Source organism: Nycticebus coucang, chromosome 21 (assembly GCF_027406575.1).
Source record: "Nycticebus coucang isolate mNycCou1 chromosome 21, mNycCou1.pri, whole genome shotgun sequence".
Taxonomy (NCBI): domain Eukaryota; kingdom Metazoa; phylum Chordata; class Mammalia; order Primates; family Lorisidae; genus Nycticebus; species Nycticebus coucang.
This window is the reverse complement of record NC_069800.1, coordinates 41,162,110-41,223,057: the sequence shown is the minus strand read 5'-3', so window position 1 is coordinate 41,223,057 and position 60,948 is coordinate 41,162,110. Positions and strand designations below refer to the sequence as shown.

The 60,948-nt window shown below is 45.0% G+C and overlaps 2 protein-coding genes across 2 annotated transcripts; one reads left to right on the top strand and one right to left on the bottom strand.

Annotated features, from left to right (window-relative positions):
• The first annotated feature begins 6,204 nt into the window (after positions 1–6,204).
• AHCY (adenosylhomocysteinase) lies at positions 6,205–32,217 on the top strand. The gene is made up of 10 exons (XM_053574392.1): positions 6,205–6,331; positions 13,488–13,678; positions 15,122–15,197; positions 16,845–16,994; positions 17,830–17,942; positions 18,519–18,726; positions 18,816–18,903; positions 19,003–19,120; positions 21,430–21,624; positions 31,072–32,217. Exons 1-10 carry the CDS (start codon positions 6,304–6,306, stop codon positions 31,201–31,203), a joined length of 1,299 nt encoding a protein of 432 aa, XP_053430367.1. The 5' UTR covers positions 6,205–6,303; the 3' UTR covers positions 31,204–32,217.
• Positions 32,218–46,792: 14,575 nt separating this feature from the next.
• ASIP (agouti signaling protein) lies at positions 46,793–52,991 on the bottom strand. Its single transcript, XM_053574393.1, has 3 exons — positions 52,672–52,991; positions 50,844–50,905; positions 46,793–47,079 (listed from the first exon to the last, which is right to left on the bottom strand). The coding sequence occupies exons 1-3, from the start codon at positions 52,829–52,831 to the stop codon at positions 46,903–46,905; spliced, it is 399 nt and encodes a 132-aa protein (XP_053430368.1). The 5' UTR covers positions 52,832–52,991; the 3' UTR covers positions 46,793–46,902.
• Positions 52,992–60,948: the final 7,957 nt, after the last annotated feature.

Below are 60,948 nucleotides of genomic sequence, written 5' to 3'. Positions count from 1 at the left end.
CTCTTGCTCAGGCTGGTCACAGAACTCCTTTGCTGAAGTGATCCTCCCCTCTTGGTCTCCCAGAGTGCTAAGATTATAGGCAGGAGCCACATTTTTGAAGGATAAATAATTTGGCAAATTAGATCAAAATTTTGACAAACATTGACATTCTTTAATCAAGCAATTCTATTTCTAGGAATTTACCTGAAGCACTTATCATAAGGAAGCACATTAGTATGCTATCTATAATACAGGAAATGAAACAATAGGGGAGTGGCTGTACAAGTTGTGATACATCCTTTCACTGGAACATTCTATACTGAAAGAAAGTGCATAATAAGGTGCTTGGACCTTCTCCTGTCAACAGTAGTCTCCAAAGATTTGTTCATACCAACTTAATATACATATTTTAGCAACCTCAAACCCCTGGGCTTACGTGATTCTGTTGCCTCAGTCTCCCACCTGGCTATTTTTGGAGACAAGGTCTTGCTCTGGCTCAGGCTGGTCTTGAACCTGTGAGCTCAGGCAATCCACCCACCTTGGCCTCCCAGAGTGCTGGGACTACAGGTGTGAGCCACCGTGCCCAGCCTTCTACTTGCGCCTCTTCTGCTTACCATAGTACTAGTGGTCTAGCTAATGCAGTAAAGCAAGAAAAAGATGTCAGGATTGGAAATAAGAAACAAAGTTGTCATTATTCACAGATGATATGATTGTGTACATAGTTAATACAAAAGAATTTATAGACAAATAAGGGTTCAGTAAAGCTGCTAGATAGATCGATCTACTAAAATCAATTCATTTCTATATATTTGCCACAAATATCTAAAAAAATGAAAACTTAAAAAGACAAATTCACAATAACATAAAAATCACCTAGGAATAAATCTAACAAAATATATTCAGGAATTTTATTTATTTATTTTTGTAGAGACAGTTTCACTTTATTGCCCTCAGTAGAGTGCCCTGGCGTCACACAGCTCACAGCAACCTCCAACTCCTGGGCTTAGGTGATTCTCCTGCCCCAGCCACCCCAGCAGCTGGGACTACAGGCGCCCGCCACAACGCCCAGCTTTTTTTTTTGTTGTTGCAGTTTGGCCGGGACCGGGCTCGAACCCGCCACCCTTGGTATATGGGGGCGCCCTGCTCACTGAGCCACAGGCGCCGCCCTATATTCAGGAATTTTTGAAAAAAAAAAAATTTTTTTTTTTAGACTGGGTCCTACTTTGTCAACAGTCTGGAGTGCAGTGGTACAATCATAGCTCACTATAAAGTCAAACTCCTATCAGGACCTTTATAGAGAACAATATAAACCTTTACTGAAAGTCATTAAAGAAGATCTACATAAATGGAAAGAAACTAAATATACATCATGTGTATACCATGTTGATGGATTAGAATACTCAATGACACAAAAATTTCAATTCTCTCCCCAGATAATTTCCTGATTAATATAATTTCAGTAAAAATTCTGAAAACCTTTTTTTCCTCTACAACTTGGCAAGGTGATTTCCAAAATTCTACGAACATGTAAACATCTAAGATAGGCAAAATATTCTTGAAGAACAATGTGGGGGACTTCCCTACCAAATATGTATCAAGATTTATTATAAAGTTCTAGTAATTTCAATAGTGAAGGTTAGCAAACAAATTTGAGTATTTAGAGATACTTAATCAATGACAGAGATAGTACTTCAGATGGTACCTCAAAGAAGGGTGTATTTATTAAACTCTTTATTAAAAAATGAAATGGAATTTCTACCTTACACCACATATACATATGTTTGAATTATAAAAGTTTGAGAAGACATTAGAGAAGAAATTCTTTGTGATCTTGGGATTCCTACAAAAGTGAAAAAACTTCCATAACTCTAAAAGAAAAAGGGTGAGAAAACAACCACAAGTTGGGGGAAGATATTTGCAATGCACATAATTAGCAAAAGACTAGTACACAGAATATGTAAAGAATTCCTGTTAATTGAAAAGAAAAAAACAAAGATGGGGCATGGCAGTTCACGCCTGTTATCTTAGCCTGTTATCTTAGAATGTTGGGAGGCTGAGGTGGGTGGATTGCTTCAGCTCAGGAGTTCAAGATCAGCCTGAATAAGAGTGAGAGCTCATCTCTACTAAAAATAGAAAAACTAGCCAGGCATGGTGGTGGGTGCCTGTAGTCCTAGCAACTCAAGAGGCTGAGGCAAGAGGATTGGTTGAACCCAAAAGTTTGAAGTTGCGGTAAGCTATGACACCATGGCACTCTACCCCAAGAGAGAAAGTGGGATTCTATCTCAAAAAAACAAAAAAATGAAAAATAAGAAAAAATAAAAATAAACCACCTATTTTTAAATGGGCAAAGGCATGAATAGAACTTTTGCAAAGGGTGATCTGAGAGAGAAAATTCTCAAAGAGAGAAGATAGGTTATAACACATGAATAAATGCTCAATTTCATTAGCAGTCAAAGAAATGCAAATTAAAACCACAATGGAATATCATTTCACACCCACCAAATTGGCAAAAAATTTAAACTTTATAATAGAAAGTGCTGGTAAGGGTATAGAACAACAAGAATTTTTATCCATTGTTGGTGGTAGTATAGACTGATGTAACCAGTTTGGAAAACAATTTCATACTACCTACTTCTGTTGGACATAAGCATACCTATGATCAAGCAATTCAACTCCTAGATTATATATACACAAGAATGTTAGAGCATTATTGTTTATAGTAACAAAATACTGGAACAACCCAATGTCCACCAATAACAGAATGTATACATTATGATATAGTCCTTCAGTGTATTATTACAGAAATGAAAACAAATGAACCACAGCTACAGCATATACATGAATGACTCTCAAAGACAATGTTGAGAGAGAAATGCAAGTTGCAGGCAAAAATATACAGTATAATTTCATTTATACAAAGGCAAAAAATAGTCAAAACAAAACAACGTATTGTTTAGGGATAGTCTTAAAGGAATGATTAAGATAAAATCACCCTTGTGGTAACTCCAGGGGTTACCTGGAGTTGAGGCATGTGATTGAGGAGGGAAAAGGTGACTTCAGGGGTGAGGCAGTGTTTTACTCCACGGTACATGGGTCAAATGGATATAAGCAGCTATAAGTGTGAGTGAGATGGTTCATGAAGAGAGAGTGGATTAAAAGGAACATAGACACTGACGGTGTTGGAGGAGAAGGAGGAAGTTGTTAAGGTCAGAGAAGGAGCAGTGGGAGGAGAGGCAGCAAAGCAAGAGCCAAGAGCAGCAGGAAGGTGAGTTAGGATGCAGGCTGAACCCCATCGGCTGCATTCTGCCAGGTTTCCTGACAACCTTGGCTGGAGCAGTTTCAGCTGAGGACTGAAGAGGAAATGAGGAAGTACAGATGGAGTAGGGCAGCGGTTCTCAACCTGTGGGTCGCGACCCCTTTATAACAATGAAAATACATGGTGGCATTAGGAAGGCTGAGAACCTCTGGAATAGGGGGAACAACCCTGACAAAGTTTGAGAAGGGAAGGAAGATGGGAGGGTGGGAGATAGAGATGGGATGACTTGGGGTGCAGATGGAGGAGTGGAGAAATTCCTTGAGAGACATTAAAAGGTCTTTAGATAGCCAGGTAAAACCAGAAAGACAAGTGGTGACAGGGATGTGAATCAACCAGGCCTCTCAGGCACTGTTGAGAGGGTAAACGGTAAAACCACCTTGGAAAGCAATTGGCAATATCTAGTAAAGTTAAAGATAAGCATTCAGCCTGGAACTTCCATTCCTAAGTACATTTATGTCCCAGAGAAATCCAGTTATGGGCAATAGGAGACAAGTATAAAAATGTTCATTGCTACATACATGCAGTAGCCATAGTCTGTTTACAACCTGCACATTAGCAAAACAGAACAGATAAATAAATTATGGTATGTATACAGTAAAATACAGTTGGCCCTCTGCATCACAGTTTCTGCATATGTGGATTCAGCCAAACTCAGAATGAAAATACTCAATAGGGGCCCGGCCACAAACATCTAGAGTAGCAGGTTCAAACTCAGCCGGGCCTGCTAAGCAACAATGACAACTGCAACAAAAAAACAGCCAGGCATTGTGGCAGGCGCCTGTAGTTCCAGCTACTTGGGAGGCTGAGGCAAGAGAATCGCTTAAGCCCAAGAGTTTGAGGTTGCGGTGAGCTGTGATGCCATGGCACTCTACCTAGGGCGACAGCTTGAGACTCTGTCTCAAAAAGAAATAAAAAATAAAAATAAAAATAGGGCGGCACCTGTGGCTCAAGGAGTAGGGTGCCGGTCCCATATGCCGGAGGTGGTGGGTTCAAACCCAGCCCCGGCCAAAAAAAAAAAAACACACACACACACAAAAAAAATAAATAAAATAAAATAAAAATAATTTAAAAAATTAAAATACTCAAGAGAGGCTGGGTATAGCACTCTCACCTGTAATCCTAGCTCTCTGGGAGGCTGAGGCAGATGGATAGCTTGAGCTCAGGAGTTTGAGAACAGCTTGAGCAAGAGTAAGACCCTGTCGGTACTAAAAATAGGTCAAAACAAAAAAACTAAATGGGCCTTGTGGCAGGAGCCTGTAGTCCCACCTACTTTTGAACCCAGCAGTTTGAGGTTGCTGTGAGCTACGATCCCACGGCAGAGAGTAAGACTCTGACTCAAAAAAAAAAAAGTCAATAGAAATAATGCAATTAAAAATAATACAAATTTAAAAATACAGTACAACAGCTATTTACATAGCATTTATATTTATTTGGTGTTATAAGTAATCTAGAGATGATTTAAAGTACATGGGAAAATGTGGATGGGATATATGCAAATATTAATATTACCTCGTTTTATATGAGGGACTTGTGCATAGGTGGATTTTGATATCCATGGGGGTCTTAGAACCAATCCCCCCACACCTGGGGATGACTGAACTATACAGCAGCAAAAGTGAATACACTCAAACTATATGCATGACTCACAAATATAATGCTGACAGAAAATGCAAGTTGCAGAAGGGTAAGTACTCTTAATATTTATGTCAACTTAAAAGGAAGAGACTGAAAAACAAAATATGACTTAGAGAAGTTACTTGAGCCAAAGTGAGAACAGCTTCTTGGAAGATGCAGACTTGTTTTGGCCTTTGTTACAAGGAGTTTTGAAAGAAAAAAAGAGAGAGAAACAGAATGTGGGCTGATACAAAGTTGTTTGTCAGGAATTCTCATTGGTTTACAGAAATATAATAGATTAGTGATTGGCTATCCATTCTTAGATTATAGGGTTTGGTTATAGCGTTCAAGTGCAGTGTAGCATTATTAGGTTAATTTACAGCTACTAGTGACAAAAGCAAACAGTTTTAGGAAATGACTACACAGTAGCTCAAAGAGGGGAGTAGGAGGGCTGGCTGACTTTAATGTCTTTTTTTTATTAATGCCTTTTCTGATAAAAGAACTCACATTCCTTTTCTCACTTATATAATATAAAGGTTTTAAACACATAAAGAACTATTAAGAATTGGTTAATGACTTATACATACATAGTAAAAATATAAAGAAATGCATGTAAATTTGCCTAAACCCAGGTAGTGGTTACTTGGAGGAGGGGAAGGTGTAGCATTTGGTAGGTAGCAAACATACAGCATTTTCTTTTTTTTTTTTTTGAGACAAGAGTGTTACTATGTTGCCCTTGGCAGAGTGCCTTAGCGTCACAATTTACAGCAACCTCAAACTCTTGGGCCTAAGCAATTCTCTTGCCTCAGCCTCCCAGGTACTTGAGACTACAGGTGGCCGCCACAACGCCCGCCTAATTTTTTGTCGCAGTTGTCATTGTTGTTAGCAAGCCCGGGCCCAGTTCCAACCAGCCAGCCCCAGTGTATATGGCCGGCGCCCTAAACACTGAGCTACGGCGCCGAGCCATACAGCACCTTTCTTATAATCTGTGTGAAATTTGGTCCAATTTACCGGTGAGGTCCTAAGAAGTCAACTGGCTGGAATTTCATTCCTGCTTGGTTTTCACTTTGAATTCACTGGCCGAAAATATGAAAGAAAGGATATGCTCGCTCTCAGGCCTTCCCTGGCACTCCCTTCCCGACCACCGCGAGACATCTAGCGGAGCACTGGGTAAAACTCTCGCTTCTCCACCAGGGGTACGTAGGTTCTGGCCCCGCCCCCGTGCATTGGGCCCGCCCCCGGCTGCTCATGAATATGCAAGTGAGAGGGAGATATTTAAAGGACCCCGCGCGAAGCTCAGGTCCCTTCCTGGCGCCGCCTGCCAACTACAGTTCCCAGTGGTAGGCCCTCCGCCTTCGCCCGTGTCCATCACTGCGTGCGGAAGCACTGCCATCATGTCTGACAAATTGCCCTACAAAGTCGGTGAGTTCCAGGGCTTGTAGCTGACCGGTCCTCCTCCACGCCCGCCCGATATTTGTTAGGGGGCAGTGGCTGCAGGGCCCACGCGGGGCGCTGAGGACCCCCTTGACTCGCAGGCTTGGCGCGTTCTTGGCTGCGTGAAGCCACCTGGAGATTGGAGTTCACGCGCCGCTGCCAACCGCTAGTTGGAAGAGGCAGCGGACTGCAAGTCCCAGCATGCCCGGCGACTCCCGGTGCCGAGGCGCAGGCTGCGGAGCCGGCAGCCGGCATCCTGTCCCGCCGGGAACCAGCGGGGAGTGCGCACCTGGCCGCGGCCTGCCCTAGGGCCTCGGGTCTTGCCTTCTGGGCCTTCACCACAGCAGCTGGGTGTTTCCGGAAAAGGAGCCGCCCCTGTCTGGGCCTCCTACGAGGAAAGCGAGGGCTTGTGAGGAGAGTCCTGGAAAGCGAGCTGAGGCCGCGCACCAGGGGCTTTGGTCTAGTTACTGGACAAGGACAGCAGTGCTGAGAGTCTCCACAGAAATGTGGAGTGGGGACTCGGCGCCCGTAGCTCAGTGGTTACGGCGCCGGCTACATACACCGAGGCTGGCGGATTCGAACCCTGCTCGGGCCTACTAAACAGCGACAACTACAACAAAAAATAGCCGGGCGTTGTGGTGGGCGTCAGTAGTCCCAGCTACTTGGGAGGCTGAGGCAAGAGAATCACTTAAGCCCAAGAGTTTGAGGTTACATTTGTCGAGGGCGACCTAGTGACTCTGTCTCAAAACAAACAAAAAAAATGTGGACTGGGTAGAAAAGCTATGCTGTCCCACAGTTTGAACTCTGAAGTTACTGATAGTTAACGTTTACTGAGCGCTTACAGTGGGATGGGCACTGCATTCTAACTTTATTCTAGATTAATTCATTTTATTCTCTTGAGTCTCTGGGATGAGGGAGCTATTCTCATTTTATGTGATGAGAATTGGGGACGTAGAGGTAAATTGCCCACAGTGTTAGAGCTGGAAGATGGTGGAGCATCTAGACCTCTGGGTGCACCCTTTTCTCCATGTATGCAAGTGAATAAATTTGGAACAACCCTAATGAATTTTTAGCAAAACCAGTCTGGCTAGCACCTTTTAGAGTAAAGTTAAAGTAACTTCAAGACACCACACATGGGGAAAGACACCACACATGGGGAAAGGCACCAACATTTATATCGCACTTCCCAGATAATGTTCATGAACAGATACACTCCAAGTATAAGAGGCTGATGTTGGTCCATTATACCAAGGAAGAAACTGAAACCCTCAGAGAGAGTGACTTGCAAAGATTCTGTTGAAATAGCTCAGGAAGTTGCCACCTAAGTAGACTGTGGATGATGAAACTGAAGCTCAGAAGGGTTAAGTCAAGGTCACATCAGTAGCAGAGCTGGAATGTGGGTTCATCATACTGTGGTTAGTGGGTAGGTCAGAGTTGGGGGCATTGGGTTGTGCTGGATTCGGATGTGGGGAAGAATGGCTGGGTGAGAATGGAGGAAGGAAGCCTCCCTCAAAGGGCATGCCACACCTTGCCCATATGGCATCCTTAGTCGTCAGGGCACATAGCAAAGTTAGTGATGATTATGCTTACTTTACAGATGAAGAAACAGGGTTAGAGAAGGTCCTGCTCTTCCTCTTGGCTTGTCTTTGTGTTGCTGGACCAACGAGTCTACCTGTCACCAAGCCAATAAATGAATCAGATGAAAGATCAATAGTTTTTCTTTATTTACAGAAAAGTCAGCAATTCTGGAGAGCGTGAAAATATCTACTCAAAGAATGCTCTGCTCTCCTGTTTCCCTTTGTTATTTTTATGCTCTTACAGTAAAAGTATTAGTAATTTGTTGTTTTTTTTTTTGAGTCTCTGTGCCCTGGGTAGAGTGCTCTGGCGTCATAGCTCACAGCAACCTCAAACTCTTGAGGTTAAGCAATCCTCTTGCCTCAGCCTCCTGAGTATCTGGGACTACAGGTACCACCACAAAACCTGACTGGTTTTTTTTAGAGACAGGGTCTCCCTCTTGCTCAGGCTGGTCTCGAACTCCTGCCTTAGGCAGTCCACCTGCTATAGCCTCCCAAAGTGCTAGGATTACAGGTGTGAGCCACTGTACCTGGCCCATATTATTAGTCATTATAACATGCATTAAATAGATTCCCCTTCATAGGTTACAATGTTATACCATATCCCCCTATATTACAGTGGTTATATTTTCAATGTTCTTACTCAAGATTAAAATATTGACACACAGGTTCATCTGGCCTTGTTAGGGCCTGTCCAGCAGCACCCTGAATGAAATGGCTGTTTAGGATAACCATGGCCAGTATCACTGGGACAGGTATTCCTATGACTACTGCAAGTCCTCTGCTCCAGCTTCCTTAGTCACAAACAGTCCTGGAGTTTGGTGGAGTACCAGCCTCTTCTGCACCATTGGAGTTGAGGGTCCCAAGGAAAACCATGGGGCTGGCACAGCTGCCTTGAGGGCACTGAAGGAATTATTTTTAGGTAGAGGGTCATGGTAGTGGGGGCAGGGGGGAGCTTACAGGATTGGACAGGACATATCATCTCATATAGCCCAGTCCCTCCTAGGAGCCTTGAGAAGAGCCTCTGTTTTAGTCCTTTTAGCCCCACCTGGCCACCAGTCCATCTCTGCCATTGACTGGCTATGGAACCTGGGGCAAATAAATACCTCTGGGTCTTTTCCTCATTGGTAAATGCTGGGAATTACAGTAGGTTCATATTTGTATCATTTTTTTTTTTTGCCAGCCATGTCCCATGCCATCACTCATCTCATTCAGCTTAGACAACAGATAAAGTCAGTAAACAGTTGCTGACCCCTTCTCTGTGTCAGGCTCCCTAGCACAGGAGATACAAAGGTGACCCAAAGATGGGGTGGGACAGACATGAATACAGATAGTGTATTACAGATAGTGTATTGATGCTGTTTTATGTGAGCAGATCTGCCACTTCTCTTATCCCCAAGATCATCACCCTAGTTCTGGTCTCCTATAGGTCTGTCTCCCTGGGTCCCTTGCTCCACATATTCATGTAAAACCCAATCTGTCTTTTCAAAAGACAGATCTGATCTTTGAATGATACCCCCCTAAAATTCTGTAGGCTTCCCACTTGCTGGGAATAAAATCCTGACTCATCTTACTCCCTCTATTTGAATTATCCTGGCATACTCTCTGTTCCTTTACCAGGAATATACCAAGTTCTTTCCTGTTTCCAGTTTTTTTCTTTTTTTGAGCACCTACTGTGTGCTGTACTGTATTAGGTACTTGGGAAGAGCCTTCCAGCCTAAGATCTGCTTAGGTTAGAGCTCTGAGTTGGGAATGAATTTACCTTGCACAGAGATAGGTCTGTGTGCTGAGTAGCCAGTGAGGTGTGGTCCTGAAGGCCTGGTGAGGAGCAGGATTTTATTTATGCGTTACTGAGCCCCATGGTGGTTTATTTTTATTTACTTTATGTTATGTTTATTTACTTTAGTACTGATAGAAGAGGGAAGGTGGTAAAACTAATTTTTTTTGAGACAGAGTCTCGCTATGTCACCCTCGGTAGAGTGCTGTAGTGTCACAGCTCACAGCAACCTCAAACTCTTGGGCTTAAGCGATTCTCCTGCCTCAGCCTCCCAAGTAACTGGGAATACAGGCACTCGCCACAATGCCCGGCTAGTTTTTATGGGGTTGTTATTGTTGTTTAGCTAACCCAGGCTGGGTTTGAACCTGCCAGCCTCAGTGTACGTGGCTGGTGCCATAACCACTGGGCTATGGGAGCCAAGCCAAAAAATTATAATTTTTTAACTTTTTTTTGTAGAGATAGAATCTCACTTTACCGCCCTTGGTACAGTGCCATGACGTCTCACGGCTAACAGCAACCTCCATGCTTTTGGGTTTACGCGATTCTCTTGCCTCAGCCTCCCGAGCAGCTGGGACTACAGGCGCCCACCACAACGCCCGGCTATTTTTTGGTTGCAGTTTGGCCGAGCCTGGGTTTGAACCCGCTACCCTTGGAATATGGGGCCGGCGCCCTACTCAATGAGCCACAGGCGCCACCCAAATTATAATTTTTTAAAGCTTGTCCCTGTCTGGGTGCTGGGGGGAGAGTGTTACATGGCTTTGTCAGTGTCTGACTGAGAAGTGGCAGTTTATGTGAGGGTGGCGAGATGCAGTTGGATTGCATGTATGTTTGGGATGTGAAGAAAAACAGCTGGTAGAAGTGAAAGGGAGAAAAGAAGAATCAAGAAATCAGTACACAAGTTTTTTTGGCCAGAGTAGCTGGTTGAATGGTGATTTCTTTTCCTAAAATGGGAGGAGTAGGGGAGTAATGTGGGCACAGGGCCAGAAGTCATGGGAGCTCAAACTTGACACATAATAGATTAATAGATTCATTGGACATCCAAGTAGAGATACTGAGTACGTAATTGGATTGTATAAGTCTCAAATTAAGGGAGGAAATTTGGGCTGTAGATAAATATGTGGGTGTCTTTGCTGGAGAGAAGATATTTAAATAGCGGTAAGACTGGATGAGCTCATCTAGTAAGAAGAGGGAGATGATGGAGCCTTAAGGGCTCCTAGGCATTAGAGTCTGTTAGATGAAGAGCAACCAGGAAGATAGGTTGAAAAACGCAGGACAGAGCCACAGAAGCTAAGTAAAGAAAGGGTTTCAGGAAGAAAACTAATTAGTGGGTTAGTTTTTAACATACGTTATCAGAGGTGGGGATCAGGCTAGTCTTCTAACACCTTGAGAAGAGCAGTTTCAGTGGAATAGTGAAGTCTTTGATGTGAGAGGGTAGGGAGTTGGCCCTCACAGAGCAAGGGTAACTCATCTATTTTCACAGAAAAGAATACCTCATTTGTAGCTACAGATGAGGAAGACTAGTTCCACAGAGGAAAGATGGCATGGCTCTGAATTCTTCTCAATGAATTATGAAGCAAAGTTGTTAGTCCATAGGGAAAGGTGTTAGAAGTTTGGGGACAGTAGAAAAAGGAGAGTAAATTTACTAGGAAGACGTAACAGGATTACTGAGATGTGCCATGTGTTCTTGAGACTTATGGTCGTGATAAATGAGACCTCTTGGTGGGGTTGTGATTTTCCTGCAGGGTTCAATGGCTTAAGTGCAGTGGAGGGTTGGATTTAACTGGGGTGGAGTTTTCCCTTGACTTCTCAAAGGGAATGAGGGCAGAGGGGAGAGTGGAAATTGGTAGGATTAATGGATTAGAGGTTTTGACCTGACAGGCCACAGCCTTGTTGGAACTGGGGCTCTGGAGAGACAGAATTGGAAGGGTGGGACATGGCCAGAGTTGGTTCCTTGGAATCCAGATTTCTGGGGTAGAGCTATTATTATAGATGTTAGAAGGGTTACAGTGGAGGGTGGTAGTTACGGTTGATGGTAGGAGGGTTAGAGTGGAGGGTGGTGGTTATGAGGGAAAGGTTGTGTTGAGGTGCATTAGGAGTAGTCCCTTCCATGGGGAAGGTGTATTTCATTTCTGAAAATTGTCAGATGCACTGTAGGAAGCAGACTTAGTTTTATAATTATTACATTCTCTACAGAGTCCTTTCTTTCCCTCTATTCTCAACCTCCTTGGGTGATTGCAGGATCTAAGCTTCCCTAAAAATAAAAATCACCAGGAGTCCCAGGCCCCATCTCAGGCCTATTGAATCTAAATTTCCATGAGAGGCTGGGTACGGTGGCTCATGCCTGCAATCCTAGTACTCTCGGAGGGTGGATTGCTTCACTTCAGATATTCGAGACCTACCTGAGCAAGAGGGAGACCCCCATCTCTACTAAAAAGAGAAAAACTAGCTAGACATGGTGACAGGTGACTGTAGTTTCAGCTTCTCAAGACACTGAGGCAGGAGGATCATTTCAACCCAGGAGTTGAAGTTGCTGTGAGCTATGATGCTACTGTAGCCATGCCAACAGAGTGAGACTGTCTTCAAAAAAGAAAAAAGCCAAAGGATCTAGATTAGTTTAGTGTGAAAGTCAAATGACCCTGCTAGCTGAACCCCCCAAATTCAGCAGTTAACCCACCAGTTTCAGACAAGGTGGGCTAGGCAGGTCTCTTTATGCGGAAGAGGAAAGAATACCAACTTAATTGCAGTTGGGCAAGCAAGTGATTGCTTGCAAAAAGAAGGGAGAGCAGAACTGAGCATGTCTAATTTGTTCCTCTGAAATTTTTTTAATTAGCGCCCACTCCACCTCCCCTGGGGCAGTTACACTGCTGAGTTCCCTCTGTGTGGAAAGAAACATTAGGAGTGGGGAAGAAGCATTTTCACATCTTCAAGATCAAGGAATTGTGTCAAGTCCAAGAAGTTAGATCATACACACGTTTATGACTGTTGAGTCTCTCTTTTTATTTTTTTATTTTTTATTTTTCTTTTGCAGTTTTTGGCCGGGGCTGGGTTTGAACCCGCTACCTCTGGGATATGGGGCCAGCGCCCTAACCCTTTGAGCCACAGGCGCCACCCTCTCTTTTTATTTTTATTTTATTTTTTAAAGATTTTTATTTTTTATTTTTTGAGACAGAGCCTCTCAAGCTGTCGCCCTGGGTAGAGTGCTGTGGCATCACAGCTCACAGCAACCTCCAACTCCTGGGCTCAAGCGATTCACCTGCCTCTGCCTCCCAAGTAGCTGGGAGTACAGGTGCCAGCCACAACGCTTGGCTTTTTTTTTTTTTTTTTCTGGTTGCAGCCGTCATTGTTTGGCGGTCATTTGGCGGTCAAAGCTGGATTCGAACCTGCCAGCTCAGGTGTGTGTGGCGCCTTAGCCGCTTGAACCACAGGTGCTGAGCCAACTGTTGAATCTCTGAGTGATGACTTGGAAAGCTAAAATCTTTAGGTAATGCGGAGTGACATAAAAGTTGGTAGGGGTCAGCATAAAGGAAGGGCAGTGGGAGGTCTCGTCTGATAGTTATTTTTCAAAGACACGCCTCTCTGTGTTGTAGTTTTCATGTTCACGTGTGATTGTTTGGTTAAATGTGTTCTCCCACAAGGTAGTAAGCAGCAGTTAGGTCTGACTTCACTACCCTGGCCCCATAAATACTTGTTGAAGGAGGAAAAGCTCTGCCAGGGTCCACACGTGGTGACTGCTTCTTGGTTGGTGGGACGAAGCAGCTGACTCACGGAGCTTCCCCCTGGTTTTCCTTCCTAGCTGACATCAGCCTGGCGGACTGGGGACGCAAGGTCATGGACCTTGCGGAGAACGAGATGCCAGGCCTGATGCGCATGAGGGAGATGTACTCGGCCTCCAAGCCCCTGAAGGGCGCCCGCATCGCTGGCTGCCTGCACATGACTGTGGAGACCGCTGTCCTCATTGAGACCCTCATCGCCCTGGGTGCTGAGGTGAGGCCCACTGCTGTGTGACCCCAGCCAGTCCCCTGTCCTGTATTGGTTCCACCGGGGAAGAGGACAACTGGGGGCAGTTGTGGTCTTAGTCCAGGTGTGGAGCCTACCTCAGATCAAGCAGGGTTCCTCCTCACGGGGGTTTCCTTTCTGTCTCTCAGTGCCTCTGCCCTTTGTGGTATGTTCTTCCACAGATTTTCTCCTTGACTGGAAAGGTGTTTTCTGACCCCTCCCAGTACATGCTCCTGACTCTCAACTCCGACGTTGCAGTCAGTCATCCAAGGACTGGTTCTTATTGGCCGTCCTAGGGTCATGTGCCTGTTCTGGACCAATCATGGCTGCTAGAAGGATTGGCATGCTCTGATTGGTTTAGCCTCGTTCTTGCGTGCCAATGATTGACAGCTCTTCCAAGACTTCCTTGATCTTCGGGAGTCAAGGAGTGACATGGTTTCTTAAAGTGGGGGCAGGGTACGGGAGCCCAAACTATGGTATTGCCTGGCTCGGTCCTAAGAGTTCTTTATTTAACACATTCACTCTCTTGGTGGTCTGATTTTATGGCCTTAAATACTATATATAAGGTAATAACTTTCAAATGTATATACTAGCCTGGTCTTCTCCCTGGAAGTCCATACTTGCATATCTAACTACTGATGTGTCATCTCCACTTGGAGGTCTAATATACATCTCAAGCCGAACACGTCCAAACAAAGTTATGATTTTCTGCCCTCTCCTCTTCCCGATGCCTTCCCCATGTGAGTAAATGGAAACTTCCCACCTTCCAGGTTCTCTCCTTTTAAGAACCTGGAGGTGGCAGGGTGTGGTGGCTTACACCTGTAATACTAGCACTTTGGGAGGCTGAGGCAAGAGGATCCCTTGAGCTCAAGAGTTTGAAACCAGCCTGAGAAAGAGTGAGACCTCATCTTTACTAAAACAAGAAAAATTTAGCTGGGCATTGTGTCAGGCGCCTGTCCCAGCTACTTGAGAGGCTGAGGCAGGAGGATGGCTTGAGCCAAGAGTTTTGAGCTAGGCTGAGTCCACAGAACTCTATCCTGGAGCAACAGACCGAGACTCTGTTAAAAAAAAAAAACAAAAAAAAAAACTTCATGGCTATCCTTGAGCTCTTCTCACCCAGACAACTAATCCCTCAGCAAATCTGACAGCTCAACCTTCAGAATATACCTGGGATTTGACAGCTTCCTGTCACTTCCCCTGCTACCATTGTAGTTCTCCTCTGGACTCTTTTTCAACAAGTTCTTCATTTTACTCCTTGCTTTATCCTTTTCCTTCTGCACAGCATCACTCATCCAAAATCCCCAGCCTGTGGTCCTAGAGCTGGCTGGAACTAGATCTCTTTATCCCAAGGGATTTGTCCTATCCCTGCGCAGTGACCCTGGTGTTTCCAAGCTGTCAGTGACAATAGTCCTGTTTTGCTGACTTTTCTAGGTGCAGTGGTCTAGCTGCAACATCTTCTCCACCCAGGACCATGCAGCTGCTGCAATTGCCAAGGCAGGCATTCCCGGTAAGTTCTGCTTGTTGTTGGGCCATATGGGATGCGTGACAGATCTCTGCCTAGGCAACAGCGTGATGATATTCTGTCTAAAAAAAAACAAAAAAGAACATTCAGGCTGGGCGTGGTGGCTCAATCCTGTGATCTTAGCACTGTGGGAGGCCGAGGCAGGTGGACTTCTTGAGCTTATGGGTTTGAGACCAGCCTAAGCAAGAGCAAGACCCTGTCTCTGAAAAGAAAATAGCCGGGCATTATGGCGGGCACCTATAGTTGCAGCTACTTGGGAGGCTGAGGCAAGAGGATCACTTGAGCCCATGTGTTTGAGGTTGCTATGAGCTATGATGCCGTAGCACTCTACCCAGGGAAATAAAGTGAGACTGTCTCAAGAAAAAAAAAGACAAAGACATTCAAGATTCCTTCTAAGCATTCACAGGTGGAGGGGGAGAACTCCTCCACAGGCTGGATGGGCACAGCCCCCACTGCTCAGCCTTGGCCCTCTTCTGGAAAAGCTTTGTTTTCAAAACCATTATCTGCTCCAGTTGGGTAGAGGAACAGCCAGCCTTACTTGGCTGGTGTAGTTTGTTCACAGGAGGCTCCTGGGAGCCTCACACCTGTGTCCCAACCATACCATATGAAGGGAGGAGCATAGGCTGGCAAGCAGTAGCCCTTAGTTCTGGTGCCTGTTCTGGAATGCCATCCCAAGTGACCCATCCAAGTGCATCTTAGTCCCTTTCTGGGTGTCCTTAGCAGGCAATGATGGTATTGCCTACCTCACAGTGTTTCTATGTGACAAAATTATATGGGCATGAAGCAGTAGTGTCTGGAACAGAGAAAGTGCCCTATTCATGATAGCTGCTATTAGTAATTTTTTTTTTTTAAGAGCCCTCGGTAGAGTACTGTGGCATCACAGCTCACAGCAACCTTCAACTCTTGGGCTTAGGTGATTCTCTTGCCTCAGCCTCCCAAGTAGCTGGGACTACAGGCACCTGCCACAATGCCCGGCTTTTTTTTTTTTTTTGCAGTTTTTGGCCGGGGCTGAGTTTGAACCTGCCACCTTCGGTATATGGGGCCACACCTTACTCACTGAGCCACAGGCACCGCCCTATTAGTAATTTTTTGACTGTACTTTGAGAACACAGAGGCTGTTTGGCACTCAAGCGCTTTCAGTGCAAAATGAACTCTGGATCCTGCCTCATGGATTCCTCTGAGGAGGAGACATTGTAGGACACTCAGTGGCTGTAGGCATTGTGGGTGAGACCCCTGGTCACTGTAGGTTAATGCCCCAATCATTAGGGTCCCAGTAGAAGGGGATAGGAAAGGAAATAATTTCTTCTTGACACCTATATCTGGCGGGGGGGGGCATATGGGGCTGTTGTCTCACTTAATCCATACTGTTGTGAGCCTCATTTCTAGAAGAGAAAACAGGCTTAGGGAAGTGAAGTGATTTCCCAAAGGTCACATAACTGGAAGTGGCAGAGCCTGAAGTTGAACTCAGATCTCTCTCGTTCCAAGTTCTGTTTTTACCACTGCTGAATCCTCGGAGGGGCCGGAGGTGGCTGGGGCTGGGAATTGGGAGGGAGACAATATTGACTTTGCCAGGGTGTTCCCTGGAGGTACTCGTGGGGAAGGCCTGGCCCTGATATGCCACTGATCTTCCAGTGTATGCCTGGAAGGGTGAGACGGACGAGGAGTACCTGTGGTGCATCGAGCAGACGTTGTACTTCAAAGATGGGCCTCTTAACATGGTTTTGGATGATGGTGGTGACCTTACCAACCTTATCCACACCAAGTACCCACAGCTTTTGTCGGGTGAGCAGGGTGGAACAGATGGGCTGGGGGCTGGCTGAGGAATGGGGCTTGCTTGCCCATATGTAGGCAGCAGGCCTGGTAGGACTCCCAGTGTCTTGACAGCACAGCTGTAGAAGATGGGAGGGTAGCAGGCTCTGGCAGGCATGCTGGGGCCTGGGCTCCTGACTTCTGATGGTGTGAGGCTCAGGTGCCTGAGGGGGTCCAGGCTGAGATGACAGCTCACAGATAAGCACAGGGGCAGGGCTGGGAATAGATGGGAAGGAGCCAGCTTTGTTAAAAGCAAGGAGAGAAGGAGAGGAGGAGGGAGTGCAGCGAGTGCAGAAGCCTTGAGGCAGTAAAGTGTGAACTAATCAGGAAACAGAAGGGAAGCTTACATGGTAGCAATGAACAAAGGGAGCCTTCACTGGGAAGTATTATAGGATGTAGTTGGAGTTTTAGTGGAGGCCAAGTGAGGACCTGATAGGCCCAGAGAAAAGGGTTTGGCTTAAGTCTCAGAGCAAAGGGAAATAATTAGGGTTTTGAGAAGATTGAGAATATGCATGTTAAAAGTGGCTGCTGGCTGCTGTGTGGAGGGTGGGTTGTGGTGAGGAGACCAGGTGAGTGGGCAGGGATGGGGCAGTCACAGTGAAAATGGAGGAGTTGAGAGTTGGCAGAGTCCTGAAGCTTGGCCATGGTTTCCTGTAGCAGAGTAGTATAGGTGACACCTTCCTTATGCTGGCCTGGATGATTGGGTGGACTGTGGCATCAACTGTGGAGATGGGAACCCAGAAAGAGGAATGGCTTTACGGGCAAAGATGTGGCCTCTTAAGGCTCAGGCCTGCAATTTCTTGTTTAGGCATCCGAGGCATCTCTGAGGAGACCACAACTGGGGTCCACAACCTATACAAGATGATGGCCAATGGGATCCTGAAAGTGCCTGCCATCAATGTCAATGACTCTGTCACCAAGGTGAGCCTGTGAGGCAGTGACAGCTCTAGCCATGGGCTCCCAGTGCAGCTCAGGAGTAGGCCCCTGAAGGAAATAGGCCAGGAAAGCTGCTGGGATAGGACATGAAGCCCTCATTTGAAGGGGAAAGGGGATTTATAGATGGAGGAGAATGAGTGCATTAAAGAGGGAGGACTATATGGGGGGCTTCAGAGCTGCAGATTTAAGATCTTGATGGTTTGGGGTATGAAGAGCTTTAAAGTTAAGCAAATTCTTTGACCAGGCAATCTCTCCTAGTAATTCGTCCCCAGAAAGGCTTCTAATCTTTTTTTTTGGTGGTTTTTGGCTGGGGCTGGGTTTGAACCCGCCACCTCCGGCATATGGGACCGGCATCCTACTCCTTGAGCCACAGGCACTGCCCCAGAAAGGCTTCTAGATGGGCAGAGAAGGACCAGGGAAAAGGTCTTGGAGCCAGTCAGGGTGAGGACTATGTGGGGCCTTGGCTGGCATGAGTTAGAAGATGATCAGCCAAGCTGGATGCTGAGTGGGCCCTAGGGCTATGCCTGCCCCCATCATCCCATTGCCCCCTTCTCCTTTCAGAGCAAGTTTGACAACCTCTATGGCTGCCGGGAGTCCCTCATTGATGGCATCAAACGGGCCACAGATGTGATGATTGCAGGCAAAGTGGCAGTAGTAGCAGGCTATGGTGATGTAGGCAAAGGCTGTGCCCAGGCTCTGAGGGGTTTCGGGGCCCGCGTCATCATCACCGAGATTGATCCCATCATTGCACTACAGGCTGCCATGGAGGGTACGACAGGGTGAGGTTTGTTGTCAGCCACTGGGGCCAGAGGAGGGCAAGACCACCATAGATAATTCACAGCTACTGTCTTTGCATAGGCTACGAAGTGACCACCATGGATGAGGCCTGTCAAGAGGGCAACATCTTTGTCACCACCACAGGCTGTATTGACATAATTCTTGGTCGGTAGGTGCCAGATGGGGCCCAGAGGAGCAAGGGAGTAGGGTGGGCCTAGGACTGCTTTTTGTCCCTGACAGTCTCCCCTGGGCTTGGGGTCTCTCACAGGCACTTTGAGAAGATGAAGGATGATGCTGTTGTGTGTAACATTGGACACTTTGATGTGGAGATAGATGTCAAGTGGCTTAATGAGAATGCTGTGGAGAAAGTGAACATTAAGCCCCAGGTGAGAAGCTCCGGCCCTGCCAGCAGGGTGGCAAATGGAGGGCTGAGGAGGGACATGCTGGTGGGCCAGCCACCAAGGAGGGCAGCTAAGGAAGTTGCAGTCTACACAGTGGGATGGGGGTGGTGGTGGGGGGAAAGACTTGGTTTCATATCCAGGCTTGAGGGGTCAGACTTTATCCTGAGGGCAGCTAGAGTCCCTAATGGTGTCAGGCAGGTACATCTTTTGCTGTTTCAAAAAAGATCACTCTTACTACTGTGTGGAAGGGGGAAACTGTGGCAGGGAAGAAGTGCTGCGGATGGGCGGACTGGGTTTGGGCCCAGGTTGGGAAGAATCAAAAAGGATGCGCAGTCTGGCTTGAACAGCTGTGTGAAAAGTAGGCCTGTTTACTGAGTTGGGGAAGGAACAGGTTTGCAGGGGGGCATTGAAAGAAGAGTTCTGAGGGGTATGGGAAATTTTATTTGGATTATATTTATTGTGCATTTATTTTTTCCCTCTGATGATAATAGTAATGTGTCACTGGAAGATAGTTTGGCTTTAGGTATTTTAAGAGCTTTAAAATGAAGCAAACTCTGGCAGTCAAGAAGTGTTTGTTGAAAAAAGTAGATAAGTAAAAATAAAGTTAGGTTAGGTGCTGTGACTCAACACCTGTCATCCTAGCACTCTGGATGGCCAAGGTGGATCCCTTGGGCTCAGGAGTTTGAGACCATTCTGAGCAAAATGAGAGCCTGCTTTTACTAAAATAGAAAAATTAGCTGGGCATTGTGGTGGCTACCTGTAGTCCCCACTACTCATGAGGCTAAGGCAGGAGTTTGAACCGAGGAATTTGTGGTTGCTATGAACTAGGCTGACTCCTCGGCACTCTGTCCCCAGTGACAGAGCAAGACTCTGTCTCCATAAAAAAATTAAATTAAGCAAACTCTTGAGTGGGCAGTCTCAAGCCAATCTTAAACCACTCCCTGAATACCTCCCACAGCTGCTTCTGGTCATCTGTCTAGATGGCTCTTTTTGTGTGGAACAGAGCACATGCCCTCCTCTTTGTCCATCCTCTCAGTTCAGCTTAAGAGACCCTCTTCCTACACGACTCCTGAGCCCGAGGCAAGGCTCGTGGTCTTGGTAAAGCACCCATCACGTCGAGGTTGGAATCACTAGCTTTGGTCTTTGCCTCCACTGTTATACCAGGAGAGTGGAGTCCAGATTGATGTGTCCCTGCAAGGGCCTTGGGTGTGTCAGTGAATGTATTGAATAAATGAATGATGGATGGCATCAGAGGCCTCCTGGAGCAGCTTAGAAATCTGGGCTTTTGGGGAAGTGTTTGGGAAGCAGCATGAGGGTGGAGATGGCAGGTAACAGGATGGGTGTGGGGAAGCAAACTTGTGTGTGTTCAGGCAGCTGGGACAGAGAAAGGATTGGGATTTCCCTTCATGTTCACCACCCAAAGGTTCTCAACCCTGGGAGAGTCACCTGGGGCACACCACAGGCCACTCAGAGGCCCAGGGGTATCCCCATTTTTAAAAAACTTCTGAGGTGATTGCAATGTACAGCCAGCTAAAGCGGAGCACTATTACATTTAACTTTTACTAAGCTTTCCTTAGCTGTATTCAATTATTTGGTTGTTACTGAGAACATGGAGTCTGTCCTCAGGCTTTCCAGGCTCTAATTGTAGCTACTTCTTAGTGTGTGGCTCTGAACAAGCAACTTAATCCTATAAACTTCATTATCTTTATCTGTGAAATGGGGATGATAGCAGTAGTAAAGTCATAGAGTTGTTTTTTTTTTTTTTTTTTTTGTAGAGACAGAGTCTCACTTTATGGCCCTCAGTAGAGTGCCGTGGCCTCACACAGCTCACAGCAACCTCCAACTCCTGGGCTTAAGCAATTCTCTTGCCTCAGCCTCCCGAGTAGCTGGGACTACAGGCGCCCGCCACAACGCCGGGCTAGTCATAGAGTTGTTTTTAGGATGAAATGTGATAGTCATATGTAAAGGACATAGTCCAGGGCACATGGTAATAATGACATTACTGCTTCTTACTGAGTACCTAGCATGTGGATGTACTTTACATGTTTCAGCTCATTAAATTCTTCTTACAGCAGACCTGTAATATCTGCAGCTCAGAGACACTTAATAAATATAGGCTGTTAATAATTGCATATGCCAGGCCCTGTGTTGGAGGTTGTGCAGGGGCAGTTCAGGTGCTGTTGAACTGTTGTTCAATCAGGGAGGCCCGCTGGGCAAGAGGGTGGGGTGTGGCGGGGAGGGGGACTCCGCAGCAGTGCCCCACCAGCCCTCACTATTGCTCTGCCCACTTGCAGGTGGACCGATACTTGCTGAAGAATGGGCGCCACATCATCCTGCTGGCTGAGGGCCGGCTGGTCAACCTAGGTTGTGCCATGGGCCACCCCAGCTTCGTGATGAGTAATTCCTTCACCAACCAGGTTCTGGCACAGATTGAACTTTGGACTCACCCAGACAAGTACCCCGTTGGCGTTCACTTCCTGCCTAAAAAGGTGAGTTCTCACTTCTTCCTCCAGCCAAGGGTCATATGTCTAACCCTGGGCTCCCCATGCAGGGCTTGCCTATTTGCCTTCTTTGAGGTCCTCAGGAGATCCTCTTCAGTGCAGAAATCATTCTCCCCAAGTGACAGAAGAGGAAACTAAAGCTCAAAGTGGGGAAATATTCCTTGGCGCACACCAAGTGGCAGGATTGGGTGATGAGAAGAGTCTGGGTTTAGAGACCAGTCCTAGGTTTGCATCTCACCTCCCTACTTAGAGGCTGTGTATCTAGGGCAGGTTTTTTTTCTTTTGAGACAAAGTCTCACTCACTCTCCCTTTTTTAGCTCCCAGCAACCTCAAATTCCTGGGCTCAAGCGATCTTCTTGCCTCAGCCTCCCAAGTAGCTAGGACTACAGGTGCCCACCACAACACTTGGCTAATTTTTTTTTCTGTTTTTAGTAGAGACAGGGTCTGTCACACTTGGTCTCAAACTCCTGAACGCAGGCGATCCACCTACATCAGCCTCCCAGAGTGCTAGGATTATAGGTGTGAGCCACTGCCGCCTGGGGCAAGTTATTAGACTTCTCTGTGCCTCCATTTCCTCATCTATGAAATGAAGGTAATAGTACCTCCCCTAAGGATTCTGAGGATTTCCTCTGATTGGGGTCAGGAGACCACATGCCCACAGGCATTGGGCAGGTAAATGAATGAAGTAGGCTGGATGGGAATGAATAGCTGAAGAGCAAATGCCCCAGGTGAAGGGGTGGCTGCTGCTCACTTGTCACCACTTGGGCACCCAGATTCACTGAACTAGACCTCTCAACCTTTTAAGAAGGAAATAAAAAGGATAAAAAAAACCTTTCAAGAGATACCAGATACCAAGATATTTATGAAATAATCAATATTTTACAGAGGCAACTCATTATAGTTTTTAAAAATAAGTGGGTAGGTCAACTTGGATATGAGTGCAGGCTGAGTGCATGCTGCACGCCTGTGGCCTTGGGATAAGGTGATATTGATATCACTAAGCGTGGCTGTGGGTGTGTGGTCAGCATAAAGACGACGAGAGGTCCTCTGACATCAAAGAGTCGCTCTTGGTCTTCTAGCCTTTGGTTGCTGGAGAGGCCTTGACAGGGTCTTCAAACCACCGATCCATCCCTTGAAAGCCTCCTTCTATCATTTGCGGAGGAAGTAGGAAAAGGCCTGTGGCATCTGTTTCCAGGGCCAGCCAACTTCTTTGTCCTTGTCTCCCTGGGGCACTGTCTATCTGGACCAACTGTTTTACCCATAGAGACTTCAGGGGGATACCCCGTTCGCAGGTCCGCAGGTTTTTTGTGGGATTAATTTTTTTTTTACTTGATCCTCATCTCACCCTAATTGGGTGAAATACGGCTGTGAGTTTGGTGAGAAATTGGTCAGACCTTTGAAATGAGGCCAGGGATAGAAGTGAAAGAGGAAAAGATTTCACCTCCTGCCCTAGCACCTGGCCCCATCCTTACCTCTTTCTTCTATTGTTACCAAGACATGGAAGACAGAGCTCAGGGACAGGACATTCTTGCCTTCACACTGTATGTGTGTTAATGTTGGTTAACAACAGTGACAGAGCCAGCAGCCACTTTCACTAACCACTCTGAATAACACTGGTATTTGTAAGAGCCATGAGAGATCAATGATCCGTCCTATGAATGTGGAAACTAAGATTTAAAGATTGACTTGCTCTCACAGCTGTTAAGTATTGGGCTTAGGAGTAGAACTCTGTCCAAGTTCTTGACCATTATGACATGACACACTGCCTTCTGGTGTGAGGTGCTGGGAGAAGTTCTGGGTTAGTCCAGGCCATGCAAAAGGACATTTCAGTTTGTATGGGAGTTCTGCTTCTGTAACTGGCAGGGACTTGGGGCTGAGCTCTGCTCCTACCTTTACCTCCTTGGGCACATTATCTGCTTCTCTAGGCCCTTTTCTTTATCTGTTAAATACAAGGAAAAACCCTGTCCTTCCTCTTCTTAGAGATGTTTGTGAGGCTCTAATGAGACAATGGAATGTAAAAACTCTCTGGGCTGGGTTGTAGTCAGACTGTCAAACCATTCTGGGATGGGATTTGGGGCCCTAATGGGTAGGGAGAGGCCCCGCCAAGTGCTAGAAGCTTAGAAACTCAAGAGTTGACCCTTCTTTTTTTTTTTTTTTTAAGTTAGTAAATTGAGACTTTATTGAGCCATTTCTATTTATTTTTATTGTTAAATCATAGCTGTGTACATTAGTGCAATCAAGAGTTACAATGTACTGGTTTCATATACAATCTGAAACATTCCCATCAAACTGTTCAACGCAGCCTTCATGGTATTTTCCTAGTTATTGTATGTAGACATTTGTATTCCGTAAGTTTCACCTGTACCCCTTCCAAGGTGCACTGTAGCTGTGGCCCCAGCCATTACTCTCCTTCCACCCTAACCTCCCCCCTCCCTTCCCCTTCCTTGGCCCCTTCCCATAGTCTTGTGCCATAGTTGGGCTATAGCCTTCATGTGAAAGCCACAATTTAGCTTCATGGTAGGGCTGAGTACATTAGATACTTTTTCTTCCATTCCTGAGATACTTTGCTAAGAAGAATATGTTCCAGCTCCATCCATGTAAACATGAAAGAGGTAAAGACTCCATCTTTCTTTAAGGCTGCATAATATTCCATGGTGTACATGTACCACAATTTGCTAGTCCATTCGTGGGTCCATGGGCACTTGGGTCCATGACTTAGCAATTATGAATTGGGCTGCAATAAACATTCTGGTACAGATGTCTTTGTTATATTGTGATTTTTGGTCTTCTGTATAAACCTAGTAAAGGAATTATAGCATTGAATGGCAGGTCTATTTTTAGGTCTCTAAGTATTCTCCAAACATCCATCCAGAAGTAAAGTATTAGTGTGCATTCCCACAAGCAGTGTAGAAGTGTGCCCTTTTCTCCACATCCACGCCAACATCTCTGGTTTTGGGATTTTGTTATGTGGGCTACTCTTACTGGGGTTAGGTGACATCTCAAAGTAGTTTTGATTTGCATTTCTCTGATGGTTAAGGATGATGAGCTTTTTTTCCATTGAGGGTACAATAAGCCAGGTTACACTGATTGCAATTGTTAGGTAAAGTCCCTCTTGCAATCATGTCTTCTCCCATAAAGTGTGACACACACCAAGGCCCCACCCAATGAGCTTTTTTTCATGTGTTTGTAGATAGTGACTCTGTCCTCTTTAGAGACGTTTCTCTGACACACACCAAGGCCCCACCCAATGAGCTTTTTTTCATGTGTTTGTAGATAGGGAGTCTGTCCTCTTTAGAGACGTTTCTCTTCAAGTCCCTTGCCCACCCTGAGATGGGATCACTTGTTCTTTTCTTGCTAATACGTTTGAGTTTTCTGTGGATTCTGGTTATTAGACCGGAGGTATAACCTGTAAATATTTTCTCCCATTCTGAGGGCTGTCTGCTTGCTTTACTTACTATATTCTTGGCTGTGCAGAAGCTTCTAGTTTGATCAGGTCCCAGTAGCGTATTTTTGATACTTCTTCAATTGCCTGGGAAGTCCTCCTCATAAAATATTCACCCAGGCCTATTCCTTCTAGAGTTTTCCCTGCACTTTCTTCAAGTATTTTTATAGTTTAATGTCTTAAGTTTAAATCTTTGATCCTGTGAGAGTCTATCTTAGTTAATGGTGAAAGGTGTGGGTCCAGTTTCAATCTTCTACAGGTTGCCAGCCAGTTCACCCAGCACCATTTGTTAAATAGGGAGTCTTTTCCCCACTGAATGCTTTTAATTGGCTTGTCAAAGATCAAATAATGGTAAGTAGCTGGATTCATCTCTTGATTCTCTATTCTGTTCCAGACATCTTCTCTGTTTTTGTGCCAGTACCATGCTATTTTGATCACTATCGATTTATAGTACAGTCTCAGGTCTGGTAGCGTGATTCCTCCTGCTTTGTTTTTATTGCTGAGTAATGTTTTGGCTATTTGAGGTTTTTTCTGATTCCATATAAAATGAAGTATTATTTTTTCAAGATCTTTAAAATATGACAATGGAGCTTTAATAGGAATTGCATTAAAATTATATATTGCTTTGGGTAGTATAGACACTTTAACAATGTTGATTCTTCCCAGCCATGAGCATGGTATGTTTTTCCATTTGTTAACATCTTCAGCTATTTCTTTTCTTAAAGTTTCATAGTTCTCTTTGTAGAGATCTTTCACGTCCTTTGTTAGGTATACTCCCAAATATTTCATCTTCTTTGGCACTACTGTGAAAGGAATAGAGTCCTTGACTGTTTTTTCAGCTTGGTTATTGTTGGTATATATAAAGGCTACAGATTTATGGGTGTTGATTTTGTAGCCTGAGACATTGCTGTATTCCTTGATCACTTCTAAAAGTTTTGTAGTAGAATCCTTAGTGTGTTTTTTTTTTTTTTTTTTTTTGAGACAGAGCCTCAAGCTGTCGCCGTGGGTAGAGTGCTGTGGCTTCACAGCTCATAGCAACCTCCAACTCTTGGGCTAAGCGATTCTCCTGCCTCAGCCTCCCAAGTAGCTGGGACTACAGGCGCCTGCCACAACACCCGGCTATTTTTTGGTTGTAGCTGTCATTGTTTTTTGGCTGGCCGGGGCTGGATACGAACCTGCCAGCTCAGATGTATATGGCTGGTGCCTTAGCCGCTTGAGCCAGAATCCCTAGTGTTTTCCAGATATATGATCATATCATCTGCAAAGAGTGAAAGTTTGATCTCTTCTGATCCTATGTGGATACCCTTGATCGCCTTTTCTTCCCTAATTGCAATGGCTAAAACTTCCATTACAATGTTAAAGAGCAATGGAGACAATGGGCAACCTTGCCTGGTTCCTGATCTAAATGGAAATGATTTCAATTTTACTCCATTCAATACGATATTGGCTGTGGGTTTGCTGTAGATGGCCTCTATTAGTTTAAGAAATGTCCCTTCTATACCAATTTTCTTAAGTGTTCTGATCATGAAGGGATGCTGGATATTATCAAAAGCCTTTTCTGCATCAATTGAAAGAATCATATGGTCCTTATTTTTTAGTTTGTTTATGTGCTGAATTACATTTATAGATTTATGTATATTGAACCAGCCTTGAGACTCTGGGATAAATCCCACTTGGTCATGGTGTATAATTTGTTTGATGTGTTGTTGGATTCTGTTTGTTAGGATCTTATTGAATATTTTTTAGCATCAATATTCATTAGTGATATTGGTCTATAATTTTCTTTTCTTGTTGGGTCTTTCCCTGGTTTGGGGATCAAGCTGATGTTTGCTTCATAGAATGTGTTGGGTAATATTCCTTCTTTTTCTATATTTTGGAAGAGGTTTAGTAATATAGGTACTAGTTCTTCTTTAAAGGTTTGGTAGAATTCTGACATAAAGCCAGAATTCTGGGCTTTTCTTTTTAGGGAGATTTTGTATAGTTGATGCTATTTCAGAACTTGATATAGGCCTGTTCAACATTTCCAGTTCATTCTGTCTAAGTCTTGGTAGGTGGCGTACTTCCAGGTATTGGTCAATTTCTTTCAGAGTTTCATATTTCTGAGAGTAGAGTTTCTTGTAGTATTTGTTAAGGATTTTTTGAATTTCTGAGGGGTCTGTTGTTATTTCATCATTACCATTTCTGATTGATGAAATTAGAGATTTTACTCTTTTTTTCCTGGTTAGGTTAGCCAAAGGTTTATCTATTTTATTGATCTTTTCAAAAAACCAACTTTTGGATTTATTGATCTGTTTAATTTTGTTTTCAATTTCATTTAATTCTGCTCTGATTTTGGTTATTTCTTTTCTTCTGCTGGGTTTGGGGTTAGAGTGTTCTTCCTTCTCCAGTTGTTTGAGATGTCCCATTAAGTTATTAACTTTCTCTCTTTCCATTTTCTTGAGGAAGACTTGCAGTGCTATAAATTTCCCTCTTAGGACTGCCTTTGCAGTATCCCAGAGGTTCTGATAATTCATGTCTTGATTGTTGTTTTGTTCCAAAAATTTGGTGATTTCCTTCTTAATCTCGTCTATAACCCGTCTATCCTTTAGCATAAGGTTGTTTAGCTTCCATGTTCTTGTATGGGTATGCAGGTTCCTGTTGTTATTTAGTTCAACTTTTATTCCATCATGGTCTGAGAAGATGCAAGGAATAATTTCTATTTTTTTAAATTTGCTGAGGTTACATTTGTGGCCTAGGATGTGGTCGATTTTGGAGTATGTTCCGTGGGCTGATGAGAAGAATGTGTATTCAGTTTTGTTTTTTTTTTTTCTTTTTTTGTAGAGACAGAGTCTCACTTTATGGCCCTCAGTAGAGTGCTGTGGCCTCACACAGCTCACAGCAACCTCCAACTCCTGGGCTTAAGCGATTCTCTTGCCTCAGCCTCCTGAGCAGCTGGGACTACAGGCGCCCACCACAATGCCCGGCTATTTTTTTGTTGTAGTTTGGCCGGGGCTGGGTTTGAACCCGCCACCCTTGGTATATGGGGCCGGCACCTTACCGACTGAGCCATAGGCGCCGCCCAGTATTCAGTTTTTTTGGGATGAAATGTTCTGTAGATGTCTGTTATGTCCAGATGTTGAATGGTTGAGTTTAAATCTAAAATTTCTTTGCTTAGCTTCTTTTTGGAGGATCTATCCAGCACTGCTAAAGGGGTGTTAAAATCTCCAACTACTATGGAACTGGAGGAAATCAAGTTGCTCATGTCTGTTAGAGTTTCTCTTATAAATTGAGGTATGTTCTGGTTGGGTGCATAAATATTAATTGAAATCTCATCATACTGAGTATTACCTTTAACAAATATGAAGTGTCCATCCTTATCCTTCCTTATTTTGTTTGGTTTAAAGCCTATTGTGTCTACGAATAGGATTACAACGCCTGCTTTTTTCTGCTTTCCATTTGCCTGGAGTATAGATGACCATCCCTTCACCTTGAGTCTGTATTTGTCTTTTAATGTAAGATGAGATTCTTGTATGCAGCAGATATCTGGCTTGAGTTTTTGTACCCAGTCAGACAACCTGTGCCTCTTTAGAGGACAATTTAAACCATGCACATTAATTGAGAATATCGATAAGCCTTTCAAGAGTCCAGTGGACATTTTTAATCCTTTTTGCGACTGTGGAAGTTGAAATTTGATCAAAATTTTCTGGGTGGGTTTACTTTTGTGGTGGAGGATTATGCTGGTCTTTATGGAGGATAGGTCTGAGAATATCCTGGAGAGCTGGTTTAGTTATGGCAAATTTCTTCAACATGTGAATGTCATTGAAGTATTTAATTTCTCTGTCATAAATGAAACTCAGTTTAGGTGGGTACAGGATCCTGGGTTGAACGTTATTTTGTTTTAGGAGATTAAAAGTTGATGACCATCCACTTCTAGCTTGAAAGGTTTCAGCAGAGAGATCTGCAGTTATTCTAATATTCTTCCCCTTGTAGGTGATGGTTTTCTTTCGTCTGGCTGCTTTCAGAATTTTCTCCTTCATATGAACTTTAGTGAAATTGATTATGATGTGTCTGGGGGATGTCTTATTTGGGTTGTGTCGCAGTTCACAGCAATCTCAAACTCTTGGGCTCAAGTGATTCTCCTGCCCCAGTCTCCTGAGCAGCTGGGACCACAGGCACCTGCCACAATGCCCGGCTATTTTTTTCATTGCAGTTACCATTGTTGTTTAGCAGGCCCAGGCTGGGCTCGAACTCACCAGCCTCAGTATATGTGCCTGGCACCCCACTCCATGAACTACGAGTGTCGAGCCCTGCTTGATCTTTTCAAAGCTGCCCTAGAGGCCCTAAGCTGGGATGCTTGAGACACATTTTAGGGCTTTGGAGCCAGATGGCCCTGCGTTCAAATCCTAGCTCTGTTCATTAGCTGTGTGATCTTGGGCAAGTTGTTCTACCTTTCTTTTTTTTTTTTCTTTTTTTTTGTAGAGACAGAGTCTCACTGTACCGCCCTTGGGTAGAGTGCCGTGGCATCACACGGCTCACAGCAACCTCTAACTCTTGGGCTTACGTGATTCTCTTGCCTCAGCCTCCCGAGCAGCTGGGACTACAGGCGCCCACCACAACGCCCGGCTATTTTTTTGTTGTAGTTTGGCCGGGGCTTGGTTTGAACCCGCCACCCTCAGCATATGGGGCCGGCGCCCTACTCACTGAGCCACAGGCGCCGCCCTGTTCTACCTTTCTAAACCTTGATTTCTTCATTCTTAAAAGGAGAATGACAGTCGTCCCCCCCCCCAAAAAAAATCCCAGTGTATTAATTATCCATGGCTGCATAACAATTTAACCCTCAAACTTGCTTAAAACAATGAACATTTATTATCTTAGATTCTGTGAGTTAGGAATTTGAGATTGGCTTAGCTGGTTGATTCAGACTCAGGATTTCTCACGAGGGTACAGTCAGGATTTCTGTCAGGGCTGCAGTCACCTAAGGCCTTGACTGGGGCTGGAAGATCCTCTTCACATCACTCACTGTTGAAGGAGGTCTCTGTTCCTCACCTGTGGGCCTCCCACAGGGCTGCGTCTATGTCCTCACAAGGAGGAAGCCACAGTACCTCTATGACCTTATGTCCAGAGTTATATACCATCACTTTTGCTTTATTCTGTTCATTAGAAATGAGTCACTTAGGGCAGATCCTGTGGCTCAGTGAGTGGGGTGCTGGCCCATATACCGAGGGTGGCAGGTTTAAACTTGGCCCCGGCCAAAGTGCAACAAAAAAAATAGCCGCGCATTTTGGTGGGCGCCTATAGTCCCAGCTACTCAGGAGCCTGAGGCAGGAGAATCACCTAAGCTCAAGAGCTGGAGGTTGCTGTGAGCTGTGATTCCATAGCACTCTACCGAGGGTGACAGAGTAAGACTGTCTCAAAAAAAACGAACAAAAAAAAATGAGTCACTTAATGGCGAGGGGCAAGGAATTAGAATCTAGCTCTTGAAAGAAGGCGTATCAAAGAACTTATGGATATATTTTAATCAAAAAAGGAACTGTATTGGCTGTATAATTAGAAATCTAGGGTTTAGACATCAGATTCAGTGTTGGCATAGCTCTTTCTCTTTTCTCTACATTCATTTCACCTGTCAAACAAGATCGATAACCTTCCTGTTTAGGAATCCTAGTGGAATTGGAGCACTGCTGTCTCTACATATCATGAAGAATATGTCCTATTGATAAACTCCAGAAAGGCATTTTGGTTAGCTGCTTGGGTCGGTGGAGGATAAGGAAGGAGATGTAATTGATGGTTCTGCTAGGGCTATTTGGTGGGGAGGGTTGGCATGGTGTGGTGTTAAGGAGGAGCTGGGCAGCCAATAAAAACATTCACTGAGGCTGGCTGTGAGGATAGAACGAGGTAATATGGGTGACACAGGACAGATACACGGCAGAACCATTTTTGCCTCTCTTGGCAGCTGGATGCAGACCAGGGGTCCCAGAGCATGGCACTCATTCCAGGTCTTCTGTGTTTCTCCACAGCTGGATGAGGCAGTGGCTGAAGCCCACCTGGGCAAGCTGAACGTGAAGCTGACCAAGCTGACTGAGAAGCAGGCCAAGTACCTGGGTATGCCCCGTGATGGCCCCTTCAAGCCTGAACACTACCGCTACTGAGAGACAGGCCTGCTCTACACCTTTCAGCTGCTGTCCTTGCCCAGGCCCCGCCTCACCTCCCCAAGAGCAAATGGCACCAACTCTGGGATTGATTTGTCTGTGTGCCCCTATTGACTCCCAAGGGCTGTCACTCAGTCTGTGGCTTCTGCTGCATCCCTCAACTGTTCCTAGTGTGGTAGGGGGCATTGAGAGGGCTCTCCTCAAGGGCTGGTCGTGATAGAGGGACACATCTGCAGGAAACCATGAGCTCAGAGGTCTTGGAACTGCTCACTAGTCAGTCCTTTAGGCTGAAAGTTGGTAGTGGTGGTCAGAAAACCCATGTATTTTATCCTCTAGACTTTCACCTAGCCTATGGGCCCATGTTTTTGGTTTACAGATTAACTAGTCCATCAGACCATGACAGATGAGAATAAGCTTTATTTTTTATTTTTCTGAGATAGGGTCTTGCTTTGTCTTGTTGCCTTGAGTGTAGTGGTATCATCATAGCTCACTTCAACCTCAAACTCCTGGGCTCAAGTGAGATTATCAGCTCATCCCACCATGTCCAGCTGATTATTTTTGTAAAGATGGGGTCTCACTCTTGCTCATGCTGGTCTTGAACTCCTGGCCTTAAGTGATCTCCTGCTTCAGTCTCCCAAAGTGTTAGCATTATAGGTGTGAACCACCACACCCAACCTGAGAAGGAGCTTTATTGAGGGGTAAGGAGGAACCATTGGGAGTTTGAATGTTCCCCAAAGCCTGGCTTTCTCTTAACCCTCATAACAACGAGGTTGGTACTTTCAGTCCCTATTTTATAGGGGTTAGAGTAGACTGCTAAGGGACAACCAAGAAAGGATAAGTGACAGCCATAGGTTGGAGGGGGCCAGAAAAACAAAAGCTGGCATAAATCTGCCACTACTTTGTAACATGATGGTTCCTATCCACAAACTTGGATCAAAAAGAGATTAATTTGGTTTATAATGTTAAAAGAAACCACGAAGGTGAGTAAATAAAAATTTTGGTGCCTAAAAGAATTTTGAGTCTCTGTTATATATAAGACCACTGCCAAGAATATCTGAACAAGGGGTTATAGTCAAGGTACTGGAAGCATTGAGAAGACAAGGGATTGTCTGCAGTGTCGAATGGTAAGGGCTGCAGGCAACCCCTTAGGCTTAGAAGAATGGGAAAGAGGGAACTTTTATCTCTTCTGGTGTGTCTCGTAAATAACTTGCTTTAAACTCAATTTAAGACTGTTGTTTAATAGGATTTTGCTCTGTCATCACAGGTAGAATGCCATGGAGTCCTTATAGCTCACTGCAACCTTAAACTTGGCTCAAGTGATCTTCTCACTTCACCTTCCAGAGAAGCTAGGAGTGCCGTGTGTGCCACCACGCCTGGGTCATTTTTTCTAAATTTTTTTGGGTAGAGATAGGGTCTTGCTATGTTACCCAGGCTGGTCTCAGGACTCCTGGCCTCAAGTGAGCCTTCCACCTTGGCCTCCCAAAGTGCTAGGATTTTAGGTTTGAGCCATGGTGCCCAGTAGTAATGTTATCTTAATTTTATAGATGAGAATGGAGACTCAGAAGTGAATTTCCTAAAGTCACATGAGGCTTCATCATGATTTGAATCACAGGCAGCTGGATAAGAAGTTTGGCTTCTCTTACTTGCCTAAATTTTCATCATTTAAGGAATGCCTATTTTGATCTTAGAAATAAAGGAAACCAGGAATAATCTTCCTGGAACGGGTAACTGGAGACTGTCCTAAGGGCCACCACTGAATGTGGAAGGCCTGATAGGGCTGCTAGGATGCCTTGAACCTGACCCCAACTGCCTGTGATCTCAAGCTAGAGGAAGAAGGCAGGTGCATTAAAAGCTTTGCCATCTCCTGGCAATTCCTTTTTCTGTCCAGAAAGGCATTGCTTCAACTAAATTTTGAAAGAACTGAAGATTCTTAACAGGAAAAATCAAAGGTGAGGGTGTTCTATGTAGCAGGACAGCTCAAGCAAGAGTGTGGGTAAGGGTCTGTGTGGTAACAAAGAGTTGTTTGGTTGTAGTGTAGTGGGAGCTATGCAACAGAGGGTTAGACAGGTGACCCAGAGGAAAGAATGGACAGGCCTTGATCACCAGGATTGAGACCTTTGGTTTTAAACCTTGGGTAGTGTAGTCAATTGAATATTCCACGGTTGTTGCTTGTTGGTTTTTGTATTCTCAGCCTCTGGCTGTAAGTCAGTATTACTGCCAAGTTACTAATGGGGAAGGAGGGTCAGAGACGCCAGGTGGTCTGACCCAAGATCACACAATAGGTTGGTCTGAGTCCAGGGCCGCACTCCCAGGTGAGAGAAATGAGGAGTGTTAAAATGAAGACTGTTCTACTTGGGGTGTGATATTATGACAAAAGGTAGTGGCTGGGGTTAGTGCTGTCTTTAGTATTCTTTTTTTTTTTTTTGAGACAGAGCCTCAAGCTGTTGCCCTGGGTAGAGTGCTGTGGCATCACAGCTCACCACAACCTCCAACTCCTGGGCTCAATGGATTCTCCTGCCTCTGCCTCCCAAGTAGCTGGGACTACAGGCGCCCGCCACAATGCCCAGCTATTTTTTGGTTGCAGCCGTCATTGTTGTTTGGGCCTGAGCTGGATTTGAACCCGCCAGCTCAGATATATGTGGCTGGCATCTTAGGCTCTTGAGCCACAGGCTCTGAGCCCCTTCTTTTTTAAAAAATTTATTTTATTTTTTTAGACAGAGTCGCACTATGTCGCCCTGGGTAGAGTGCTATGGCGTCACAGCTCAAAGCAACCTCAAACTCTTGGGCTTAAGTGATTCCCTTGCCTCAGCCTCCCAAGTAGCTGGGACTACAGGCATCCCCTACAACGCCCACCTATTTTTTTTGTTGCAATTGTCATTGTTGTTTAACTGGCCTGGGCTGGGTTTGAACCCTCCAGCCTCGGTGTATGTGGCCAGTGGCGTAACCACCGTGCTACGGGCACCGAGCCAGTATTCCTTTCTTCAGAGTTGAAAGTTGAATAAACAGAGGAACATGAGGTACCTACCATAGGCTGAGGTTGACTGTTCCTCACAGATGAAGTTTCCCAACTGGAAATCCATAGCCTTGCACTTGGCACTCTCTTGCTTGTATCTAGCATTGTAATTCCACCTCTTCTGTTTGAGTGGAAACGCATCTGAGTGACATAAGGGAGGCCTTATTTGCTGTACTTTTTAAAGTATACTGAGTGGGGACTCACAAAATTCTAAAGATGCGATGTCAAGCAAAATCCTTGAGTTACACTCAGTCCCATGGTCAGAAAGGCATGAAGGGCTGTAAATTGCTCATGTGGGCTCATTACGATATCCTGCCCTTAGTTAATTCTCACTTTTCCCCTCAAGTGTGTATAGTTGAAGTTGCATAATTTATATATATCTATGATATGACTTGTAAATAATTTGCAGACTTTGGTACTTCAACTATTAGTACCAAGTGACAGGGACTCACTTCTCAACTGGCCATAACATCAATGGTTAAAACAGATACATACCCACTGCCATTTCTTGTATACCTATTGTGCGACAGGCATTACATAGGCATTTTTAGGTATGATCTTATTTATACCTCAGGATAATCGCATAGTGACTTATCTGAGGCTCTAAGGAGCCTTGAGAGTGATCTGGCTCACTTTGTACCAGGTAGGACTCAGACCAAAGTCCAAGCCCTTTCTGCATCCACAGGGCCAGGTTTATGAGGAAAGGGCCTGGTTTCTGTCTGCTCAACTCTAGGATTAGTAATTCTGGAACTGTATGTAACCCAGGAGCTCTAAATGCAAGGCTGCCACTGGAGAGGAATGCCCATAGTCCCAGCTCAGTTCCTCTCCCTTGGTATAGCCATTGGGATGATGATTGTCAGTAGAAAAGAGAGGGAGGCTGCTGTTCATCTGAGCTAGAGAGGTTAGCAGCAGCCAGCTGCTCCCTTTGAGAGGCCCCTCTGTGTATAAGTCGCTCCCTTCCTGTCTCCTCCCAGACACAGGAAATTCTTTTCAAAATGTTCCCTCCTGTGAGATCCCATGCAATCTTCCATCTCCAGTCCTCTAGAACTTCTGGCTTCTCTTATATCGCCGTTGTCCTTTGCTCTTTGGAGGTGTCTTGTCAATTCCCAGAACATTTTCTTTCTTTTAACAAAAAAAAAACTGTCCTTTCACATCTGGTCTCAGACTTACCACTGATCTCAGGTTTGCTAATCTGTCCCATGTGTGACACAGAGCAGGTACCTACAATTAAAAATGATGTGTCTCTTGTTCCCCCTGCCCACTCCTGATGTCTGGGCTACCCCCTCAAAGCTTCAGGGAAAAAAGGAATGGGTGGTAGGTTTGGCTCTGGTTGGATTTTTTTCCCAGGAAAGAGAGATGGGAAGATAAGGCCTGGGCAGGGGAGTTTTGTAGAGCAGCAGGCTGAGCTTTGGAAGGAGGAGACCTGGATCTCACTGTGTTACTCTGCAGGGACAGAAAATACATGCCTCATGTGGTTGTCTTGAGGTTCAAGTGCTGTGTGAAGAGCTTTAAGGACTGTCAGACATTAGGGGGTGGGAGGGAGGTATTTTGAGGGCAGGGAATTTATAATACTTAGAAAATGAGAAGGGGCGGTGCCTGTGGCTCAAGGAGTAGGGCACTGGTCCCATATGCTGGAGGTGGCGGGTTCAAACCCAGCCCCGGCCAAAAAACCACAAAAAAAAAAAAAAAAAAAAAGAAAATGAGAAAATACTGTAGAGAAATTATAGGCTCTTAGAACTAGGGAGGACCTCAGAGATGTGTAGAGCAGAACCCAGCAAATGGAGGCCCAGAGAGGCTATGACTGAACTGAAGTCACTCTTTAGGCCCGGATGTCCTGATCAGTCTCTTTCCTGCATGCCAACCTCTGTGGGACAGGCTGCATTTGGAGGGCCCAGTTAGGCTAGAGGTGCTGGGATCCCTTTTCAATCCAGAAGTAATGAGCTTACAGGACTTGGAGGTGTCATGGCCTACAACCTAGGATGGATCATGGGGCCTGTTTTTGACAGTAACAATTACAGGAGGCGGCAGGCAGGGGTTTCAGGAAACCCTAGGAATCCAGCTTCTCATTCCTGAGACCTACTCGAGACTACGCAGGAGACAAAGCAAACTAGGAAACCTATTTGAGGTGGTGGAGGCAGCTGGAGGCGCTCATGTGGTCCAGGCTTTGTCATTCAGCTTCAATTAATTCCTTATGGCTCATTTCTCCAAATTGGCTCAAGGAGAGGCACCTGGCTCAAGTTGATCCAGATTCAATCCCAGGACTTAAGGACTTTTTCTAGAAATATGTTGTGTTGCAAGAGTGATTTCAGGAACTTACTGTCTAGCTTACCTGGACCCAGTAGGATCTGTGCTTAGATTCCCCCAGGACTAGAGGAGGATTCTAAAGGTCCCCAAGTGCTGGGCAGTGAGGTTTTCCTGACAACTTCCATAATTCTTGGTACCTAAATTCTCACTGCCTTGAACCCTAACAGTGATCATCCCCACTCACAGTTGCTGTCATACTTGCCCTGTTAAAGAGAGAGAATCAGGTAGGTGCTCCCCTGAAACGTACTCTCCACTGAAACGTACTCTCCACTGTGTGTCCAACAGAATGCTCTGCCTCAGCATGTGTCTCCATGAAGACCTGTGTCTGCTCTTCCATCCAACTGATAGCTTATATGTCTCCCCCTGGAGCCTGGTCATTAACCCAGTGGTTCTCAGAGCTGCTTCAGAAGTACTTGGAGGGCTTACTAAAGAATAGATTGCTGGGCTCCACCACCTAGACCCAATTCTGTAGGTCTGGGTTGGGGTGGGGCCTTAACATGTGCATTTTAACACGTTCTCAAGTGTTGCCAGAGCTTGGTCCAGACTAAATGTAGACTTTGTTTCTGTGCCTATTACATAGTAGGTGAGAGGTGGCAACTATAAAGGAGACCTACCTGTCCTCAAAATGGAGAAAAGGGGCTGTCAGGCGTGGAGGAATGTGAACCTAGAGCTACTGTGCTGCCCCCATGAAGGGAAGCTTGCCTGAGGATGAAACCAACCAACACAGTTGAGATATGACACATTCCAGAGGTTATTTGAGCACCCGAATCTAGACATGTTTTTTTTTTTTTTTGTAGAGACAGAGTCTCACTGTACCGCCCTTGGGTAGAGTGCCGTGGCGTCACACGGCTCACAGCAACCTCTAACTCTTGGCCTTACGCAATTCTCCTGCCTCAGCCTCCCGAGCAGCTGGGACTACAGGCGCCCGCCACAACGCCCGGCTATTTTTTTGTTGCAGTTTTGGCCGGGGCTGGGTTTGAACCCGCCACCCTCGGCATATGGGGCCGGCGCCCTACTCACTGAGCCACAGGCGCCGCCCTCTAGACATGTTTTATACCAGCCAGATATACCCTCTGGACTTTTTAGTGACATAAGCCAATAAAAAACTCTCTTTTGGGTGGTGCCCATAGCTCAGTGGTTAGGTCGTCGGCCACATACACTGAGACTGGCGGGTTTGGACCTGACCTGGGCCGGCTAAAACAATAACTGCAACAATAATAAAAATAGCCGGGCATTGTGGCAGGGGCCTGAGGTCCCAGGATACTTGGGAGGCTAAGGCAAGAGAATCGCTTGAGCCTAGGAGTTTGAGGTTGCTGTGAGCTGTGACACTACGGAACTCTACCCAGGATGACAGCTTGAGACTCTATCTCAAAAAAAAAAAAAAGTTCTTTCTCTCTTTTTTTTTTTGAGATAGAACCTCAAGCTGTTGCCCTGGGTAGAGTGCTTTAGCATCACAGCTCACAGCAACCTCAAACTCCGGGGCTCAAGCGATTCTCCTGCCTCCGCCTGCCAAGTAGCTGGGACTATAGGTGCCCCGCCACAATGCCCAGCTTTTTTTTGGTTGCAGCCATCATTGTTTGGCGGGCCAGGGCAGGATTCGAACCCGCCAGCTCAGGTGTATGTGGCTGGCACCTTGGCTGCTTGAGCCACAGGTGCTGAGCCTTTTTTTTTTTTAACCTAAACCCGTTTGAGTTGGTTTGCTGACAGTTTTAAGAGTCCTGCTGTAGTGGAGAAGAAATTGAGGGCACCAGGTTGTGGAAAAACAATAGAGAAAAGAAAATGGAAAGACTTTGAATACAGGGCAGAGTCTTGGGCTAATCTAATTGCTTCATAGTTCAGACGGGGAAGAGACTTTGCCCAAAGCTAAACAGATAGGGGCAGGACTTCCTGCCTCTTTATCCATGCCCTTCCCAGTGCCTCTCACAGCCTCTTAAACTAGTACTAACCCAAGAAAAGAAGTAAAAGAAGTAGTCCTTTTTCTCCAGCAGCTCCACTAGTGAGGCCATGCCTAACAGGTGGTATTGATGAAGTCTTATAGAGTGAGCTGGGTAGTTCTCTGCTGGGCGTACCTTTTGAGCCAAGTCTCCTGCAAAGTATTGGCTGTTAAGGAGACAGAACGGCCTATGCCAGCTTTCTCGCTCTTTTTTTTTTTTTTGAGACAGTCTCAGTATGTTGCCCTTGGTAGAGTGCTGTGGCATCACAGCTCACAGCAACCTCAAACTCTTGGGCTTAAACAATTCTCTTGCCTCAGCCTCCCAAGTAGCTGGTATATGCGCCCACCACAATGCCCAGCCATATTTTTGTTGCAGTTGTCATTGTTGTTTAGCTGGCCCAGGCTGGGTTCGAACCTGCCAGCCTCAGTGTATGTGGCTGGTGCCATAACCACTGTGCTACAGTCACCAAGCCTCTTTTTATCTTTATCTCTTTTACAGTGGCATAATCATAGCTCACTATAACCTCGAATTCCTGGGCTTAAGGGATCCTCCTATTTCAGCCTCCCAAAGTGCTGGAATTTCAGGCATGAGCCACCACACCCAGCCTATGCCTGACTTTCAATGACATTAATAGTTAAGAGCCTAGGCTTTCGAATGAGGTGGGCTGGATCTGAATCTGCACTCAGAGGTCTAAGGTCTAAGCACATTACTTAGCTTCTGAGCCCCAGTTCCCTTATTTATAATAATACCTACCTGAAGAAGTAAATTAGGTAGTCTTGGCTCAATGCCTGTAGCTCAGTGGCTAGGGCGCCAGCCACATACACTGGAGCTGGTGGGTTTGAATCCAGCCCAGGCCTGCCAAATAACAATAAGAACCAGAACCAAAAAATAGCCGGGTGTTGTGGCGGGTGCCTGTAGTCCCAACTACTTGGGAGGCTGAGGCAAGAGAATTGCTTAAACCCAAGAGTTGGAGGTTGCTGTGAGCTGTGATGTCACAGCACTCTATCCAGGGTGACATAGTGAGACTCTGTCTCAAAAAACAAACAAAAACAAAAATTAGGTAGTCTTGGTATCATGCCTATCATGAAGTAGAATAACAGATCTCAGGCAGTGAGCAGCAGCCCTGGACACCCTAGCAAAAAGCAGGCAGGATGCAATCTCAGAGCCAACCAGGGAAGGGGAGGCATCTTAGGATGCCCCAGAGCAGGGGTCCTTAAACTGCGGCCTGCGGGCCACATGAGGCGGTGTGATTGTATTTGTTCCCATTTTGTTTTTTTACTTCAAAATAAGATAATATGCAGTGTGCATAGAAATTTGTTCAAAGTTTTTTTGTTTTTTTTTAACTATAGTCCGGCCCTCCAATGGTCTGAGGGACAGTGAACTGGCCCCCTGTTAAAAACTTTGAGGACGCCTGCCCAGAGGGTTCAGCAAGGGCAGGGGCTCCATGATTCTGTTTGGGTAAAATTACTGAAGATTACTTGGGGTGCTCTAGAACAGCTGGGCCTTCCCAGAGGACTCTGCTGGAGGCAAATCACCTAATTCTTAGATTAGGAGAATTAAAAATTGGGAGACCATTGCTGCCTTGTAGTTCCAACAAGGTAGCCCTTGGCCCATTAGTGAATTTAGCACCTCCTCCCCACCTCATTAAGCCCCTCTCTTTACTTGCCGGCTCCTGGAGGGGACATCTCCCTCCCTTAACCCCCAGACCCCTTCACAATTTCTGCTTTTCTCTTGTAACATCTGACATGCATACATTATGCAGAATTCCAGATTTTGATAGATACTAGGATAAATAATGAGAAAATGTGAAAAAAAAAAAAAAAGCAGGGCTTTTTCTTAGTGCTTATTAACCCAAAGATAAAAGGCTCTACTTTTTTGATTTGGAGGAGGACTCAGCTCATACAGTGGCTTATAAATGTGATGTCACTAACTTAGGTGACTTGAGATGGTTGTTTTTTTGTCATCGTTATCACTATAAGTTTTCTAGTAGTTTTGTTTTTACTATTGCTTTGGTAGTCTATGTAGCCATTGAGTCCAGGAATTTTTTTTTTTTTGCAGTTTTTTTTGGCCGGGGCTGGGTTTGAACTCACCACCTCCGGCATATGGGGCTGACACCCTACTCCTTTGAGCCGTGTCCAGGAATTTTTTTTTTTTTTTCTTTTTGCCAGAGTCTCATTTTGTCCCCCTTGGTAGAGTGCCACAGCATGTTTAGCTCACAGTAACCTCAAATTCTTGGGCTAAATTGATCCTCTTGCCTCAGCCTCCCAAGTACCTGAGACTACAGGTGCCCACTGTAACACCTGGCTATTTTTTCAGAGACAGGGATCTCGCTCTGGCTCAGGCTGGTCTTGAACCTGTGAGCTCAGCAATCCACCTGTCTCGGTCTTCCAGAGTACTAGGATTACTGGTGGGAGCCTAGTCCAAGAATTCTAAAGGAGCTCTAGAAGATTTGAAAATTTTTAGGACTCAAATCAATGAAACTATTTGCTGGCCTCCCCAGGCAACAAGAAGGCATAAAAATTGTCATCATCATTACCACCATTAGACTCTGCAACTCCCATATCCAGCTGAGAGAGCTGGTAATTAGCTATTGTTTCTCTGCAAGCCATCAGTAGGAAGCTCTTGTCTGGAGTAAACATAAAGGTATCTGGCAGTTTTAAAGGATTTTACCAATAAAACAAAGGACATTCCTTCCCCTAAGTCCTGACTACAACCTCCCCCACTATTCCAACACATACACCCTGTAATCCTTGGTAAATGGAAGAAGAAAGTAATAAGTCTACACTAATCTGAAATTTACTACAGATGGTTTGGCTATTTCAGTTCAAATTCTTTGCCTATCCTGTCCCTTTCACATATGGCAATTGGCTCTTGGAGTTAAGTTCCTTTATAAAGGTCTTATTGTATGATTGGGAGGTATTTCTCAATAGTAGGTGATGATGCTAGAACTATTGTTCAAACTGAAGGAGGAATCTAGAATAAAGATTGCAAATTAGGGGCAGTGTCTGTGGCTCAGCGGGTAGGGCGCCGGTCCCATATGCCGGAGGTGGCGGGTTCAAACCCAGCCCCGGCCAAATTAAAAAAAAAAAAAAAAAAAAAAAAGATTGCAAATTAGTTTGGTGGGTGGGCCATACATAATCCAGGAAGGAGTCTGAGGCCCTCAGGGGTAGTGGTTTTTGAAGTATATCCCTTCTTTGGAACCATAACCTTCAATATCTTACTTTTGAAAACATTGAAGCCTTTTAAAACATGTAATAAAACATGCATGTTTAAATATGCTATGCAACACATTTTAACATATTAGAAACCACCTGGACCAGATTCTAAAATAAAACTCCTGCTGTTTCTAATTGTTAGAAGACTGTTCTGAGGTGATAGGGTGAGCTGTTAAAACTTTTTTTTTTTTTGCAATAACTTCTCTGTAAATTAGACCTTTCTCAGTACTGTGCAACAAAAACAAAAGAGAAAAACAACAACAAAAAAAACCCTGGTTGCTAAGGCTGGTACTAGAGGGCAAGTGTTAATCTCTTAATCCCTGATTTCCTATTTCTGTGTGGGTCATTATATTACACTAATTAAAACTGCTTTAATGTATATCACATAATGAGGTTTCCCCCTTAAAATTTCAAGAAAGGATACTTCTCTTTAAAATGAAAAAAATTAGAAAACTATTGCTTCGGATTTCCAGGGTTGGGAACATAGAGTACATCCAGAGTCTAGTTGTGGTGGCCAGTTGTATTTTGCCTCCTAGCAAATATATCCATAATTTTCTCTTGGAGAATTAGCCTTCCCACATTACAAATGGACTTTGTGGGACTGTCAATCTAGGTAGACTTCCCACCCTTCCTCCACCCCTTTCCTAGGTACCACATCTCCGCGCTCAGACTCTTTCCTGAAAATTTGAATTCTGAATAGTCTGATCTGAAGAGGTTGCAGCTGACTTGTCCCTGTGGCCTTTCCCTGAAGACACTGTCCATTGGTTTCTGTCACCTGGTCCTCTAGTACCCTTCAGGGTCTTGTCTTTTCTGAGGCTTGTGTAGAATTTCCTTTTGAGTTTCCAAACCTCTCCAGTGAACCAACCTCCACCTTCTTTTGTTTTTATGCTTAGGCTAGCCAGAACTGTGCATCCAAAATACTCTGATTTCCTTCTCACTTTGTAAATGGGGAAATGGTGGTAGCATCAAAAGTTACTTGTTCAAGGCCACATTGTGAGAACTTTGGGCACAAGTTTAAGGCTATGCCCTACAAGAGGAAATGATCCTGAGTCAATAGGCACAAAGATAGAACAAATCTTTCTAGGACAAAGTTCACCGTGTGTGTGCACACATGTGCACACGTCTGTAGAGGGGGGAGAGAAATTGAGACAGAGACGGAAGGAATAATGGTGTTGGAGGGGGTCCCAGGTCTTCATAACAAGGGAATCATAACTCGTTATGATAACAAATGTGAGGGCGGCGCCTGTGGCTCAGTGAGTAGGGCTCCGGCCCCATATACCGAGGGTGGTAGGTTCAAACCCAGCCCCGGCCGAACTGCAACAACAACAACAACAAAAATAGCCGGGTGTTGTGGTGGGCGCCTGGAGTCCCTGCTGCTGGGGAGGCTGAGGCAAGAGAATCACATAAGCCCAAGAGCTGGAGGTTGCTGAGGCAGTAAAGTGAGACTCTGTCTCTATAAAAACAAACAAACAAACAAATGTGAGTTTTAGTTCTGGTTGTTAGACCAGGTAGAGTTTTGCAGAGGCCCAGAACCATGGTCTCAGTACCCTAATGCTTGAAGCGGAATTCTGAAAAGGTGGAGGAAATCTCAGGATTCCAATCTGAAGGGGAACTTGGGATCTGAATAAACAGAAGAACTTAAGAGTTTGTGGGAATAGCCCATATATGCTAACACTGATTCTAGGCTCTAATAAGACCCAGTGAACCATAAGCTCTGGAAGGAGAGGCTTCATGTTGGACTTCTTCACCACTGTATTCATAGCATCTGGCACATAAGCAGGTGCCCAATACATGTTTGCTAAATGAATGAATGAATGGTCTTCTATGTGGTTGTTTGGACCCAACAGTCAAGTGGCTTTGTTACTAAGGGTTACTAGTGGACTAGGTCTTATGTTTTGCTTCACTAGCCTTGCCCATTACTGGGGGCCAAATGGTGTCTGGTTGGTGAACAGTGTGTGGAAAACACAAGAGCAATGGCTGCAATCTGTTCCCAATATTTTCCTTATTGATGAAATTTATTCAGCAGCAGCTGTGATACAAGGAACTTAAAAGTTCTTGCCCTATGGGCTTGGAGCCTAAATGACAGAAAGCAAAACAAGCAACTAGCAGCCTTTCTCTCTCTCTTTCTCTGTGTGTGTGTTTCTCATTGTTAAGACACAGAGAAGCAACACTACCTTGGATTTACAACAGGGACAAAAATGATTATTTCCTATTTTATAAACAAGTAAATGGAAGCCTAGAAAGATACAAAGACTTCTCCAATGTGCAGAATTGTGTTGACAGCCTAGCCTGGAGTGCCCAGCTTCTCTTGTGCTCTGTTCAGGTGGTGGCCACTCAACATAATCCAGTGTCCTGCAGCTTAGAGGTATTTACCTCATTGTTTTTGTCTTATCTGTGTCCTTACAGGCACATCCTAGTCTCAGTTGGGAAAAGGTCCTTGGAAATGAGGGAGTTTCTTTTTTTTTTCTTTTTGGGGACAGAGCCTCAAGCTGTCACCCTGGGTAGAGTGCTGTGGCATCACAGCTCACAGCAATCTCCAACTCTTGGGCTCAAGTGATTCTCCTGCCTCCACCTCCCAAGTAGATGGGACTATAGGTGCCTGCCACAACACCCAGATATTTTTTGGTTGCAGCTGTCAGTGTTGTTTGGCGGGCCCAGGCTGGATTTGAACCTGCCAGCTCAAGTGCATGTGGCTGGTGCCTTAGCTGCTTGAGCCATAGGCGCCAAGCTGAAATGAGGGAGTTTTAAGGAATTTGAAAGAGGGAAGATTTCAAGTGGGTAAGAGGACTGTCTCTACCCATGCTGGACCTTGGGCCCCTGTTGCATGACCGGAGACGCAAACGAACAGCAGCTTTGCCGTGGGTATAAACTCGCTCCTGCAATTATTAAGTCAAGAAACAGACTACATGATATGGGATGGCGTGTAGCGAAATTCTTTATTCAGGGTTTTGATTTTATACCTTTCTAGTCACCTACACACTTAATCTATTATCTGTTAGTTCCACCATTACCTCATTTTACCTATCTGAAATTAACTTGAAAGGAACTTTTGCAGTAAACATCTTCTAGACACTGACTAATCTCTGGACAGGTATCTAAATAAAGATCACAAAGAAGAAAATAGCCATAGGGGAACAGAGTTAATGGAAGAGTATCTTCAAGCATTCACTCAGTTTACTCAATATGAAGTAACGACTGTGTCTTTTCCTCAGGGCAGAGCACCTATAGACCTCTGACAATATGTTGTTAACATACGTCAATCCTCTGGCCTGTATCTCGGAGGAAGGGTGGCATGCCCTTTGATCTCAGGCTTCACGGGGTGCACAGCTTCAGAGAATGGGCATGTGGAATTTTTTTTTTTTTTTTTTGTAGAGACAGAGTTTCACTTTATTGCCCTTGGTAGAGTGCCATGGCATCACACGGCTCACAGCGACCTCCAACTCCTGGGCTTAGGCGATTCTCCTGCCTCAGCCTCCCGTAGCTGGGACTACAGGCGCCCGCCACAACGCCCGGCTATTTTTTTGTTGCCGTTTGGCTGGGGCTGGGTTTGAACCCGCCACCCTCAGCATATGGGGCTGGCACCCTACTCACTGAGCCACAGCCCTGCCCGGCATGTGGAATTTTTAACTCCAGGCAAGCCAACTCTGCGTGTGTTCCAGGGGGGCCCAGGTCCCTTAAGCCTCTGGAAAAAAAGCAAGCCATTTTAAACTCAACACTGAGTTCACTTTGTGTGCTTGATGTAGGATATGTTTATTTCTAAATATTATCCTACAGGCCCCACTGTCCTTAGCCCACCCCACCCCACCCCCAGGACAGAGATACATGGTGGTTACCAGGGCCGAGATAACTACTCATTTTTCTGTCTCATAGACTCTCTCTAGAAACATTTTTGGCATAGGGCTGTTTTGTTATCTTCTGGTGCCGCCATTGTTTGCAGTTTCCTTGCTCTTGCTTGGACTTAGTTATCCTGTGGGGAAGAGTTCCACCTGCTGAGAGGCACTGACAAATGGCATTTCTCAGCCTTTCTCCCCATTGGCAAGAATGCTCCCAGCCACGCACAGTATAATAGATGATGTCATTTGGAGCCCTTCTCCTCAAGGTGCTGAGAATTTCCATGTGACCTACCACCCCAGCTCGCCCTTTCTCACAGACCCTGCTTCCCACCTCTGCCCCTCACTCTCTGAAGCAGTATCCAGTTGCTCCCTTTCCCTGGGTCCTTCCAAAGATACAAAGGTGCGCCTTGGTTGGTTTCTCACAGATCTCATGAAAGTCTCTAAGGATGGAACTTCTGGGAATAGCTTGGGACATTTTTGGCAACAGGTTCCTGATAATTTAGTACAATGATTGCTGCTACTCACAAAAGCCCAGGCCCACTGTCTCCTAACTAGTTGACAGAGCTGGGGTGGGGAGTGAGGAAGGATCCCGGAATCCTTGCTTCCAACTTAAGAGCCCAAACTGTAGGTCGGTGTTCATTTAGCCTGGGCTGGGAGAAACTCCTCTCAGGTTCCAGCACCTCTGTGAACTCCTGAGAACCAGGGATGAGTGGGCCTGAGTGGCACCTCTGCTTGGAAGCCTCCTAAGGCTCCAAGATCTTCAGCTCACAGCCTTCTGGCTTGAGGGACTCACAGCAAACTGGAAGTCACAACCAGCTGCCTGTTTTATCCACAAACCCTCTGGGGACCACAGTCCAGTGAGACTGTGTACAGAGCTGTGACATTTCCTGTCTTTTTTCTGGGACGAGCAGAGCTCCTGGAGGAAAGGGTGGAAGCTAAGTGACAGTTCTTTTTTTTTTTTTTTCTTTAATGGCTCCCTTCCACCTGGCTGATCTGAGTCTCTGGTTTGGGAGGCGGTCTCGGTGTCCCCAGGTTTAAAGGCAGGGGGCAGCAGCGTCCCCGATGCCTAGATCCAGAGAAGAGATCGCTGTAGGGCAGGGACAACCCAGTGTCCTCGGCCGCTGGACAGTGGCGCGCGCGCAGCCCCCACTTACCGGTGAGGGGCTCAGGACCGGTAGCTTCCAGGTCTTTCGCAGAAACAGCCACGCACCTTTCAACAGCCTACACATACTTTATTTCGAATTTAGCACAAGACAGGTCTCCTGGAAGTCCCGCCTCCTGGAAGCTTCGCCCACACCCGGTCCTGGAAAGTCACTCCGACCCCAGACCCGCGATCACCCGCCCGAGAAGTGCCCGGTGTCCCCGAAGCCCGGCGGCTGCGCGGGACAGGGCGCGCGCGATCAGCAGTAAGGGTTGAGCACGCGGCAGGTGCAAGCGCTGCGGAAAAAGCGGCAGTGGCAGTAGGCGCACCGGTCGCAGCATGCGGGCGCCGGCGGCTTGCAGCTGTAGTGGGTGGCCACGCAGGGCCCGGGCGGCCGGGGCCGGGGCTGCGCCACCTTCTTCATCGAAGCCTCTTTCTGCAGGGGAAACGCCAGGCTGACCGAGCCGGCCACTCCCGCCACACACGTCCTCACCCCTGCCTGGAATCTCGCCCGGCTGTGAAGGCCCCGGATCAGACACCCGCGCCTGACTGCCAACTGCCCGCTGGACTCGTGCCCACACAGACCCCGGCGTGTCCCTGCCTGCTCTCTCAATCAGGTCCCCTTCTCCTTCCACCTCCATCCCCATCCAGACTTACCTGGCTATGGCCTGGACCTCTTCTCTCCCTAGGGGGTCTACTCAGCTCCAGTTTTTTTTTTTGAGGCAGAGCCTCAAGCTGTCACCCTGGGTAGAGTGCAGTGGCATCACAGCTCACAGCTTAAGCCCACCGCTGGGCTTAAGCGATTCTCCTGCCTCAGCCTCCCAAGTAGTTGGGACCACAGGCGCCCGCCACAACGCCTGGAATAGTTTTGGGTTTTTTTGGTTGCAGCCATCGTTGTTTGGTGGGCCCCGGCTGGATTCGAACTGCCAGCTCAGGTGTATGTGGCCGGTGCCTTAGCTGCTTGAGCCACAGGCGCCGAGCCTCAACTCCAGTTTTTGACAACTATCGTGTTTTAAGCCTTCCAATCTATCTGCAGTCTCTGTCAGTTCTGCCTTCACTATAGCCCCAGATCCCACCCACTACTCCATTTCCACCGCGCTACCCCGAGCCAAACCACCATCTTTTCCTCTCTGTCGCTCTAGCCTACTTCATGTAAGCAGCCCACTCAGTTCACCAAAGGGACCTCTACGAAGACCTATGATCGCATCCCACACCAGCCTAAATACTCCCAGTGGTTTCTCTTTGCACTTAGTGTGAAACATAAACTTTCTTTAGGCCCACCTCCCAGCCTACCTTTACCATGCTGGTGCCACTGGCCTTCCTTCTGAGTACCAAAAACTGCAAAGGAGTTCCTGCTGCAGGACCTTTGAGCTTGCTGCTCTCTCTTCTGGGGACATTTTTTGCTAGCTGTCCCATACAGGTAGCCCCTAGCCAAATGTGGCTACTGAGTACTTGAAACGTTCATAGTGTGACCGAGGAACTGAATTTTCAAATTTTATTTAATTTTAATTAATTTAGACTTAAAAATTAAAACTGAAGCAGTATTAAATCCCTTTTTTCAGGCGGAGTGCGGTGGCTTACGCCAGTAATCCTAGCACTTTGGGAGGTTGAGGTGTGTGGATTGGCTGAGCTCACAGTTTCCAGACCAGCCTGACCAAGAGCTAGACCTCTGTCTCTAAAAATAGCTAAGTGTTGTGGCCTGCCCCTGTTAGTCCTAGCTACTCAGGAAGCTGAGGCAAGAGAATCGCTTAAGCCCAATGAGTTTGAGGTTGCTGTGATGCCACAGCACCCTACCCAGGGCAATAGCTTGAGACTTTGTCTCACAAAACCCCCAAATCTTTAAACATTAATTACATATTGAAATGTTAATATTTTGGATATAAAATATGTAGTACTAAAGAATATTAAAATTAATTGCACCTATTTCTTTCTACTTTAAAAAACTTTGGCTGTAGAAAATATGAAGTGACATAGGTGGCTCATGTTGTGTATCTATTGGACATTGCTGCTCCAGGGTACTGAGGTTTTCGGGCTTCCTCAGAGAGGCCTTCCCTGACCCTCCTCTTCACTCTCTCTCATTACCATGCTTTATTTCTTCACAGCCTTTATCAGCTGAATTTATTTATTGATTTGCTTGCTGTTTGCCTGTTTCTCCCACAAGAATGTAAACTGCATGACAGCAAGGATACATCTTTCTTATTCACTGCTGTAGTCCCAGTGTCTAGAAGGTAAAGGTATCTGTCAATTACATATTCTTATCCGTCAATAATCTGATCTGCTTGAAATGGCTGCTGCAGACCTCAGTCTGCAGTATATATTGAGAAATTTAAGTTTTTCTCATTATGTCATGACTTTTTCTCTGCTTCTTGGGAGTACTTCCTGTGTCACTAGTGGCACTTCATATGGGGTCCCATGGTGTTTTATAAAAAGATCACTTTTTATTGCAATATGCAGTAAAGATGAACTGCTCATTTGGAGACGATTAGTGTCATATGGTGTTTTATGTCTTTACTGGCAACACTTGGGCTCACTGCAATGGCAACAGGAGGTGTTGAATCTGAAATGATTACAGAAGTATAATATATACTATAGTAAATTTTACACAGTTATTAAATATTGCATCTTTATGTTTATTTACATTCGACTGTGAATGGAGCCTTGTATAGTTTATAATTGTGTGTGTAAGTTTTGATAAATTTTAAGCATTTATAATAGATTTGCATATGTTTTATGGTAGAAAATGATAAAGTAGACTAGTATCTAGATATATTTTATACAATCATAATGTACCTAACTTTTTCTTAAGTTTTTCAATACTTCTAAGCTACAAGTTTCATCTATTAGTTTTATCAAGTTGTCACACAAATAACAAAAAGTGTTCCAATATATTTATCAGAAAAAGCATCCACATACAAGTGGACTTGCATAGTTTAAATCTGTGTTGTTCACCGGTTAACTGTTTTTTATTTTAAGTTTTAATTTTAATTTTATTTAAAAGTTTTATTATTTTTTTTAGACCGAGTCTCATTATGTCACCCTCGGTAGAGTGCTGTAGCATCACAACTCAAAGCAACATCCAGCTCTTGGGCTTAAGCGATTCTCTTGCCTCAGCCTCCAAAGTAGCTGGGACTATAGGCTCAGGCCACAACACCCATCTATTTTTGGGTTGCAGTTGTCATTGTTGTTTAGCAGGCCCGGGCCAGGCTTGAACCTGCCAGTCTTGGTGTATCTGGCCGGTGCCCAACTCACTGAACTACGGGCGCCAAGTCTATTTTTAAATTTTTATTCATTTATTTTTAGAGATAGGCTCTTGCTCTGTCACCTAAGCTAGAGTGTGGTGGCATATCATAGCTCACTGCAACCTCAAACTCCTGAGCTCAAGTGGAGCTTGAGCCTTCTGTCTTAGCCTTCCAAGTACCTGGAATTATAGGTGGGAGCTATGCCTGGCTAATTTTTTCTTTCCTTTTTTGTAAAGATTGGGTCTTGCTATGTTGCTCAGGCTGGTCGCAAACTCCTGGCCGCTAGATATCCTTCCTCCTTGGCTGCCCAGAGTGCTAGGATTACAGCCATGAGCTACCACACCTGGCTTTACATCTTAATTTTAAATAAATATATTAAATAAGTAGGTGAAACTCAGATGGGGCAGACATTTTAAATGTGGTTCTAAAATGACTGGGGTTTGGGAAACACTATATTTATCCAAAAGAATGAGTGAAATTTCAGGCAGGGGGCTAGTTAGTATAGAAAGCTGTTTTTCAGCGGATAAGCTATTTTGCTGCCTGGGTTTCTGTGGGGGTCTGGCTTTCAAATTCTTTTGTTACTGTGGGCCTGGAGAATCTTTCATTACATTTCCAGCCAGAGCTTGAGGAGTCCTCTTTTTTTTTTTTTTTTTTTTTTTTGGTAGAGACAGAGTCTCACTTTATGGCCCTCTGTAGAGTGCTGTGGCCTCACACAGCTCACAGCAACCTCCAACTCCTGGGCTTAAGCGATTCTCTTGCTTCAGCCTCCCGAGTAGTTGGGACTACAGGCGCCCGCCACAACGCCCGGCTATTTTTTGTTTGCAGTTTGGCCGGGGCCGGGTTTGAACCCGCCACCCTCGGTATATGGGGCCGGCGCCCTACCGACTGAGCCACAGGCGCCGCCTGAGGAGTCCTCTTTTAAGTTCAGTGTCACCCCCACAATGAGAACTCCCAGGCCTACCTTAGAAGGTCTCTTCTTTTCTGCTTCTTTTCTGTTGATCTTTTTGGATTTCTTGTTCAGAGCTTCAAAGAGAGACAAAAAGAACAAAGCCAGATGTTTCTGGGGACTCTGAGTTGCAGCAAAGTGAGAGGACTAGAGGGGGCTCCGAGAAGGAGAGAGAAAGAGGGGTTGGCTGGATGAGTTACACTGTGGGACTCAGGCCAGCAAGTTTTTGTGAGCTTAGCTGCTGACCTGGAGCAAGGCACTGAGGGCAGACATCCTCTGAGGGAAGGCAAATGGGGAAATCCAAAGAGGCACTAGTCTTGTAATATTCATGAGGGGCCTGGCCTCTCAGAACCACCCCAGGTTCCCCTTCTTTAGTCTCTATTCTGGCAGGTACAAGAACATTTTGATACCCAGAAAACAGACTCAGTATTGGGTACATGAATAGACCTGTACTTCCTATATTTTTGTTTTTCCATTTCTCAGAACTTTGGAGCAAAGCAAACCTGATTTGCATCTTCACTGCAGACAAAACAGCTGTGTGGCCTTATGTAATCTACTTAACCTCCTTGAGACTCAGTTTTCTCATTTGCAAAAAGAGTTCTGTTATAACTACCTTACAGTCTTTTCTTGAGGATAGATATGTTTATAAAGTGAAGAGTCTGGCACATTGAAGGTGATCAATGACTGTTGATGCCCCCTTTCCCTGCCCTTCCTTCTCTGCTATGTTTAGAATATCTTGTTTTCTAGTGAAAGGCAAGGCAGTAAGTGTTATAAAGCTTTTTTGTTTATTTTGTTTTGAGATAGTCTTGTTCTGTCACCCAGGTAGAATGTAGTGGCATCATCATAGCTCATCGTGACCTTAGACTGCTGGGCTCAAGCAGTCTTCCTGCCTCAGTGTCCCAGGTAGCTGAGACTACAGGCGTGTGTCACCATATCCAGCTAGTTTTTCTATTTTTAGCAGGGACCAGGTCTCACTCCTCAGGCTGGCCTTGAACTCCTGCGCTCAAGCAATCCACCTGCCTGCCTCAGCCTCCCAGAGTGCTAGGATTACAGGTATGAGCCCTTATGCCAATCTAGAATATTAGTTTTGAGCTTAGGTTCTAGAGTTAAGAGCTGAATTTGAATTCTGGCTTTGCCAATTAAGAACCATGTTGTCGGGCAGCGCCTGTGGCTCAAGGAGTAGGGTGCCAGCCCCACATGCCGAGGGTAGTGGGTTCCAGCCCAGCCCCAGCTAAAAACTGCAACCAAAAAAAAAAAATAGAACCATATTGTCTTATTTTAGTTACTTAACTTTGCTAAGCCTCAGTTTCTTCAACTGTGAAATATGAAAAAAAAAAAAACAGTACTCACCTCACCTCACACTGCCTACCACATGGTGTGGGTGTTATTATTAGGTGAAACCAAACTAGAAGATCTCCTGGCACTGGAGATCATATTTTTCCCTGAACAATCATTCTTAACCTTGGCCTGCCAGAACTGGTTCATCTCAGCCTTGCTTACATTCTGTAGCACTTCCTGAAGTTTGTTGTTGATAGGAGTGCTGTGATTCATTAAGTGTCAGAAAAGCTAAGTTAAACCAAGTTCACCAAGTGTCTCAACGTTAGGCTTTTCAGAGCCTCTAACTTGCTAAGTTGCATATTAGATTAGTGGCATGCGGGGCCTTTCCAGACCAAATGACTCACAGGACAATTTATTACCCCAGGATTAATTCAGGAAGTAAGCAAGAAAAAGTAGTGACCATAGCAGTAGATACTGGTAGCACCCTGGAGAGCAGGCTTGACATCCTGCAGCCCCCTCTCATGGGTCAGAGCCCAGAAGCTGAGCCCCAGGCCAGGCTACTTACCCACTATAGAGACAGAAGGGAAATCCAGCAGGTTCACGGAGGAGTTGTTCCTCAGGCTCCTGTCATCTTTGGGCTTTTCCTCAGGTGGTAGGTGGCTGTAGGCAGTGAAGAAGCACATGAAGACTAGCAGGGTTGCCAGGAGCAGGCGGGTGACATCCATTTCAGGAAGCCTGAGTGGGAGAGAGACGGTGGTCAGGTGGTTGCACCAGGGGTAGTAGCAAGAGGATGTGCTGTGCTGCTTTCTTTGTGTTCCTTTGGGCTGGTGTTCTGACTCCACTCTGCAATTGTCCCAGTGGAGTCAAAGGACCAGCAAGGCTTAGGATGAGAAAAGGGAACTAATGAGGGAATAAGAGAGAAAAGGAGATGGGGAGAAGAGAGAAAGACAAGGAAGAGAGGGAGATTGAAGCAAAGACAAAAAGAATGTATTGTATTCCTCTCTGCTGTCCAGAGGGTGGGTTCTGGCTTTTGTAAAGCCTGTGGTCCTAGGAGACCCTAGGCCTGGGCAGAGTTGTTGAAAGGCCTCTAGGATGTCTCATAGTGGCAGAGGTTTTATGAAGGTGCAAAGAATAAGGCTATTAAGTTAAGACTCAGTGAGAAAGTTGTAGGGAAAAAATGGCTCCTTTGGACAAGTATATATGTTGGCACTCATATGCTCGATTCCCCACCAGAGGGAATGAATGCAGGTGTGATATGTGCCAAGAGGATGGACCTGTGGACACAGGCTAACCGGATTGATTTGTTTATTTGCTAGCTAGATTTTTTTTTTTTTTTCCAGTTTTTGGCCAAGGCCTGGTTTGAACCCACCACCTCCGGGATATGGGGCCAGTGCCCTATTCCTTGAGCCACAGGCGTCACCCTGCTAGCTGGATTTTGATAGAGGAAGGTGGGTCCCAGAGTAGATTTCTTCCCTTGAATACCTGGGTTTGGCTCAAAGCTTCAACAGCACATTTACCTTCCCTGAGTAGGGGGTCTCTACCCTTCAAATCTCATTTCTACATTTTCTCTCTGGTCTGGGAAAAGACAGAAAGTGTTTTTTCAAGGTTCCCTTCACTCTAGCCATAAGGCACTGTGAGAGAGAAGAGAATAAGACAGTTTGCTCTTGCTAGTCTTGCCCCCTCCTAAGCTTCCCCTTACAGCCACTTGGCCAATTTCTAGCCTACTTTTCTCAGTCTTCAACTTGATTGGAGTCTGATTCTCTGCATGTCTGTTACATTGCAGGAAAGGGAGATCCAAACAGCCACATTCCACTCTCATTCTGAGCTTCTTGAAGTTGGAGGGGACAGTCCTATTTTTTTGAAGTCCATCCTCTACCCCTCTCAGCCCATTCTTCTGATTTCTTCAGATCTTTTCATCATTGGGTACTTGCCTATCATAAACTGGCCACAAATTTTCTTCCTCAAAGCCTAGTGAGCCATTAGAGCAGGTACTGGGCTGAGAGTCAGGACTGCTGGGTTCTTGTCTTGGTTCAAGCATTAGTAAGATGCATGGATTAGTGAGATGAAGAGATTTGGGCAAATCCATTCCTTTTTCTGGGCTCCGATTTCCTTCTTGGTTAAGTGAAGGGAGTGGGCTAGATCCATGGTTCAGACTCATTTAGCAGGGAACTCTTTCTTCAAAAAACACTGACATGCAGATTCCCAATATATAAAACAAAAAGAGGCAATAAAGGAGTTTCTCAGACAGTTCATATCTTTCTTGTGTGCTGAAACAACACATCTCTTTAGGTCCTAAGGCCTGACTCATCTCCTGAGGCCCTAAGGTTTGGAGTCAAATTTTCTGCCTGTCTGTTACATCACTCCATGCAGTTTGATCTCTGAGGTTCTTAGCTTCTATCAATAATATTTAAACCAAACAAACCTGCAACAGAAAAGTCTGGGGACTGAGGCATAGTTATTTGCTTCATTCTCTGCTTCTTAGAACTTGTACTGTCCTCTGTCAAAGCCCTTATCACATTGTTTATGTGTTTGCCTCTTCCACTTGATTAAAGAAAGCTATTTTACTCATTTTTATGGCTCTGGACTTGGTACAGTAACTAGCACAGAGCAGTTGCCAAATGAATGTTTATGTATTAAACTAAGTTCCTCATCTTCCTGTCTTAATGGGTTTCTGAAAAGAACATTGTTAGTTGTCTCCTTAGCATCAACTACGATCTTCCCTCTTTCTAAGCAGATCCTGGTCTTAGATATACATTTTGGGTGATGTGAGACCTAACTCCAGCTCCAGGGGAGGACTTGATTTATTCATGACAAAGAGCATAATCCCATCCCATCCTCCCTAGTATTGATGCAAGCATGAGCATGTGACTAAAGATTGTCTAACCAGAAAAACCCAGGCTTCTGATTATACAGGGAAAATTTCTCTCACTAGATATGTCCGTTATATCTGGAGTCCATGCAGTTCTGGTTAGTGCTGGCAGTTGTTTTATACAGGGAGCCAACTTTAGGATGAAGCTGACATAGAGCGGAAGGCAGACTGGACAAATAGTGTAAAAAAAAAAAAAATCAAAATCTCACCTCCCCCCCAACTCCTTATATCAAAGAGACGGTAAAAGCCACAATCACCTTTATAGAACTGTCCCCACATATTATTCATTAAGGAAATTCCTTGCTAACCTCTCAGAAACAAGGACATGCAATATGTAACTATGTCTAGCACCCAAAACAAAAGCTTAGCCAATTCCACACTAACGATGAATTATAAGTTTATCTTTTTTTTTTTTTTTTTTGAGACAGAGTCTCACTATGTCACCCTTGGTAGAGTGCCATGGCACCACAGCTCACTGCAACCTCAAACTCTTGGGCTTAAGTGATTCTCTTCCCTCAGCCTCCATGTAGCTGGGACTACAGGTGTCCGCCACAATGCCCGGCTATTTTTGTGTTACGGTTGTCATTGTTGTTTTAGCAGGCCCAGGCTGGGTTTGAAGTTGCAAGCCTCAGTGTATGTGGCTGGCACCCTAACCACTGTACTACGGTTGCCAAGCCTACAAGTTTATCTTACAGGCAACTAAACTAGAGAGAAGACAGAATCAGACATTTTGCCACATATTCAGGGATATCTACATAATTGATGCTTTCTGTTAGTAACAGGTAGGGAACAGGATAAGAAGGAAAAGAACAGCAGACTGCTGCTCAAAGAAAAGTGGGCAGGGTGGCACCTGTGACTCAGTGGGTAGGGCAGCGGCCCCATATACCGAAGGTGGTGAGTTCGAACCCGGCCCTGGCCAGCTAAAACAGCAGTGGCAACTGCAACAAAAAATAGCCAGGCATTGTGGCAGGTGCCTGTAGTCCCATCTACTCGGGAGGCTGAGGCAAGAGAATCACTTAAGCCCAAGAGTTGGAGGTCGTGATGCCACGGCACTCTACCAAGGGCGACAGAGTAAGACTCTGTCTCCAAAAAAAAAAAAAAAAAAAAGTGGGCAAAGGAAAAAGTGCTGAGACAAAGGAAACAGTTCCTTAGCTTAGACAAGAACAGGGTAGGAAAGACAGACGATAGACTACTGTGGGCTACTTCAAAAGCAGCACTAGCCAAGATTGTGGTTAGAAAATTTTGAAATTTAGGCACTGCTCAACTCCTAAGACCCCTAGAGAAGGATTGATGAATAGGAACTTTTTAAAGAAGCTAGTCACCATTCCATGAGTAATCAATGCCCTGGTAATATCTTAGAGACTTTCTAAAGGAAAAGTTAAGAATAGTGTGGAGTCAGCTTGATTAAGACCCTAAGTGAACCAATCAGTGAATAAATGAAGAAAATGAGACTTTCCCGAAAGCAGTTGACACTTCCCAAAAGGTATAAACTTGACTTAAGAAATGCATACACATGAAGTAGGTGGAGCAAAGCTAAGAACTGGGCAATAAATAAAAGAGAAAAAGTTTATAAAGGGTCTTTCCTCATTTACAAGGAAGAGACTCATACCTTCTTTTTAGGTGTGTTCTCTCTGCTTAGAAACTTAAGTGTGTCCTAACTACTTATAAATTTAAGAGTTTTCTATTTACTTAAAAAAAATAAAATTTTCTAGCCGGGCGTTGTGGCGGGCGCCTGTAATCCCAGCTACTCGGGAGGCTGAGGCAAGAGAATCGCGGAAGCCCAGGAGTTAGAGGTTGCTGTGAGCCGTGTGACGCCACAGCACTCTACCCGAGGGCGGTACAGTGAGACTCTGTCTCTACAAAAAAATAAAAAAATAAAAATAAAATAAAATCAAATTTTCTTTTAAATTGCCACTGCTACTTGGTTCTTTCTTTTTGTGCCAACTGAGTCAGAGTGCTTTTGGATTCTGGGGGCTGCTTGCTATTGGCACCCAGAGAAAGCCCAAACCAGGGTAAGGGTCTTCATAGCCCCCTTAAACTTCCTTCCCTTCCTTATATTATGTAAAATGTAGATTTCTTGGGCCTCAGAGAAATGTAATCATTCTGCCTAATCACCTCCCCTCTCCTCTCCATATGCCTTTAAAATGCTGAAGGTTGCAACTTCCCCTTTGGAAAAATAATCACAGATTGCCTGTATTTTGTGTTTTTCCCAGGCATCCCCAAAATCTTGGCTTAATAAACCTCCACTGATTGAAAGTTTTCCCTCAGTCATTGACTTAGGTCACATTGGTTAACACAATTGTTTGAAGTCCTTCTTAATAGCTGGACTGATCAGATGAGCCAATACATTTCCTTTATTGTTTTTGAAAACCCAAAATAAGTGACTGAGGTAAAGATGTCAGTTGAAGGACGTTATTTATTTATTTATTTTTGTAGAGACAGAGTCTCACTTTACTGCCCTCAGTAGAGTGCCATGGCATCACACAGCTCACAGCAACCTCCAGCTCTTGGGCTTACATGATTCTCTTGCCTCAGCCTCCCGAGCAGCTGGGACTACAGGTGCCCGCCACAACGCCCGGCTATTTTTTGGTTGCAGTTTGGCTGGGGCCGGGTTTGAACCTGCCACCCTCGGCATATGGGGCCAGTGCCCTACTCACTGAGCCACAGGCGCCGCCCGAAGGACGTTATTTATTAAACAAAAATTTGAGAATGTGCCCAGGAAAAAGCCAGAGATGAATCTGTGATTGCTTTTCTTCTGAAGAGGGATGTGGGAACTGAGCATTTAAAGGGAAATGACATATAGAAAGAAAAGGGAGGGAGATGGGTAGTGAGGCAAATCTACAATTTACCTAAGATATGGTAGATTTTATTTTTATTTATTTATTTATTTATTTATTTATTTTGAGACAGAGCCTCAAGCTGTCACTCTGGGTAGAGTGCTATGGCATCACAGCTCACAGCAACCTCCAACTCCTGGGCTCAAGTGATTCTCATGCCTCCGCCTCCCAAGTAGCTAGGATTACAGCTCGCCACAACGCCTGGCTATTTTTTGGTTGCAGCCATCATTGTTTGGCGGGCCCAGGCTAGATTCAAACTGGCTAGCTCAGGTGTATGGGGCTGGCGCCTTAGCTGTTTGAGCCACAGGCCCCGAGCAGATACGGTGGATTTTATTATTTTTTTTTTTTTATTTTTTTTTGTTTGTTTGTTTTTGGCCAGGGCTGGGTTTGAACTCTCCACCTCCGGCATATGGGACCGGCGCCCTACTCCTTGAGCCACAGGCGCCACCCCGATATGGTGGATTTTAAAGAGAAAACTGGAGTAAAAGAAGAATCAATTATGTAGATGTCCCCAAATAGGTGGAAGAATGATTGATCTTGGTATCTCTCAGTTTTGAACTTGGGAAGATTCAGAATTCAAACTTGTAATCAACATTATTAATGTGGAACAGACTAGTTTTAGGAACTAGACTTAGCCTGCAGATCTTAAGTTACATTATTATTATTATTTACATATTACATATTTCATATTATTAAGTTCCACATTATTAGTGTGGAACAGACTAGTTTTAGGAACTAGACTTAGCCTGCAGATCTTAAGTTACAATTTGCATGTCCATGGGAAGCCAGCAAAGAATATCCTTATCAATGATCTGGAGGATCAGTCCTTCACAGATGCTTGAAGCTTTTTGCCTTTCCACAGAGATCTGGCTAATGCATAAAGTTAGTAACAGCAATTCATTTGGAAGGGGGTGTTGCATGATTCAGCTTCTAGGATTGACCTTCCTTTTTACATAAAATGTTGTGTGTGTGTGTGGAGGGGGTCCTGAGATTTTTATTTTCCTTTACATTTTAAACTAATGAAACCTCTCTTCAGGTATCAATAATGGGGTGAAAGGTGAGAACTGTGGTAAGGGCCTACAACTCCGAGAAAGCACAGGCTAAGCTAAAAATGGCAATAATAATCAGCCACTGCCCCCCTGTTTGCTTCTCTGTAATTACTACTCTGGACTCACAAAACTGGTATTCAAAAAGATTCTTAACTTTCTTTGTAGATAAAATCACCTTTTTGAAACCTATCGATAATTTCTGAGATATCTTTCAGGCCCTGCATTCCAGTGGAATGGCCAACTCACCCAGACCTGCAGCCCATACAAAGGAACTGACTATATTTGTCTTATGACTTCCTACCCAAGAACTGACTCAGCAAAGAAGACAATTTGTTACCTCCTATGATTCTTCCCTGAACCCAGACAATTAGCAGACCCAATTGCCTAGGCGTTGGCCCGCCAAACTGCCTTTAAAACCCTTTCTCCTAAATTTTCAGGGAGATGGATTTGAGAAACTTCTTTTATCTCCTCACATGGCGCCATTGAAATTAAACCCTCTCTTTGCTGTAACACCTGCTGTCCCAGTGTATTGGCCTCCTCTTCAGCAGCCCTGGTGTTTGGTGTGTACCCTCCGTCACTTTCCAAAGAACTAGCCATCCTCCATTCAATAGCCTGGTGTCCTAGTCTGTCTTCATTCATTAGTGGTAATATTCTTTATGTATAATAATTTTTTTTCATATTTGATTATTTTATTTTGAATGCAAAAGCTTTTCTTTTTTTTAATTAAAAAATTATTTTTTAATTTTAAAATCATTTTGAGTTTACAGAAAAGATTCAATGATAGTACAACAGGCAGAATGGTTCCCATACACCAAAGGTAGCTTCTCTTAAAGTTAACATCTTACATTATCACAATACATTTGTCCAAACTAATTAATTAATTAACATTGGTATAGTGCTATTCATGTGTCTGTAGATTTTTTTTTTCCCACTTTTTTTTTATTGTTGGGGATTCATTGAGGGTACAATAAGCCAGGTTACACTGATTGCATTTGTTAGGTAAAGTCCCTCTTGCAATCATGTCCTGCCCCCAGAAGGTGTGGCACACACCAAGGCCCCACCCCTCTCCCCCCTTCCCTCTCTCTGCTTTTCCTTCCCCCCATGTATAATAATTTTTTAAACCCAAACCAAAAAATATATATATATATAATAAGTGCTTAAATCAAATATTTTATCAAGAAAAATAGGAAAAATTCAAATGCCTTTTAATTCATGTGACTTTGGTAATCTTTGATAAATAAAACTAATTATAAAATTGTTATTAAAATTAAGACTTTTTAAGGTCATAAAACTGCTGCTTGTGTAATATTTTTAATATTTGCTGGATTTGACTGTGAGCTTATGCTTTTGGTTTTGACCCTCTGGATTTTGAGGTCATGGATAGATGGCCATGGTAAGGACTATGGACATGTTCTCAGTGTCTAGTCTAGCAGCTACAAAGCGCAGTCTTGCCCAATATGGCCCCTTCTTTGTCCCTGGCTATTCTGGGAAGAATTGGATCCCCCAGGCATTCTGTTTTCTATCTTGAACTCTGTGCCTGGTATATAAATTGAGGACACAGGCCATGTTCTTTGTAGCCATCTTTGATGGCACATGGCTATGTAGACTTAAGAGGACCAGGAAAGACCTTAGGGATGGTATCCATGTTGTGGTTTCAAAATTCAGTAACTAAAATCTTAAAGTCATGTTACTTTAAATTAAAAGGATAATCATACAATGTCTGAGTCATTTATAAGATAAAATATTGGGGGCGGAGACAAGATGGCTGACTGAAGCCAGCTTTCCACAGAGGCTCCCATCCAGAACAATAGTTAAAGGACAGAAATTTAACAAATAACCTGGTGGATTAGAGCTGTGCCAAGAGAGAAGGTTGAAGAACGCACATCAACCCTGCTGAGGCAAGCTGCGACCCCAAGGATACAAATACAAGGTACAAAATCCATCACCAAGTGGATGGGAGTCCCATCCCCTATGAGAACGACCTGGAATACCCCATAAACAAATGAGCAGAGTTCAAAAGTCCTCCCACTATACTCCATGGGAGAGACCCTCTAAAAACTGGACCTACTTCCCCTCCTAGGGTGCCA

Excerpts from the sequence above, each read along its gene's own strand:
- AHCY (XM_053574392.1), top strand. The coding sequence starts at position 6,304 with ATGTCTGACAAATTGCCCTACAAAGTCG. Across the intron at positions 19,121-21,429 it reads AAGTGAACATTAAGCCCCAG|GTGGACCGATACTTGCTGAA; the intron begins GTGAGAAGCTCC and ends GCCCACTTGCAG. Across the intron at positions 21,625-31,071 it reads TTCACTTCCTGCCTAAAAAG|CTGGATGAGGCAGTGGCTGA; the intron begins GTGAGTTCTCAC and ends GTTTCTCCACAG.
- ASIP (XM_053574393.1), bottom strand. The coding sequence starts at position 52,831 with ATGGATGTCACCCGCCTGCTCCTGGCAACCCTGCTAGTCTTCATGTGC. Across the intron at positions 50,906-52,671 it reads CCCTTCTGTCTCTATAGTGG|CTCTGAACAAGAAATCCAAA; the intron begins GTAAGTAGCCTG and ends CTCTCTTTGAAG. Across the intron at positions 47,080-50,843 it reads AAAAGAAGAGACCTTCTAAG|AAAGAGGCTTCGATGAAGAA; the intron begins GTAGGCCTGGGA and ends TTTCCCCTGCAG.